Source organism: Notolepis coatsorum (genome assembly GCF_963971535.1).
Source record: "Notolepis coatsorum genome assembly, chromosome: 5".
Classification (NCBI taxonomy): Eukaryota; Metazoa; Chordata; class Actinopteri; order Aulopiformes; family Paralepididae; genus Notolepis; species Notolepis coatsorum.
In genome coordinates, this window is record NC_140169.1 from 77,713,629 (window position 1) to 77,785,717 (window position 72,089).

Consider the following 72,089-nt stretch of genomic DNA (forward strand, 5'->3'; position numbering starts at 1 on the left):
GCTCTGAAAGTGCGCACATCAGCATACAACACCGGGCTGGTGACAGGCAACATGGAAGAACACAAGATGGCAAGATACAACGTCAGGAGAGCAGTAATAGAGGCAAAACGGCGTTACAGGGATAAAGTTGAACTTCAGTTTGAACAGGCTGACTCTAGAGGCATGTGGCAGGGCCTCAGAACAATGACAGACTACAAAGGAACCCCCCTCAAACTGAACAGTGACATCTCCTTAGCAAATGATCTCAACTCCTTCTATGCGAGGTTTGAGGCTGTGAATAACAACACCAGCCTACAAACCACGGCAATGGGGGGGGGGGGTCTGCTGATGGAGACTCAGTGTTCAGGGTAACAGAGCATGAGGTGAGACGGATCTTTAAAAAAGTGGATATCAGGAAGGCAGCAGGACCGGACGGCATCCCCGGCCGCGTCCTAAAAGTCTGTGCCGACCAACTGGCCCCGGTATTCACTGACATCTTCAACCTGTCCTTGGAACAGGCCGTCATCCCCACCTGTCTGAAGAAGTCCACCATCATCCCTGTACCCAAAAAATCTACGCCCGCTTGCCTCAACGACTACCGCCCTGTAGCCCTCACCTCCATAGCCATGAAGTGCTTTGAGAAGCTAGTGAAGGGCTACATCTGTTCCTCCCTCCCCATCAACCTGGACCCTCTGCAATTTGCATATCGCCCCAACAGGTCCACGGAGGACGCCATAGCCCATGTGCTGCACACAGCAGCATCACATCTGGACAAGAGGCAGGGGAACTATGTGAGAATGCTGTTCATCGACTACAGCTCAGCATTCAATACCATAGTCCCCTCCAAACTCATAGCCAAGCTCAGGGACCTGGGCTTGAACTATGACCTGTGCCAGTGGGTCCTGGACTTCCTGACGGGCAGACCCCAGGTGGTAAGAGCCGGCAACTGCACCTCCTCATCCATCACGCTCAACATAGGGGCCCCCCAGGGCTGTGTTCTGAGCCCCCTCCTCTACTCCCTGTACACACATGACTGCGTAGCACAGCGGAACAACAACACCATCATCAAATTTGCTGATGACACAGTAGTGGTGGGCCTGATCTCTGCCAACGACGAAAGGGCCTACCTGGAAGAGGTAGAGAACCTGTCACAGTGGTGCCAGGAGAACTGCCTCTCCCTGAACGTCAGCAAAACAAAAGAGATGATTGTGGACTTCAGGAGGTCGGGGGTCAAGGACTACAGCCCCCTCAGCATCGACGGGGCACCAGTTGAGAGAGTGAACAGTTTCAAGTACCTCGGAGCCCACATATCCGAGGACTTGACATGGACCACACACATTGACAGTGTTGTGAAGAAGGCACGACAACGCCTCTACTTCCTCAGGCGCCTAAGGAAGTTCCAAGTCAGTCAGAAGATCCTTAGGAACTTCTACTCATGTACAATAGAGAGCATCCTGACCGGCAACATCACCTCCTGGTTTGGGAATAGCACTGCACAAGACCGTAGCAGACTACAAAGAGTGACACGTTCAGCCGAACGCACAATTAGAGGGGGGCTTCCCACCCTCCAGAACATTTACAACAAGCGGTGCAAGGGGAAGGCTAAGAGAATTATTAAGGACTCGAGCCACCCGAACAACTGCCTCTTTGAACTGCTGCCGTCAGGCAAGCGATACCGGAGTCTTATGGCGAGCACAGAAAGACTCAGAAGGAGCTTCTATCCCCAGGCCATCAGGCTGCTAAACGAACAATAATCGCTAAACGAACAATAATCACTATGCAACAACCATCAAATGCACACAGCACACACACCCACACGCACACACTCACTCAAACAAACAACACACTGCAGCACCCACTCTCCACACTTTAGATCACACAAACACACTTACACTTTATATTTATTGATAAAGGATTTGCACTACAACTAGTACACCTACTGTGAATTGTACCTAAACTGCACCTCGTCCATTTATGCCTTGCACTATATAGTATTGTATATTAGTACACTGCACAGTATTGTATATTGTATGGTAACTACGTCTACGAACATTGTACATATGTCTAAACTGAACACTGTGACCTCTTTTTTTACTTCTAATTTTTACTATGTTTTTATTTCATACTTATCTTGTCATGCACAGTCTCTGGAGCGCAACAGTAAGAAGCATTTTGTACAAAAGTATTCTGTACTTCTGTATGACAACTATTAAAGAAACTTGAAACCAACTTCGTACAAATTTGGGGCGTATACCGCTACCAACGCTATTTTCCTGTTCTTGTGTGAAATCTTAGCTATAGTTATCCGACCATCTGCATCAGACCATACTCCCTTCAATTCAATATTCAACTTCCGTCTAACGACTATGGTTACTCCCTGAGTTCTCGTTCCAAAGGAAGAGTGACAAATGTTACGATATGTGTTGTCCGCTAACGTATCTATGTCTTTCTCTAAAATGTGCGTTTCGCTTAGCAGAGCCACGTCCACCTGTTCTTTTTTCATCAGTGTGAGCACGCTTTTGCGTTTGTGTTGATTATTTATTCCACCAGTGTTCCAGATCATTATATTCAAACTAGCCATAATCTATACATGTTGTTGTGTAGTTGTTGGTAATGCTTCTGGAGTGCGAAGCAACAATAGATATACATCCAACTATTGAGGTCCCGTTGAGAGCCAAGCTTAAAAACATACATATATACTAGAGCTGGGCCGTTAACGGCGTTAACGTGCTGCGTTAACGCTATACTAGTATTGCGCGATAATATAATTAACGCATTAATCTATTTTTTTTTTTATTTTTTTTTTTTTTTACATTCTTTTTTTTTTACCTTTATTTACCCAGGGTAGGTTCGCTGAGCACAGATGCTCTTTTTCAGGAATTCCCTGCTTCACATTCACACAGTTCCATTCACACCTGGGAGCTGCCCAGTACAACCACAGTTGACACCATTGGCCACTGAGCAACTCCACTGGAGCAGTTGATTCAAGCCATGTCACATAGTTCAAGTTTGAAATGATTCTTTCTGTTTTGCTCCTGAGAGTGCTAGATACTGTACTGTACTGGTAATATTATTTATTTGTGTTAACTTCTGAATAAAACAACTTATTAAACACAAGTACATCTTATTGAACATTATTTTGATATTTCATTACCAATTATCATAGCAAAACAGCTTTTTCAAACAGTCTGTAATGCATTTTGGAAACGGGAGATGGGCTCATGGTGTAATGGGCCACCTGGCCTGAGAAACATAAGGAGGAAAGAAAAAGTAAGGACTTACTTCTGGTCATTATTTGGGTAGAACACACATATTTTGAATGCCTTCGGCAGGTTTTTTTTTATTTATTTTTAGCCATTTTAATCTAGATTAATCTAGATTAAATCCAGGATTGCAGATAGATTAATCTAGATTAAAAAAATTAATCTATGCCCACCTCTAATATATACAAATAAAAATCCCCTAATCCCCCCTCCCACGAGAATCGTACAGGACTGTGTTCCATAAACACAACCTTTGCGTATAACTCCCTCCCTTAAACCACCGGATAGCCCAAAATGAGCCATTTATCCTAACTTTCCTATGTATACCATAGGATCTAACATTCTAAATTCTACCATAAGTAGAATGTCAACTGTGGCTTGGCCACTCTCCCGTTAAATAAAAATAAAAATAAAATAAAAATAAAAATAAAGACCAAAAATAAGCTTCAATTATCATACCATTCAATACACTTACATTTTATAAGAACTTGTGTAATTTATAATAACCCAAGAATAATATAGAGGTTATATAAGAAAGGTTGAGATCCAAGGCAGCTCTACAGTTTTTAAAAAGCCTTTAATAAGTGGCTTACATTATTTAGAAAAGTCTTTTAAAAGTCCAACATGTTTCGGCCTACATGGCCTTCTTCAGGGTGTTGCTGTGACAAAAACAATACTGTGACTAAATAGAGGAAAAAAGGAAAAAACACACAACTCAGGGAGACACTAATTACAATGGGGGACAGCTGGTCCCAATTAAATGAAGGCAAAGCAACATTCTCAACTTGAGTTGAAGTAAATATACAATAATACTAAATAGAAAAACAAATTTGTATATTATATAAGTATATATACACACAAGCTCAAAATATTATAACAACATAAAGAAATGAGTCAAAAATAGAATAGATCAATAATAATATAAACAATTACCAACAATTATCAAAAAACAATTATCAAAAAACAATTATCAAAACAACAACAATGTAAGAGCATTGAGTAATGCTTGACAAAGAATAATAATACTATAATGTAATCTACTTAGCCTATAAAAGTGACAGTATGTCCGTAGAGTCATTTAAACCTGTAAAGAGGTGGCCTGTAGTCTATCAGAATACAATAAATAACAATGTATAAATACAATAAATAAATAAAGTGATCTACTGGCCTATAAAAATTATACCATGTCTATGGAATCATTTAAACCTGGGAGTGAGGTGGCCTGTAGTCTATCGATCCAGCGACTTTCTTTCTGGTTTAGAATTCTGTCAATTTCCTCCTCTAGACGTGAGTGGAACACTGTCAATTCCGATAGCTGTAAATAAAACAGAGGTACTATGGTGAACTTCATGAATATGTTTAGCCATTGCATAATCCATGTTGTTAGTTTTAATAGCATATTTATGATCTGCCAGTCGATCAAGTAGGCGGCGTTTCGTACGACCAACATAAAAAGAGTCACATTTGGAACAAGACAGTATATAAATAACATGTGTCGTTTGACAATTAATAAAGCTGTTAGAAGTATATGTCTGTTTTGTAACTGGGTGGGTAAAAGCTTTTGGTCTTATCACCACATCACATTGTTTGCAGTGACCACATCTATACGTTCCTATAGGAGGCTTTGGTAACCATGTAGATTTGACATCTGCCGGTAGATGGCTTCGTACTAATTTATCTCCGAGATTGGGAGCTCTCCTAAATGTACAGAGGGGCGGGTCAGGGAATATGTTAGACAGGGCCTCATCACATTGGATCAAGCTCCAATTCTTTTTAATTATATTGCGAACAGCAAGGGCTTTAGTGCTATAAGTGGTAGAGAAAAACACCCTATCGGTTCTCTCTTTCTGTGTCTTTCTTTTTAAGAGGGAGTCGCGTTCTACAGTAGCGGCTTCAGATATAGCTATTTTAAGAGTATTATGTGTATAGCCTCGTTCTCTAAAGCGATCATACATTTCTCCGCTCTTTTCTCTAAAATCAGCCTCACTGTCACAAATTCTACGCACTCTTTTAAATTGGCCGTACGGAACATTGTTGATCAAAGTAGAGGGGTGGAAGCTCTCTGCATGTAAAATAGTATTTTTATGCATTAACTTCCTGTACAATGACGTATGTAAGTCACCATTCAAGTCTTTAGTGATTTCTAAGTCCAGAAAATGGATCTTATCAGGACTAAAATCTAGAGACAGTTTTATATTTGGGTTAGTATTGTTCAAATAACTATGAAAAGCTTTCAATTCATCAATAGTGCCTTTCCACCACATAATGATGTCATCTATATATCTGGCCCACCAGATGATCTTATCTTTAAATACGTTTTGAGTGTTGAACACATAGTCCTCCTCCCATTTCCCCATAAACAAGCCTGCATATGAAGGGCTAAAACATGCACCCATAGCACAGCCTTTTACCTGTCGATACATTTTGTCCTGAAATAAAAACACATTATTAAGTAAAGTAAATTTGGTTAGTTCGACAAAAAAATCTGTAGGGGGGTCCTGTGAGTCAGTGCGAGTATCTAAAAAATGTCTCATGGCTGTCATGCCTTGGTCATGGGCAATACTGGTGTAAAGGGCTTCTACATCCATTGTCGCCAAGTAAGTGCCTGGTCCAATATTCCCTTGCTCTTTGATTTTATTGAGAACATCTGTAGTGTCCTGTAAATAAGCTGGAAGCGTTGGAAGTAGTGGTTTAATAAAAAAATCGACGTATTTAGATATAGGCTAGGCTATCGTTCCCTGAAATCACTGGTCTCCCCGGTGGTTCAGCAAGGTTTTTATGTATCTTAGGCAATAAATAGAAGGAGGCCATACGAGGGTTATCATTATATAAGAACTTAAATTCTTGGTCAGAGATAAGGTTATCTTCTTTCGACCTAACTAGCAAGTCTTTAAGTTCTTCTGCTAATATAGTTGACGGGTTAGAAAGAAGTAAGAGGGAGATAAAAAGTAGTGTCCTGAAGTTGTCGGGACGCCTCTTTAACGTATTGTTCTACACCCCAAACTACTATGGCTCCTCCCTTGTCGGCTCTCTTAATGACAATAATTTCTATTATCTGAGAGTTCTTTGAGGGCATCTCGTTCGTTTTTAGTCAAATTATGGTGGACATGTGTCTTGCTATTAGTTAATTTCTTTACTTCATAATTTACTTTTTTCTCGAAAGTGCTCAACGTAGTATTCTGTACTACTGGACAAAAATATGATTTAGGCTTAAAAGGAGTACATGGAGTAATAATATTTTGACTAACTGGGGTAAACACACACTGTGGATTCTGCTTATACCATGCCTTAATGTGTAGATTCCTATAAAAGCGAAACAAGTCTGTTTTTAATTCAAAGTCATTGGGAAGATTGGTCGGGGAGAAAGAGAGACCCTTGGATAATACCTTGTTCTGCGCATCAGTAAGCTGTACGTCTGACAAGTTGATCACTACCTCTGTTGCAGTGGCGGCCGGTGGGTACTTCGCCACTAGGGGCGCTATACCAAACATTTTGCAAAATGCAAACATGTACAGTACAGTACCACGCAACACTCATGGCAAGACGTGAGCGATTCGACTCACGCTCACGGCAATGAATCGGCTCTTATGAACGAGTCGCTCAGCTGTTACTACAACAACACACAACCAGTCAAATAAAGTATAGTCTAGACTCTAATTCACAACTTGAAACACAATATATAAATAGAAAAGTTAGAAACAAAACTCGCCCGTCTACAAACACAGGCAGATCTCTCCCTCTCTCCTTCTCTCTCTCACACACAGCGCGACGTGGAATCGATTCGTTACACAATCAGACCTATTATATACCAAGAATAACTTCAGTATGAGTACAGGGCTGTACACATATTTTGCATATTGTTAAACGAGCCAAGGCTAGCTATTAAACTATCGATATGAATCGAAAATCTGGGACCCTGATGTAAACAAGACAAACGTCTTTCTCTGGTCTGCATCCCCTTAACAATTGTGTGTATTGAGCCGTACTGTATTGTACCCATTCTGCAATCTGTTAATAAAGTTCTCATTCATTCATTCATTCAAACATAGACGATATTGAACAAGCCATAATCCACGTATTTTCAATCCGAGAGAGCTGCAGTAGTTAAATCAATGAGCCATCGATAAATAAACAATCAGCAATGTCTCGCTTCATGAATGGCCAGCAGTAGTACTGCTCCTAAAAAAACTATTTACAAACGTTAACGTTAAGCAGAGAGAGAGAGAGAGAGAGAGAGAGAGAGAGAGAGATTTCTTCAACCTCGAACCTAAATTCCTTAGCAACCCGTGTTACCAAGTAAACAAATCACGGAACGATAGCCTAGTACTACTAACGTTAGCTCCCAGAACGATAGCCAGTTAGCCCGCACCAGTCTAGTACTACTAACGTTAGTTCCCAGAACAATAGCCAGTTAGCCCGCACCAGCCTAGTAGTACTACTAACGTTAGCTCCCAGAACGATAGCCAGTTAGCCTGCACCAGCCTAGTAGTACTACTAACGTTAGCTCCCAGAACGATAGCCAGTTAGCCCGCACCAGCCTAGTAGTACTACTAACGTTAGCTCCCAGAACGATAGCCAGTTAGCCCGCACCAGCCTAGTAGTACTACTAACGTTAGCTCCCAGAACGATAGCCAGTTAGCCCGCACCAGCCTAGTAGTACTACTAACGTTAGCTCCCAGAACGATAGCCAGTTAGCCCGCACCAGCCTAGTAGTACTACTAACGTTAGCTCCCAGAACGATAGCCAGTTAGCCCGCACCAGCCTAGTAGTACTACTAACGTTAGCTCCCAGAACGATAGCCAGTTAGCCCGCACCAGCCTAGTAGTACTACTAACGTTAGCTCCCAGAACGATAGCCAGTTAGCCCGCACCAGCCTAGTAGTACTACTAACGTTAGCTGCCAGAACGATAGCCAGTTAGCCCGCACCAGCCTAGTACTACTAACGTTAGAGAGAGAGAGAGAGAGACTCACTGTTTAGTTGAAACGTCCAGGGCAGGAGAGCTTGAAAAACGTGTATAATCCGCCATATAGCTTGTTAGCCAAGTGTTAGCTCAGCTGAGCTCGTCGACGTTAGCACAACACTCAACAAGTACATTCCTTTGTCCATTTCCGCTCGAACAGACTGCAAACTACCTGGCGTTCTATCGCCATGCTCTAAGATGACAAACTCTAACCTTAACCAACTTTGAAAGAGTGCCTAAGCTTAACAGTCTAAAGAACTTGCAGTCACGGCACGGCACGCTCTAAGACAAACAACAGTCCTAGTACCAGGAACCAAGCTAGAAGCTAGAATTGGAACATTAGAAATTGGATTCGGCCAATCAGAGATCGTCTCTGTGAAATTCTGCCATGTAAAAAAATACTGCCGTCGGCCAATCAGAGAGCGTCTCCGCGAAATGCGGCTATGGAAATTCTCACGGAAGTTCACGCTGCTTTCTAGACCGCTTCAAATCGCGCTCGGATTCCAACATAATAGTCATATTTCAACGCACAACGCTGTATGCACTGATTGGCTGTGACGGAGACAGCGATCAAACTGTGACGCGCACTCAGAGCGCTATCGCGTATAGCCCGGGCCGAGAAATACAAAAAAAAAAGAAAAAAAAAAAAACGTGATGTCACTTCCTGCTCTGGAAACGATGTTTTTTTAATTTAGATAATAACGTTATATTGTGCATTGGAAATACAAACATACTTAAAATGAGTAAATATTATTAATTTTAAACATGTTTATATTATTTATAGGGCTATAAAACACAAAAACGAAAAAGTTTTATTGTCTTCTTCTCTGATTTAACAGCAGCTGGCCAGCAGGTGGGTCGGCGCCCTAGCGCCCCTAGTGGTAGAGCCGCCACTGCTCTGTTGGCTCCGTGTGTGATATTTGCGATGCGGGTTTCTTTCTCCCCCTCCTCGTCCTCTTCCTCTGTTTTCCTTGTGGGGTGTCCGTGTGTCCTTGTCTTGGCTCGTTAGAGATTGGTCTTCTCCTAAAAAATCCACTCCGGGGTTCCTTCGTGGGGCATCAGAGTCTTCTTCTTCACTGGTGAAGTTGAAGGAGACAGTGCGGGGACGTGTGCGCTTGGGTTCATGGAAGTGTTGAGCCTTGCGTCTATGCCATGGGTTGGCAGCCCCAGGGTCTGTGCCATGAGTAAACATTGTTCTCTTTAAAATCTTTTTCATCCCGCTGGAATTTCCGGAGCTTATCTTGTTTGAGTGTCATTGCAAATTTGTTCAAATGTTCTGTTAATTTGATTTCAAGTGGAGCCTTTTCCAGGTCTTTGTTCAGTGTATCCACCTTCTTGTTCATTTCCTAATAATATAGAGGTATTGAACTGAATAGAGAACCTCAAAAAATCAGAGAAAAGAAAAACAAAAAAAAAGAGAACATTAACTTAGATCTTGAAATTGATTGATTGATTGAAAAGTTTATTAACAGATTGCAGAATGGGTACAGTACAGTACATCTCAATACATACAATTGTTAAGGGGATGCAGACCAGAGAAAGACGTTTGTCTTGTTTCCATCAGGGTCCCCCATTTTCAATTCATATAGACATTTATGACATACACAACATACATGACATTTATGGCATAGGGACATATAGGTATTTAGTACTGATACATTTGTGACATAACGGTATTCAAATATACAGTACTGTTACCCCTAGATCCTGACAGAGTATATACATATGATGGGGAGGGGACTGTACATTAGGAGGGGGTGGGTGGGTGGGAGGGAAATATACATACGGCGGGGAGGGAATATATACATGCGGTGGTGAGGAGACTGTCTATTAGGAGGTGGTGGGGGTTTTGGGCATTTACGGTGGCCAGTTTCGAATTGCAGCCTCCCGTAGGTGCTCTTTAAGAGCGGTTTTGAATGTGGGCAGGGATTCACATTCCTTTACAGCTTTGGGTAGGGCGTTGTGGCATAATTGCGAAACGTGTTTAGTCCCTTGTTTGAGCCGAATCTGGGTTTAACATGATTTGTTGAGCTTCCTCTGGTGTAGTGGTTGTGGTATTCACTGACCTTTGGGAAGTATTTTGACATGTACATGGGCACCCCGGTCGTATAGTGTATCTTATAGACCAGGCCCATTGCAAGTTGCTGTACTCTGTCGTCTACTCTAAGCCATCCTAGGTTGGCAAAGTGGGCAGGGGTGAGGTGGGTTCTGGGGTTCAGGTCTGCTGCTGCACACAGCAGCATCACACCTGGACAAGAGGCAGGGGAACTATGTGAGAATGCTATTCATCGACTACAGCTCGGCATTCAATACCATAGTCCCCTCCATACTCATAGCCAAGCTCAGGGACCTGGGCTTGAACTATGACCTCTGCCAGTGGGTCTTGGACTTCCTGACTGGCAGACCCCAGGTGGTGAGAGCAGGCAACTGCACCTCCTCATCCATCACCCTCAACATAGGGGCCCCCCAGGGCTGTGTTCTGAGTCCCCTCCTCTACTCCCTGTACACACACGACTGTGTGGCTCAGCGGAGTAGCAATACAATCATCAAATTTGCTGACGACACAGTGGTGGTGGGCCTGATCTCTGCCAACGACGAGAGGGCCTACCTGGAAGAGGTCAAGGTCCTGGCGGGATGGTGCCAGGAAAACAGCCTCTCCCTGAACGTCAGCAAAACAAAGGAGATGATTGTGGACTTCAGGAGGTCGGGGGTCAAGGACTACAGCCCCCTCAGCATCGACGGGGCACCGGTTGAGAGAGTCAACAGCTTTAAGTACCTCGGAGCCTACATATCCGAGGACTTGACATGGACCACACACATTGACAGTGTTGTGAAGAAGGCACGACAACGCCTCTACTTCCTCAGGCACCTAAGGAAGTTCCAAGTCAGTCAGAAGATCCTTAAGAACTTCTACTCATGTACAATAGAGAGCATCTTGACCGGCAACATCACCTCCTGGTTTGGGAATAGCACTGCACAAGACCGAAGCAGACTACAAAGAGTGACACGTTCAGCCGAACGCACAATTGGAGGGGGGCTCCCCACCCTCCAGAACATTTACAACAAGCGTTGCAAGGGCAAGGCTAAGAGAATCATTAAAGACTCCAGTCACCCGAACAACTGCCTCTTTGAACTGCTGCGGTCAGGCAAGCGATACCGGAGTCTCAAGGCGAGCACAGAAAGACTCAGAAGAAGCTTCTATCCCCAGGCCATCAGGCTGCTAAACGAACAATGAACACTACACGACAACAACCACCAAACGCACATAGCACACACATCCACACGCACACACTCACTTTAAACAAACACACTGTAGCACCCACTCCACACACTTTATAGCACACACCCACTTTAAACAAACACACTGTAGCACCCACTCCCCACACTTTATATTTATTGATGAAGGATTGCACTACAACTCGTACACCTTACTGTAAATTGTACCTAAATTGTACCTCATCCCATTTCTGCTTTGCACTATATAGTACTGTACATTAGTACACTGCATAGTATTGTATATTATATGGTAACTCAGAACATTGTACATATGTCTATACCGAACACTGTGACCTCATTTTCTTCTTCTTCTAAATTACATGCTATACTATGTTATTTGATACTATCTTGTCTAGCACAGTCTCTGGAGCGTAACAGTAAGAAGCATTTTGTATGAAAGTATTCTGTACTTCTGTATGACAACTATTAAAGAAACTTGAAACTTGAAACTTGAGGTCAAGTAGTAGTCTGACCAGTTTGTTTTGTGATGTTTGTAATTTTGTTTTAAGCGCCTTTGAGGTGCTTTGGTACCATGAGGTGCACGCATAGTCATAGTACCCTTGAATGAGTGCTCCTGCCAGAGTCTTCAGGGTATTCTTGTTTACCAGAGAGGAGATCCGGTACAAGAATCTAGTTCGTTGGTTGACTTTTTTTATTACATTGGATGCCATTTTGTCACAGGAAAGATTTGCCTCTAGGATGGAACCCAGGTAGGTAATTTCATCTTTCCTTGTGACAATATTGTCACCCACTGTAACTGAGAATCCGTCGGTCTTGCTGAGTTTGTTATTTGAACCAAAGAGAATGGACTCTGTTTTGCCCATGTGTAGTGATAGTTTGTTATCAGCGAGCCATATGCAGATTTTGCCTAGTTCCGTGCCGAGGGTTTTTTCAACCTGCAATTTGTTCTTGTCAGAGACCAGCAGGGCTGAGTCGTCCGCAAACAGGAACAAGTTGCAGTCACAGGCTGACGACATGTCATTTGCATAAATTAGGAAGAGTAGCGGTCCTAGTATGCTTCCTTGTGGAACACCACAGCTCACTGTGAGGGGGGGGGATAGAGTACCGTTTACCTCTACCATCTGTTCTCTCCCCTCCAGGTAGGATTGCATCCAGCTCACTGATAAGCTATCAAAACCAATTGCTTTTAGCTTGTCCATTAGAATGGAGTGATGCTATTGGTCATTCCCCCGAAGGTCTTCTGGCTGTATGTCTGGTCACATATTGCTGTTATTCCAGAATGTTCTCGCAATTTTGAAGTCTTTGGGGACGTATCCCTGTTTTATGGAGAGGTTTATTATGTGTGTGATGACTGGGGTGATGGCGGCTGCTGAGTCTCTGAGGAATTTGGAGGGGATATTATCCGATATTGTCATGGCCAGTGGCCTTGTTAGGTTGGAGGGTGCTCAGTTCTTTGAGTACCTCATCTGTTCTTACCATTTCAAGTTTGAAGTCGTCTTTGCGGGCCCCTAGGTTTTTGTAGAAGGATATGATGTGTTCTACCCCAAAATGCCCTGAGTGGGAGGGTAGTTTATTGACCAGTGTTGTGGCTATGTTTGTAAAGAAAATGTTTAAGTAATTGGCCACATCCAGTTTGTCTGTGATGAGTGTTTTCTGTCTTTATGTTTATGTTGGTAAATCTTTTTTATTTTTATTTTTTTTTACTGGCTAGTACAAACCCTTACATTTGTGTGTACATGCAGACTTAAGCAAAACGTACAGTGTTAAGCAAAAAAAGGCATATCAAATCACACAGCATATACAATCATAACAATTAGACAAGTTTTGATTGATTGAAAACTTTATTAACAGATTGTAGAATGGGTACAATACAGTACGGCTCAATACAAACAATTGTTAAGAGGATGCAGACTAGAAAAATACTTTTGTCTTGTTTACATCAGGGTCCCCCATTTTCAATTAATCAAGACATTTATGACACATGACATACAGATATACAGTACTGTTTCATCAAGACATTTATGACATACAAGACATATACACAAATTGACATTTTCTAATTGTATTATCATCTAAAGGTAAGTTATAGTGTTTTGTTCATTCATAGTTAAGACAGTATAGGTTGAATACTTTATTATCTAAAGATGGTAAGTTAGTGTGTTGTGTTCACTCATAGTTAAGACAGTAGAGTTTGAGTACTTTATTATCTAAAGATGGTAAGTTAGTGTGTTGTGTTCACTCATAGTTAAGACAGTAGAGTTTGAGTACTTTATTATCTAAAGATGGTGAGCTAGAGTGTTGTGTTCATTCATAGTTAAAGACAGTTAGGTACAGACTACTTTCTTGTAATATATCACATTCATCTGAGGAGATTTGGATTGATTTTACAACTGCAAATACATGGGCTGTCCAAAAAATATGGTTCTTCAGTGTAAGAGCACAAATGTATGGAATCCTTTGGGAAATACACGTCAATAAATGTATGGGATCATTCAACCTATTTCAAAGGTACACAATGTGGTGATGTGACTGAAGAGGGTAGAGTTCCATTTGTGTTAACGCTTCAGGAAAGCATCTACGTCCTCCATTTCAACAGCATTCTCAAACAGGCTAAAGTCCTAGAAAGAGAGAGAGTGAGAGAGAGAAAGAGAGAGAGATAATTGTATTAAATGTGGCCTAGAAATCAAGTCTTCTCTCAATCATATAGTGAAACTAACGACTTTGGAACTTTTGACAGGGGTGTAAAAAGCACCCAGAAATTATACTTAAGTGAAAGTATGGGTACCGTCTCAAAATCGTACTCAAGTAAAAGTCAGAGTATCTGGCTAAAAACACACTTGAGTAAAAGTAAAAAAAGTTTCAATTTTTAAATGTACTTAAGTACTAAAAAGTAAAAGTAAAAACTTTTTTTTCTGACTGTCTATTCTTCTGATAGCAGGTGTTTAATCAAAGATCTTTCGGGCGGCCGGGTATTTGATTTTATTTGATTTTATTAGGGATCCCCATTAGCTGGTGCCATAGCAACCAGCTAGTCTTCCTGGGGTCCACACACAAAAAAACATACAAAAACAATTACTATTGCAAAAACAAAATTACCAAAAGTCAGCACACACAATGCATAATGAAACTACTGTAACAACTAAATAGCTAAAATTACATTACAGTGTAAAACAAAAACAAAAAACTACATTACAGTGTTAAAAACAATTTAAGATTATTTTTATAAGTGAATCTACTGTAAATGCAGCAGAGGTTCCGAGGCAGGCCATTCCAAAGAGTTAATGCTCTAAAAATAAAAGATCTCCTTAAAGCGTTGGTTCTAGGACCTGGCAATTCAAGCTGCCCACCACTGGAACCTCTAGTGTAATGCTCGTATTACTAAAGACAATCTGATTATGTATAAAAACAGGAGTTTTACTGCTCATGACCAACTTGAACAGCACAAGTATATTAAAAGACAATCTATTTTCAACGTTAAGCCAAGAGAGGCGGGCATGCATACGGCTCACATTAGACCTTAGTGAGCAGCCCAGTACCAACCGTGCTGCCCTGTTCTGGACCACCTGGAGCTTCCTGAGGTCACCACTGGCAGCAGATGACCACATCGCAGCGGACTAAGCATCTGTCTACCACCGCATAGACAGTGGGATCGAATCCAGCTGCCGCGGTGCCTCCGGCTTGGTCGGCCGTCCATACCGACACAATTGGCGGTGTCAGCGGGTGGGAAAGCCGGTGGGGTGGGTCCTGGTCGTTGTAAACAGCGACTCCTACAGTTCGGTCGGGGCGCCTGCACAGCGAGGGAAGCATCTGGGAGAGGTAGTGTGATCTTCCACACGTTACACTCTCCCAGTGAGAGTCCGCGCTGCCAGGTGAAAAGAAGCGGTGGGCTGGCTACACATGTGTCGGAGAAAGCATGTGATAGTCTCCGCCCTCCCAGACCGACGGTAGGGGGTAGAGTGCGCAACGACCAGGAAGGGGATTGGGAATTGGCATAACGATTAACATTGGGAGGGGAGAAAAACGGAAAAAGGAGGGGGAAAAAGATAATACAAAAAAATAAAATAAAATGATCCCCGCTTTCTAGTCTTGCACAAGGACCAATCAGCATGGGTATGGGCGGGTTCATTTCCCATTGGTGGGGATTTGATTGGCTGTTTCTAAGTGCGGCCGCAGAATTAATAACGTTAATGTTAGTTCGGCCAGAGAAACAAATATACTAATTAAAATTGTTGTGAGATTTGTAATTTGTACTTTGTAGCAGGTCTGCATTTTAAATGTAAGGAGTAAAAGTGCAAGTATACAAACCTAATAATACTCGAGTAAAGTACAAATCCACAACAACAGTTTACTCAAGTACTTTACTCAAGTACTTTACACCCCTGATTAGGTGGTATGAACTTAACTAACTTTGACCCTGGGACTGTAGGATCCACAGGAGGCCTCACTGACCAGCTGAGGATCACATCCATTAGCAGGTGCTGGTCGACTGCAACAGACTCCTCAGTAGTTTACAGTCATCCTACCCCCCGAGAAGCCCATCCTCGTACGTTATTCTGTCCACGCGCACTTTCCCGGGGCTAAAGATCCCACCCCCCCCCATCGCTACGTAAACCTGGATACCTTCACAGGGCAATGAGATCCCACCACTGCCACCAATGTAACTGAGTGGATTTGAACCTGGGACCATAGGATCCACAGGCGGCTGCACTAACCAGATGAACTAAAGGGTGCGACTCATTGGGAACCAGGTTAATTAGCAGGTGCTGGTTTCTCTACTTCACGTGAAGTTAAATCTACTAAAGTAAAACATAAAAAGCATACACCGGTGGGGATGGTAGGAAAGTAATTTACTCGGTGGATGCCTGAACACTGGTATCACAGACTACCACGGGAAGCCGTACATTTGGGATTTTTGTAGCTTTTTTCTTGTTGTGCTGGAGGTTGTGGCTCTGTGTTTTAACTGAATAACAACGCATTAGTGTCCAACATTAGTGGAGGTGCTCTAGAATTCAGTGGAGGTGCTGCACGGCAAAAAAGCTTGGGAGACGCATGTTCCTCCCGGCAGACTGCACAAAATAAATGAGTTAGACACATTTTACAGTTGCATCCCAGGACGCACCTACTACAGTCTCATTTCGACCGCCTGAAGGGGCTCCGAGTAGATGAGCGAGTAACCCAAATCAAAATCAGCATGGTCCACACAGGATAGTAAATAATGTTGTTCCAAACTACCTCAGAAACCACTTCACCAAGGTCAGTGACGTACAGTACATGGCCACGGCACTAGAGGGAGCCCTACAGATCTGGTCCCAGTCAAATGCAAAAGATGCATTGGGCAGAATTAATTCCTGTACTCGGCGGCGGCAGTAGATTGGAATAGGCTATACCAGCAGACATTAAGTTAATAAGTCTCTTTTAATAAAACTCTTTTAAAGTCAAGAGCTGGATCAGGAGAAGCAGAACCTGGGTTTAATTATATTTTATTTATCTTAGTTGATTTGATTTATTTTGAAGGTATTTTATTCGGTTTTGAGGGGTATATTTTTTAATTGTATTAATTATCTTTTATTTAATTTTTTACTGTATTTTATCTCCCTATGTTTTCCTCCCCCCTGCGTGGTGGGCACACCCTCACTTTACCCACGGGCTCTGACAAGTGCATGTTGTATCATGCACTCATATCTCTCATAGACCTACACACATCCAGGCACACACTCACCTCAAGGCCAGATTAAGACTTCAGAGGCCCCTGGGCAAGATTCTTGTGGAGGCCCCCCACACACACATACACGTGCACGCACGCACAGTGGCGTTTTATGTCACTTTAAAAAATATATAGAATATTTAGAAGTGGTGGGCTCTGAGGGCCAAGCTAAAAGGACTTTGATCACCCCTGCCCACTTTGACAACCTAGGATGGCTTAGAGTAGACGACAGAGTACAGCAACTTGCAATGGGCCTGGTCTACAAGATACACTACGCGACCAAGGTACCCATGTACATGTCAAAATACTTCCCAAAGGTCAGTGAATACCACGATCACAACACCAGAGGGAGCTCCACAAATCATGTTAAAAGTCAGGTCGAAAAGTACCTAGCGGAAAAAAATCTAATCTACGAATTCCAATCTGGCTTCAGAACATCCCACTCCACTGACACATGCCTTCTCTATTTGAATGACCACATCAAACAAGAGGTGGACGCAGGCAAATACTGCGGCATGGTCATGCTGGACCTACAAAAGGCCTTTGACACGGTCAATCACTCCATTCTGATTGACAAGCTAAAAGCAATTGGTTTTGATAGTCTATCAGTGAGCTGGATGCAATCCTACCTTGAGGGGAGGGAACAGATGGTGGAGGTAAACGGTACCCTATCCCCCCCCCTCACAGTGAGCTGTGGTGTTCCACAAGGAAGCATACTAGGACCGCTACTGTTCCTAATTTATGCAAATGACATGTCGTCAGCTTGTGACTGCAACTTGTTCCTGTTTGCGGACGACTCAGCCCTGCTGGTCTCTGACAAGAACAAGTTACAGGTTGAAAAAACCCTCAGCTCGGAACTAGGCAGAATCTGCATATGGCTCGCTGATAACAAACTATCATTACACATGGGCAAAACAGAGTCCATTCTCTTCGGTTCAAATAACAAACTCAGCAAGACCGACGGCTTCTCAGTTACAGTGGGTGACAATATTGTCACAAGGAAAGATGAAATTACCTACCTGGGTTCCATCCTAGAGGCTAATCTCTCCTGTGACAAAATGGCATCCAATGTAATAAAAAAAGTCAACCAACGAACTCGATTCTTGTACCGGATCTCCTCTCTGGTAAACAAGAACACCCTGAAGACTCTGGCAGGAGCACTCATTCAGGGGTACTACGACTATGCTTGCACCTCATAGTACCAAAGCACCTCAAAGGCGCTAAAAACAAAATTACAAACATCTCAAAACAAACTGGTCAGACTACTGCTTGACCTTACTCCTAGAACCCACCTCACCCCTGCCCACTTTGACAACCTAGGATGGCTTAGAGTAGACGACAGAGTACAACAACTTGCAATGGGCCTGGTCTACAAGATACACTACACGACCAAGGTACCCATGTACATGTCAAAATACTTCCCAAAGGTCAGTGAATACCACGATCACAACACCAGAGGGAGCTCCACAAATCATGTTAAACCCAGATTCGGCTCAAATAAGGGACTAAACACGTTTCGCAATTATGCCACATCAATGTGGAACGCCCTACCCAAAGCTGTAAAGGAATGTGGATCACTACCCACTTTCAAAACCTCTCTCAAGGGACACCTACGGGAGACTGCAATTCAACACTGGCCCCTGTAAATATCCTAACCCAACCCCCTCCAATGTACAGTCATTTACCTAGTATGGTTTTGTCAATAGTTCAATGTACAATTTTGTTTGTTTGTACAGTGTCCCCCCCCCCCCCTCAATGTACAGTATTACTTGTTTATACAGTGTGCCCCCCGGCCCCCCCCCCCCCCCAACCACCTCCAATGTAAATTACCCAGTATGGTTGTCAATATCCCAATGTACCCAACCCCCCCCCACACAACCTCCTCCAAATTTACAGTTTCTATGTCAAATGTATATACTCCCTTTTCTTGACTCCTTCTGTATCACAAACAGTACTGTATTTGCAAATCTGGTATGTCATAAATGTATAGATGTAGCAGTACTGACTATCTGTATGTCATGTATGTCATATATGTCCTGATGAATTGAAAATGGGGGACCCTGATGTAAACAAGACGAAAGTCTTTCTCTGGTCTGCATCCCCTTAACAATTGTGTGTATTGAGCTGTACTGTATTGTACCCATTCTACAATCTGTTAATAAAGTTTTCAATCAATCAATCAATAGTCGTGTTATTTCTAAACCTAGCCGCATTTCTGGCAAGACGCTCTCTGATTGGCCGACGCCTGTTTCTACACTGGTTAAGCTTAGGCACTCTTTCGAAGTTGGTTAAGGTTAGAGTTTGTCTTAGAGCATGGCGATAAGACACAGCTCATCACGCGATTGGGCAAACATGTCAGTGGCCAATCAGAGAGCGTCAGTCAGTGCCAATCAGAGAGCGTCTGCCAGAAATGCGGCTAGGTTTAGAAATAACGCCCCCTAGGGCCCTAGTCACTAGGGGGAGCTCGATGATATCCGCTATCAGCACCGGCGGGTCTCTGCTGTCTGTCATGAATAATGATCCCAATCTGCCTTATTCGTGTCGGGCTGTGTCTACTATTTTACCAACGGATTTCCAGTTCCGCGTTCGCGTTCTGCGATCTGATTGGCCACTGACGTTTCTTAGGCGACTCTTTCGAAGTTGGTTAAGGTTAGAGTATGGAATCAGGGCTGGTGTTCTATCGCCCTGCTCTAAGACAAACTCTAACCTTAACCAACTTCGAAAGAGTGCCTAAGCTTAACCGGTGAAAGAAAGAGGCGTCACACGATTGGCGCTACCAGAATTCAGTATTCAGTATTCAGGCGTCGGGGCTGGGATGTGGAGATGCAAGTTTTGACTTTTTATTGCTGTTTTTACCTCAAACGGAAAACCTCAAACTCTTATGAAGAGGAGAAAAAATACTCAAGATTAGCCACTTGCAGACGGCAGGGTGTGACGTACTGTATATTTTAGTTGATGAAATATTTTTGTTGACTAAATATTTTAGTTGATGAAATATGTTTTCATTTCAGTGTCACAGTATGACATCGATCTCCAAAATATATATTTGGGGCCTCTAGTGACGAGGGGCCTCCAAAAGGCCTCTAGTGACGAGGGGCCTGCAAAAGGCCTCGAGTGACGAGGGGCCTCCAAAAAAATAAAAAATAAAAGTTAAAAAAATAATAATAATAATTTGGGGCCTCTTGTGACGAGGGGCCTCCAAAAGGCCTCTAGTGACGAGGGGCCCCCAAATTTTTTTAAAATTAAAGTAAAAAAATAAATAATAATTGGGGCCTCTAGTGACAAGGGGCCCCAAAAAAAAAGAAAAAAAAAGAAAATGTTTTTTTAATTTTTTTTATGCCCCTCGTCACTAGAGGCCCACGGGCCGCGGCCCGGACGGCCCGGTCGTTAATCCGGCCCTGACTCACCTACATATTACTCACAGATATCTGAAGGACCGCAATGTAAATAAGCTGTATAAGGCGCGCGTGCACGTGGCGTGGCGTGTTACCAGTTCCCATATTACGACCAGTGGTGCGTTATTGAAATCATCTGGAGTGACACGCACCACGTGCACGCGCGCTCCCGGCGCGTGCGCGCGCTCCCGCGAATGCGCATTTAATGTCCCCTCGCTTGGGCACAGACTAAAGACAGCACTTATTGCATCTACGAATGGAATGTAACACGTCTTCACAACAAGTTAGGTGTGAATGTGTCTGAGAACGTATTTAACACACCTGACGACCGGCGCTATTGATATGCAAATAGCGAGTGAGCTTGCACACCGTGCTACCCCGTCCCATGAACAACGCATGCCTGATTACGACTGCACCACTGAGCGTCAGGGTTGTTCCAATTTTTTTTAAACATAATTTAATTAGTTTATTACTCCCCCTGGGAAAAGTAGTTACAATCTAAAACGCCTGCGATGAGTTCTCACTAAATGGGCCAGGAGGTCTGTTGCTCTTCAGGTAAGAGAGCGACACCCGGTAGTTAGCAGTGTGTGTACAGCTAGGAAGGAGACTCCCCCTAGTGGCCACGGCCGTCATCAGCTATAGAAAAACATACAGACCTGAGGGCTCAGAAATTACGACTTGAGTGGGAGATGAAAGGAGGAGGCTTATTTCACAGAGCTTTTAGAAAGGTGCGGGAAAGTATTGCTTTTCCCCCAAAACAATTAGTGATGAATTCAGTTAGTGCATTTCTCAAAACAATTAGTACAAACTGCAAAACCTTGTTGATAACCTGCAAAAGCATGTCACTTGCTCAAAATCAGGCATGCGTTGTTCATGGGACGGGGTAGCACGGTGTGCAAGCTCACTGAGTATTAAAGATTTGAGCAGAAGCGCGTGCACGCACATGCATGGTTGTGCGCGCATGCGCGTGCACTCAAGAACGCGCTGCGCTCGACTCGGCTCGTCTGTTTACCTGCCTCCCGGCGCTACCTCGCATTATCATAACAATAGCCGCTAGGCCGGTGTCTTCAACCACGTCTGGACTCTTTGTGATGTAAATATGGAATGTCCCAAGTTGCTGCTGTTTACAGAGTGTATTGTTGTCCAAAGGTGAATGATGTATGAGGACGTGTCTCACCGTTTGGAATTGACAACTGTTTTGATTTAACCCTTCATTCACCATCATTCACCTTTGGACAACAATACACTCTGTAAACAGCAGCAACTTGGGACATTCCATATTTACATCACAAACTTTGGGACTGAGTAGATAATTAATTAATCTTCTCTTTATTTTTATTATTTATATTAAAACTGAATCAAACCATAAACAAGGTTGCCTGTTGGGATGTTAGATCCTAATGTGAAAAACTGATTTTATATGTCTGCACTTTATGTGCTCATTTTATGCCTGTCTTTCTTCTGTTGTGAAGCACTTTGAGCTGCAGTTTCTGTATGAAAGGCTATACAAACAAAGTGTATTATTATTATTATGTGCGCGAGGGAACATATGCGCATGCGCGCGGGGCCGCGCGTGCGCGCGCCCGTGCGCGCGGCGTCATTATCCTGCGTGCCGGCTCAGTCCATATTAACAACGCACCACTGCTCAAAATGGATAGTTCCTTCTTCAAAAGCAAGTATTCATGTCAATGAAAGTGTCAGTGTCATCAAAATGAAAAGTCACCATAATTGTTTATGAACAAGATAGTCAAATGGCTTTGTCATGTTTTCATTATGACAGATCACTCTGTAAGTGTTTTCCAATGCAAAAAAGTCAGATCTTGGTGACACTACCTGAAAATGCTCAAGACAGCACTATACACTATTTGCACAGCCATTTGAAATCTACAGTTACACATTACTGTACACACTGTACACATTGTAATATTCCCTCCTTGTTGGTCTGGGACATCAATGGTTGCTCTCTGTCCAATGTGATTTCTTCCACGCCTCTTTTTTGCCAGATTGAAACCCGCCTCATCAACGTATAATGCGTGCAGCGGTTCCCTGGTACACGCTTTATCCCAAAAGAAAGAGAGAAAAACTATAAACCTTTCCTGTGTAACATGCATTTTGGACAACATTATTGTACAGTATGAACTGTCATGTAAGTGTACTGCATGGCACTACACAGAGTAACCAGTTTACAGCACTGAACATTAGGGTATGCATAGGACACATAAATGTTTTACTTGTACTGGTGCCGGATCTCCTTCACTCTGTCGCTGTTCCGGTCAAATGTCTCATTGTACTACAATTGTTTCATGCACATTTAATTTCCCCTGAGCACTCTGTCAATTGTAGCGATTGAAACGGATTCAATATTCCCAAAGATATTGGCATCCTCTATAACAGCGCTTTGTATCTCTCTCAACCTTATGGCATTTTTGCAATCACCATTGCACAAATGACTTCCTCTTGTTGCGGAGTAAAAAGGGGCCCTCTTCCACCTCTGCAAGGTTGTCTTGCAATCCTATGTGGTGCAGAGTAAAATTACAGTAATGTACAGCAAACATGAGATATACTGCTTTACAGTAACCCATATTATAGTGTACAATAACAGTGCTTCCCACTTGTAAAATGCTGCAGTACAGTACCATACTGTAAATATGGCAAATCTTTACTGTAACACTACTTTACACTACAATACAGTAAATCTGTGCTGCAGTAAAGCTGTAAGTCTAAATGTAAAATGTGACAAGTTCTTGTCCCACTGCAAGCTTCATGTATGACACAATGGCAGTAGTGTAGTGCAGATTGTTTAGTGCTGAATTACTGTCCTGCTCTCCCGAATCTTTTTTTGAATACAGTAATTTAATTTACAGTGTTCTCTCAACATTTGGCTGCACCCTTCGACCAGCCTCAGCCATTGTGAGGCTGTGATTGACAACATGGTCCACAATTGACAGATTTTGACAACTAGTTCAACATTTTTGTAGGTAATGACTCAAGCAATGAAATGAGGACTATTAGTTTAATAGGGAATGACTATTCAGCAGGCATAAGTATAGTTAATTTAGACTGTCATGACATAAGCAAATGATAATGTTATAAAACAGCAGAGAATTGTATGAAAGCAATTGATGCATGTCAAAAAGTAGGGATGCTCGATATTGGCTTTTTTACCGATACCGATATACCGATATTGTCCAACTCTTAATTTCCGATACCGATATCAACCGATATCAACCGATACCGATATATGCAGGGTTCCCCCCCCAAAAAAATGGAATAATTTCAGGTAATTAACATTACATATCTCTTGTTGTGGAATTAACACAACATTATGCATACTTTTGACAATAAATAAAATCTGAATTTGTTCTTACTTGCTTGCCTGGGTAAATAAAGGTTATAGAAATGTAAAAAAGAAAGAAAAAAAAATTTAAACCAATACCGATATTTTCCGATATCACATTTGATTGCCGATATCGGCCGATAATATCGGTAGGCCGATAATATCGGACATCCATATCCAAAAGCATTTGCAATTTGTTCGGAGGAATGAGAAACTGCTACTATGGTGTGCACAAATGACCAAATGTTGTGGAGGTTGAACTAACAGTTATGAGAACTTTAATTCTGATCAGAGAAATGCACCAAAGCAATTGAGAAAAACTGTATAATTTTAAAATGTTTGGTGCGTCCAAAATGAATGTTGTTGTTTACATGTTATGTTATGTGCATGTATCCCCTCTGTTGCGGCAGTAGACTGTCATAGACAGGTAGTGCCGAGGGGCTGAGTGGAGGAGTTCAAACAATTGACGCGCATCGTGAAATAACTCCGTTCCACGTCCAGGAAATACTTTTGAGGCTTTTATTCTTTCGCTTCATGAGACAAACAAAATACTCGTATTTAACATACACTAATATACTGATACTGATGCGTTCTTGCGTGCTTGTGTGCTTTCAATATTGCGTGTGGCACAACCGGTCCCCAATGGACAAGCACGCTCACGTTCTTAGAACTATCTTGCGTGTGGTTGCGTTCTTCAATATTGCGCTCTTGCATGCTTTCAATATTGCGATTTGCGTTATTGCGCTTTGCGATTTGTGCTTTGCGTTATTGCGGTCAAAAGAAAATATGCTCTCCTAACTCTCACCCCCTCTCTCCGTGAACTGTCAACCTCTGTGAACTGTCAACCACGAGAACTGTCAGACGTGAAAAGTGAATGAAATTCCATAAAACACTCCCATTAGCGCCACACCCCCGTGAGCACACCCACCAGCTAAAGTGACAGTACAACTAATAGATTGTAGAAATAGAAATAGAATACTGAATCATAATAAAGAGACCTCCATTACGGCGCCTACACCCTCCCTACTTCCCATTTCTCCAAGTGGAATACACCTGATTGGATAAATGACATGCTGTGGCTCTAGTGCGACATCTAGTCGCAGAATGTTATCTATAGCACCTTTAAGCAGTTGTTGACAATTGTTAGTGCTGCACATGACAGTTTAGTCAGGGGCATGAATGATGTGGTGTTGACCTTTCAGTGAGCACATCACCTCCCATTGCTTAACTGGCCTCGGTTACTTACAATGTGTCTGCTCTCTTCCTCTTTCAGGCATTGCATTGCAAACTCAAGCAAGTGTGACAGACCGCAAACAGGAAGCAGACAAGGGAAGGCAATTTTTCAGATAAAGGTCATATATCAATCACACAGATAAAGAGGAACTAAGCCTATTTGTGTAAATCCCAATTTGCTGACAGTACAGAGGGAACAATAATGTTTCTAACACAACATAAGCAATGGCCTCCTTGAGGGAGCGGATACTGATAGATTCATGTGCTTTTCTGTATGCGTACAGTAGTATAGACAGCTTGAGCCCCAGTGCATTTCAGTCAGCTATGTACTGCTGCAACATGAACTAAACTTCGACCAATTGAGAATGTTTCGTCGTCGCGTTAGAAAAGGTCTATATGTGTATATGTATTTATTTTTTATTTTTTTGCACCAGAACCAAAACAATTGCGTTACACGGCAATGTGATATCTTCGTGGCATCATCTGTTGTGGTATGAGAAAAGTCATACTATACATGACTTGAAAACTGTAATTATTCCCCCCAACACTGTTAGTGATCAATATGATAGGTGCTTCATATTCCTTTTAATATTTTACAATTTCACATTTCATATCTTCATATTATATGTCATACAGAAAGATCAAATGACAGCTTCTGCAAGGCATTACTACAGCGCATTTGACTTTAGAATTAGGGAGGGGGGGGGGTTTGAATGTGCTTAGGAAAAGCATGTTGTCCCCTCTTTGTGACTCCCATGGAAATATATGGAAATGAGAAAGAAAAGAGGAGTTTTGAGTAACTTTTAATGCCGATTGCACCGTTGTGACTGACATCACGGTAACACAGGTCTCACTATATTTTGGAGACTTCTAGAACACATGTGTCTGGTGATACTATGTTATGCATTGCTTTCAAACAAGCCCTCGTTATGACCAAGGTACCCATGTACATATCAAAATACTTCCCAAAGGTCAGTGAATACCACGATCACAACACCAGAGGGAGCTCCACAAATCATGTTAAACCCAGATTCGGCTCAAACAAGGGACTAAACACGTTTATCAATTATGCCACATCAATGTGGAACGCCCTACCCAAAGCTGTAAAGGAATGTGAATCACTACCCACTTTCAAAAACACTCTCAAGGAGCACCTACGGGAGACTGCAATTCGAAACTGGCCCCTGCAAATGTTCTAACCCAACCCCCTCCAATGTACAGTAAATTACCAAGTATGGCTTTGTCAATATTCCAATGTACAGTGTACAGTGTCAACCCCCCCACCCCCTACCCAACCCCCCCCCCCCCCCCCCCCCCACCCAACCTCCTCCAATGTACAGTTTCTACGTCAAATGTATATACTCTCTTTTCTGGACTCTTTTTGTCTCACAAACAATACTGTATTTGCAAATCTGGTATGTCATAAATGTATAGATGTAGCAGTACTGTCTATCTGTATGTCGTGTGTGTCATATATCACTGATTCTTGAGAGTCGGGACAAAACATGTCCTACATAGAAAAGTCTAATTTATATCAAAAATAAATAAATGAATAATGATTGACATACTCACAAAGTTCAATCTAAAGGTATTGTGTATACTGATGTTATGTTTTAGCACATATATTAGTTTTTTGGGGGATATTTGTTTAAATGTATAAGCTGTGGTTAGAAGCTCCCATGTTAATTTTCTTGTCCTCAGCAAGGGTCACATTATTGACCAGCCCAAAAAAGCTTGAAAAACCTCTCCACTTGTGAAAACATACATATCAAATCAAGGATAAGGGTTATACATTTATAAAACAATGCATGCCATGAAACTCAAATAATATTTTCCATAGAAATCTGCCTATCAAAGTTGTGTCCTCAGTTTATGTCAACTCCGTCAGACTTTTTCATAAACCCAATTAAATCAGGCAATAGCATGGCCAGTTCTATCCCTGAGGACCCCTTTTCCTTTCCCTGCCTGTGGTGAATGCAACACATGGTCTGGTACATTTTATACTTTTTGATATTTTAGACAAACAATGTCAATATTCCTATGGTCACAGCTGGAACATGTCAACACCATCTCTCCGTTATTATACTTTTAATAGTGGATTGAATTCAAGTGTTTCAGTGAGATTATTAAGACAGCTAGCAACTGCCAAAAAACTAGCTAGCTGCAGTGCACAATACAGGCTTGGAGGGAAAATGTGTGCCTTTTTGTCAACTCCGTCAGACATCAACTCCATCAGATTTTGTGTCTGACGGAGTTGACGTGTAAGCTGATGGAGTTGACAAATCCATCAATAACCTCATAATATGCTATTATTATACTATTTTTGAACATGGTAAAGGATTTAAATGTTATTTCAGAGTTGTATCTGCACAGAAGTGTGCATATAATAGCATGCATTACAATACACTTCTGACTTTTAGAGCATGGGCAGGCTGTGGTCTGCTTATTGAATAACTGTCTTACTTTCCCAGCACATGTGTTAATACATAAATATAAATATACCACTTGTCTACGTGGTTGATTGATTGATGAAAAATCATAATGGTGCAGTGTGTAGTTTTCACTACCAAACATCTACACTCTTGCCTCTTATAGAGCAGGGAAGGAGTTCCATGTTGCCCTTTCATATCCCAGTAGGGATACAAGACAGAAGAAAACAGTTATTCTTGTTCTTATACTGTTTACTTAGATCATCAGAGCAAAGGTGAACGGTGGTAAACTGTGGATATTTCATCTTAATATCTTTATAATAATTCTTAATATAGGACTGGTCCATGTGTGTCTACTGTAGATTGCTACATCATCCTTTATCTGACTCTTTCCATCCATAGTGTAATACATTATGGTATGGAGTGATCAACAGGATAATATTTTACTAGTCAATCTTATCAGTTGTCACAAGTGTAGAGTTCAAGAAAAATCAGGATCAGATAAAAATCAGATCAGGATATTCTAGATAACAATGCCAGACAGTGCAGGGAGTCTCTCAGACAGGAAAAGCAACGAAGTAAAATGTGAAAAAGGCATTCAAGAGAAATAAAAACTATGAAAGAGAATATTACAAATGTAACAAAGCAACGAAACAACCTGATAAAAACAATAATGCGCAGAAAAAAGGCTACAAATACATCACCACTGGACTCTCCAGGCACGGAAACAAAGAAGATGCTATCAGGAAGCAAAGTAAGGAATCCGAAAATCCAAAAGGCCCTTCTATTCCACAACATCCCCAGAAGAGAGAGATGGCGAGGAGATGGCGCCGCAACGACCGGCTGCCTGTCTGTACGCTCCGTCGAGACTGTGCTTACTTTTGTTAATATTTATAGTTTTTATAGTTTTGTTTGTACCAACTGTTGGTGCATCTAACGTGTATGACCGTCAGTCACTCATAGACATTGGATTACGGGAAACTTACCAACTGGATTACTCACTGGACCAGCTTTCCGAACCGCAACAATGGCCTGAAGAAATTCTCCGGAGAGTAGGACCAGATCCTTTGTTCCTTGATCCCAGGAACAGGGGAACCAGACGGCGTGGGAAGAGGGCTGGGATCCGTAACAGGCTGAGATCCAGACGCCACCGTACACCACTGCCCAGTATATTGCTAGCCAATGTACAATCAATTGACAATAAACTGGATGACATCCGAGCAAGGATTCAATATCAAAGAGACGTTAGGGACTGCAACGTCCTCTGCTTCACCGAAACATGGCTCACACCGGAGGTTCCAGATCACTTCTTTATCCATCGCAAGGATCGGACATCAGCAGAGTCCGGTAAACAACGTGGAGGAGGTATTGCCTTCATGTTTAACAAAAATTGGAGCGATCCAACTAACGTGAAGGAATTATCCAACCACTGCTCCCCAGAACTGGAATATATAACCATCAAGTGTCGTCCTTTCTTCCTCCCGAGGGAGTTAACGGCGATCGTCCTGATCGGAGTGTATATTCCACCGCAAGCCAGCAACAAGGTTGCGCTCTCCAGACTCCACGACGAGGTAAATAGAATACAAGTGGCGAATGTTAATGCCGCCATTTTAGTGCTGGGAGATTTCAATAGCGCCAATCTGAGAAAGGTATTGCCTGACTTCTATCAGCATGTGACTTGCAACACCAGAGGCGGTAACATCCTAGATCACTGTTACACGCAATTTAAAGGTGGCTACAAGGCTCATTCTGATAGTGGCTTTGGTAAATCAGTTCACGCGTCCATCTTTCTTTCACCAAAGTACAAACAGAGAATTAAAAGTACTCCTGTAGTCTCGCGAGAGGTGCAGAAATGGGATTTGACGTCAGAGGAGACGCTCCGGTCCGTGTTTCACTACACAGACTGGAATGTGTTCCGCGACACAGATAACATTAATGTCTACACGGAGACAGTGCTGGACTATGTTTGTACTAGGGTGGAAGAAACAATCCCCACTACCAAAATGAAAGTTTACCCAAATCAAAAACCCTGGGTAGACAAATCCGTCCGTGAAGCTCTGAGAGAGCGCACCAAAGCATACAACGACGGCCTAGTGGCAGGCAACATGAATGACCACAAGGTGGCGCGATACAACGTAAGGAGGACAGTGTCAGAGGCCAAACGGCGCTACAGGGATAAAATTGAACTCCAGTTTGAACAAGCTGACTCTAGAGCTATGTGGCAGGGGCTCAAAACGATGACAGACTACAAAGGCGCCTCCCTCAAACTGAACAGTGACATCTCCTTAGCAAATGACCTCAATACCTTCTATGCGAGGTTTGATGCTGGTAATAACAACACCAGCTCACAAGCCACGGCAATGGGGGGGGGGGGGTCGGCTGCTGATGGAGGCGCAGTGTTCAGGGTAACAGAGCATGAGGTGAGGCGGACCTTTAAAAAAGTGAATATCAGGAAGGCAGCAGGTCCGGACGGCATCCCCGGCCGCGTCCTAAAAGTCTGTGCCGACCAACTGGCCCCAGTATTCACTGACATATTTAACCTGTCCTTAGAACAGGCTGTCATCCCCACCTGCCTGAAGAAGTCCACTATTATCCCTGTACCCAAAAAATTCAAGCCTGCTTGCCTCAACGACTACCGCCCTGTAGCTCTCACCTCCATAGCCATGAAGTGCTTTGAGAAGCTAGTAAAGGGCTACATCTGCTCCTCCCTCCCCATCAACATGGACCCCCTGCAATTTGCATACCGCCCCAACAGGTCCACGGAGGACGCCATAGCCCATGTGCTGCACACAGCAGCATCACACCTGGACAAGAGGCAGGGGAACTATGTGAGAATGCTATTCATCGACTACAGCTCGGCATTCAATACCATAGTCCCCTCCATACTCATAGCCAAGCTCAGGGACCTGGGCTTGGGCTATGACCTCTGCCAGTGGGTCTTGGACTTCCTGACTGGCAGACCCCAGGTGGTGAGAGCAGGCAACTGCACCTCCTCATCCATCACCCTCAACATAGGGGCCCCCCAGGGCTGTGTTCTGAGTTCCCTCCTCTACTCCCTGTACACACACGACTGTGTGGCTCAGCGGAGTAGCAATACAATCATCAAATTTGCTGACGACACAGTGGTGGTGGGCCTGATCTCTGCCAACGACGAGAGGGCCTACCTGGAAGAGGTCAAGGTCCTGGCGGGATGGTGCCAGGAAAACAGCCTCTCCCTGAACGTCAGCAAAACAAAGGAGATGATTGTGGACTTCAGGAGGTCGGGGGTCAAGGACTACAGCCCCCTCAGCATCGACGGGGCACCGGTTGAGAGAGTCAACAGCTTTAAGTACCTCGGAGCCTACATATCCGAGGACTTGACATGGACCACACACATTGACAGTGTTGTGAAGAAGGCACGACAACGCCTCTACTTCCTCAGGCGCCTAAGGAAGTTCCAAGTCAGCCAGAAGATCCTTAAGAACTTCTACTCATGTACAATAGAGAGCATCTTGACCGGCAACATCACCTCCTGGTTTGGGAATAGCACTGCACAAGACCGAAGCAGACTACAAAGAGTGACACGTTCAGCCGAACGCACAATTGGAGGGGGGCTCCCCACCCTCCAGAACATTTACAACAAGCGTTGCAAGGGCAAGGCTAAGAGAATCATTAAAGACTCCAGTCACCCGAACAACTGCCTCTTTGAACTGCTGCGGTCAGGCAAGCGATACCGGAGTCTCAAGGCGAGCACAGAAAGACTAAGAAGAAGCTTCTATCCCCAGGCCATCAGGCTGCTAAACGAACAATGAATGAACACTACACAACAACAACCACCAAACGCACATAGCACACACATCCACACGCACACACTCACTTTAAACAAACACACTGTAGCACCCACTCCACACACTTTATAGCACACACCCACTTTAAACAAACACACTGTAGCACCCACTCCCCACACTTTATATTTATGGATGAAGGATTGCACTACAACTCGTACACCTTACTGTAAATTGTACCTAAAATTGTACCTCATCCCATTTCTGCTTTGCACTAGATAGTACTGTACATTAGTACACTGCATAGTATTGTGTATCGTATATTATATGGTAACTCAGAACATTGTACATATGTCTATACCGAACACTGTGACCTCATTTTTCTTCTTCTAAATTCATGCTATATTATGTTATTATGTTATTTGATACTATCTTGTCTAGCACAGTCTCTGGAGCGTAACAGTAAGAAGCATTTTGTATGAAAGTATTCTGTACTTCTGTATGACAACTATTAAAGAACTTGAACTTGAACTTGAGAGCTGAAGACAAACAAACAAACTCCTGGCCCACGGCGCCAAAAACCAGCACTGAGTGTGTCATCAGCCACGATTCTTAAAAAGTATCGTCTTCTTCAACAAATGCAAGAGTTTGGGTTAACCTACAAGTTAATGAGAGAAAAGGAGCAGCCTCAGAAAAAGCCAACATTAATACAGGGTATAACACAGACTGTTCAGGATTTCTTCCTGAACTCTGCACGTGTGACGACGGATAAGACTGACACAATCACCAGGAACAAGATCAAGCGGCAGATAATGATCCTGCTAGACTCCATGCTCAACCTCCACACTGAATTCCAGATTAAGAACCCCACTGTAAAGCTGAGCTATTCTTCATTCTGTGCTCTGAGGCCCTTCTATGTCACAGCACCAAAAGCATCTGATCGGAAGACATGTCTGTGTCAAATACATGAAAATGCATGCTTAATGCTCGAGGTCCTTAAAATGTCTGGTGTTGTGAAGTCAAACAAACTGGATGACAGTTTTCAATTAGTTTGTTGCTCTCCAGCAAGTGAGGCCTGCCTTCTTTGCGCCTGCTCACGATGTATAAACAAAGGTACAGTTACAACCCAAGAGCAAGACAAAACGATGTTCAATGGAGGCAGTGGGAGAGATTTCAAGAAGACACACACAATGGAATCGACATCAACACTAAGCTCGTCGAACACCGAGGCAGCCTTTCAGAGCTCATCAAACTCTATGAGCAAAAACTCAGAAAGGAAACCACAACACATGTGTGTTCAGTGCGAAACCAGTCAAAAGAATACAGCAACACAATTGAGTCCTGTGATGAAAGTACAGCAATCGTCCATTTTGACTTTTCAGAATCCTGGAAATTCAAATATAAAGCTGAAGTTCAGGCCTGCCATTTCGGACAAAATCTGCCACAGATAACACTCCATACCAGAATGTATTACACTAAGGGTGGAAAGGCAGGGTTTTGCACACTGTCAGAGTCAAAGAGACAGGATGCTGCGGCAATCTGGACACAAATGGATCCAGTCCTAAAAGATATCAAGACAGGTTACCACCGTGCACTTTTGTTCTGATGGTCCAAGCAAACAAGAACAAGAAGAACTTTTTTCTTCTGTCTGGTATCCCACCTAAACTGAGGTTTGAAAGGACAACGTGGAACTTCTTCCCCACTTCTCATGGTAAGGGCGCACCAGACGGCATTGGCGGAACAGTAAAAAGAACAGCTGACAACATCCTGGTCCTGAGAGGAAATTATGTGACGGATGGACACATATTCTTCAAAAAGGTCTCAAACAGTCTGAATGGTGTTCAGCTGTATCACATTGTGGAAGAAGACATGCAAAGATACGACACACTTCTCATGAATCCTCTCAAACCGGTTCCCTCAACAAGACAAATACACCAGATCATCGCACAGGATCCACAACAGACAACTATCCTGATTTTGCAGCGAGATGTTGGATTGCCAGTGCTTCTGCCCAGCTACCTCCTATTACCATGGCAACCCAGGAGAACAGCAGAGTGATACACGGAGGGCAAGGAAGAAGAGACCTCTGGCCATGTTGTGGGAGGAGATGGAAAATGAGATGGAAGAGGGTATGGAGATGGAAGATGTAATGGAGGAGTTGGACGAAGAACCTTTGAAAGGTCCTGAGGGTACGGTGACAGTAACGACTGTTGGCAGCCTTAGTAATGGAGACTGGTTAGCAGTAGTATATGATGACCACTGGTGGTTAGCCAAGACCATCGATGTGGATAATGAGCAACAAGATGTGAAAGTGGAATTTCTGCATCCCCATGGTCCAACAGAAAAGGTTCAGCCCAAATGTGGCAAGAAGGATGTCTGTTTCTGCCCAGTTCAAGACATCATAGTGAAACTAATCAGAAATGCAGAAGGAAAGGAAGAGGAGAAGTAGGTGAGAAAGTGGAGATCAGGAAGTGGTGTAGAGGAGGTAGATGAAAACAGGGACGAGAAGAAGGGGTCCTGTTCTGTATCATAATGGCTCCGCTCGGCATCACTACTGCACTGTACCTCACACGCACTGAATAAAGACCACAATGTACCTTTATATCCCAATATTCGTCTGACCACACCCCTATCAGCTTACCTACATAAGCAGGGGTGGGGCCACATACTCGCCTCCTTCTTCGCTTTCACCACAAGGAAGTGCCTTTGGTAGATCCCCACTTGACGATGTTGTTAGTAGGAGAAAGTTGGAAAACAAGAGATACGTTGACATCATATCTTTATTTTCTCTCTCACTATTTTTCGAGAAAATACGGCGATATTGTCTTCGTACTGGAGTGTCTGGAAGATGATGATCATTCTACACCTCCGCCGGTTTTTTCGTATTGGGAGTTCACGCCGCTACATGCCTCCCAACTGCAGTCCTCCTTGCTGCGGCTGGATGGGGTAAAACCCTCCAGCGACACAGCTGGACTGTAGGACGCACCGCTGTTGTGAGAAGCGGTGGGTTCCAGGTTTGGTGAGTAATGTTTGCTTGCGAGCACCACTTGTCTGTTAGTGCTATGGGGGCTAGCTGACAATGTTTACGAAAACCGGCCCCAGATTAGGGTCCTTTGTTCAGCCTTTTTAGGCGACGGCGGAGGATCTTGGTTTGAAGCCCATTATAGCAACTAGTGGGCCACGACCAGTAGAACTGGTGATCCCAGGATCTCTGGACGCGTGGGTACTTCTCTGTCACCGTATAGGCCCCGTCTTTCATATGCAAATGAGAGTATACCCTAAACGAGGAAATATGGGCATGGATGATCGTTATCGGAAAATCCATGTTCAAGTCGGCTACAGCCCAGATGGGACTTGTGCTGGCTCCGCCGGATGTATGGTAAAATCACCGTTGTAAAACTGTTAACATCTCGTTTCTCTTCTCTCTTAAAAGGTGAGGAGGGTTTCAGAACGGCGGCCTGTCTGAGTGTGGCTTGTTATATCGTTGTGTACAAGTTCAGGTGATAGCTGCTTAGCTTGCGTGCTAGTTGTGGCCTACCTGTTAGCCAGTCAGCTGTTAGCTGAAGGCGCTAGCCTGTTGTGTCACTAGGCTAGGTAACGTTAGCTTGCTGCTATCGGCCGAGAGCGGCCGTTAGCTTAATGCTACACTGTTGAACGTTCTGAGACTATAACATGCTTTAAACACTCTGACTACGACGTCATCTTTGACAGAGGATGTTAGTCAAACCTACCCTGAGGCCGGCCGGCGAGGACTGCGTCAACAAGGGGAACCGTAGCGGCGGGATGGAGCGGCGACGCTGCCCATGTCGACAACACAGGAATGCTGTGTTTACTATCGGTGCCTTGTTAGAGACTGCAGTTTCGCTTGATCTGCGCTCACGGTAGGAAGGGTCTTGACCAGACCTTGAACACTTCTTCTTTCCCTTCTAAATGTTTTGTAAATAACGATGTTTTCCAAAACGTGTGTTGCTGCACTACATTTAGGATACGATGCAAGTTATGTGTGAATTGTCTTGTCACTGGTATTTAGCTTCTCCATGCAAATCGGGTTGTTTGTTACAGATGTGAAAATGATCTGGTTTGTTGTGTTGAGAAACATCATGTGTGTTTATGTACCGTGTACTCACAACTAAGGGGGTTAAACTAACCTATAAAGCTATGCTTAGTGACATATGAGTGAAGAATGAATTATTTTCTCAGTCTGTAATGACAATGAACAGTGTGTTCACATATTAACAGGTTAGCTGTTCGACTGGCCGTATTAAGGGTAAAGTAGGAGGGGTGTTTTCCCCCCGGTTCCCTGGGGACTTCCTCACCCTCCTCTCAGACATGTTGTTACAATATATTGTGTCACTGTGTGGTGGGATACGATGTAACCCTTAGCTTGATTGCTGAGGTTGTGCTAAAACTGCTTGAGGAACTGTATTTTCCTAAAAGAAAAGATTGTTTGGTCACTTTTCGTGTGTGCTTAGCAAGGCCTGTGGCCGATACTAATCGAGAATTATGTATTCTCTCATTATGAAAAACGACGTTCCTCTGTAGAGTGTTTTTGCCATTTTTTGTAGGTGATAATGGGTTGTGTGTGTCGTGTGACCTACAACTGGGTTGGGTTGGCCACAGAAGCACATGTGTAAGTCTGGTACCGGGGCTCTTGAGAGGGCCCTCTCTATTCTGTGTTTTTTCCTTAGTAAAAATCAGATAGCAAGTTAGCACTTGCGCTGTGTGAAGCTGTTAGACGCTTCATGGAGCTGACTATGACTGCGTCATACTCTTTTTTGTCATTACATCGTATCATGGGTGTGGGGTCGTAAAGGGGTGAACTGGTAATCCTTTTCTCCCCTTCTTTGATGGGCAGGGGTTAAAAATTCCTGTCCTTCAAGGTTCCTGTCACGTTGCTGTTCGGCACGTTACAGGGTAAGAGGGGGGGGGGGGGGGGGGGGGGGGGAGGGAGTTTCCTGGTCCCACGCCCTGGAATATTGGACGTGTGCACCGCAGAAATTCCCCCGCCATAGAGTACGTCACTGTGGGCATCTCTGTTGGTAGGACTTCCGTGAGCTGTTCGGGTCCATATGATGGATCTGTTTCGGGGGGTGGTCAGGGCTCCTCCTCACGAAGCTCCTGTTTGGGCCTTCTGTGAGTTAGGACTCTCCTTCCATGTGAGGGAGCCTCCTCAGAGTGCAGAGCCTCCTCCTCCTCAGATTGTCAAGGTGAGTGGAACCTCAAAAAGGAGTCCTACTCTATTGTGTGTGTATTCGATTGAGTGTAAGGGTTCAGTGCCTCCTCCCCGGAGAGCCCTAAAACCAAAATTGTACATGGCTCAAGGTTGCAATATGTTCTTTTCAATCTGTACAGCTCGCGTGGGAAGTCTCTCTAGGGATTTCCGTCTCCTCACTATGGGAGGGTGGTGGGATGTAAAAATGTAAACAATTTTTACCCCCGGCTGTGTAGACTGGGATACATGCTGTTGGTGCTTCCTTCTTTTCTATTAAAAAGAGTTGGAGTTAGGAAGCATCACACCCCTCTTGTCGTTCCCCTGGGCGCCTTGGGGATTCAATGACAAGTCTAAATAGCCTGTTCATTGATGTGGTTGTGTCCCGACGCACGCATAGTGCTAGCTCGGGGTGTTCTGTTGAAGATCAGGCGAATGACTGGCACGCCTTGGTTGCTTGAGGTTAAAACAGCGTTTTTATAAAACAACTGGGATGGAGGTTTTTCCTCTTCAGACGACCTGTTTTGGTTATCGACGGATTCTCGTTCATATCTGGGGGATGATGACGAAATGGATCTGAACATATGTAGAGGGGTCTCACGCCCTGGGGGTGGGCCACCGGGCGCGGTTCGCACCGAACGTCTGGGTGGCGCCTTCTTTTCATGTTTAAGATCAACACGCATATCTGCCCCTTCTCCTGGAGTAGGCATGTCGGCGTGGTTAGGGCACGGGACTGGTTCTGGTCACGCTGGTCCGGATCAGTTAAACCCGTTGTCCGCCGGGGGTGCAGATCTGCTGTTCTGGTACCCTGAGGGACTTGGGCTTTTTTCAGGGGGAAAAATGCCAGGTCGGTCCGGGTGTCACAGGGTTAAGCGCTATGGAGACCCTGGTTGGGTACATTTTGTACTCTGCACTGTCGTAATGGCTTACGGCCATGCCAACCTGTACACGCTCGATCTCGTCAGATCTCGGCCGCTACGCAGGTTGGTCCTGGTTAGTACTTGGTTGGGAGACCGCCTGGGAATACCAAGTACGGTGTGCTTGGGGCTGGTTCTCCATTCTTTTCGCTCCTCTCTCACGCATGGCGAAGAGGGGCCTGTTGGGGTGGTATTTGACCTCCTCTGGTGACCCTGTGCTTCCCGTATCGCCGGGCCCGGTCTGAAGTAATGTTTCGTCGACCCGTAGGCCTGGGATAACCCTTTTTTGAAAACTGAAACACTTGTACAGCGGTATAGCCAGTGTGTACCCGCAGGTGTGTTTTGGAGTTTTTTCTTGAGGGGTTATAGGAACAACCACCGCATTGGGTAACGACAAGGTGGTTGATTCCCTGGTGTGTTAGAGCAGTGTCAACTCCCGGGTTACCCGGTTGAGGGTGCCCCTGCACGTTCATGACGTCTGCCAATCATGTCAGCCTTCTCTGCCTCAACCCCTCTGGGTGTTTTTTTTTTTAAATGGAGGCTTGGTCATGCAACAACGCCAGCATACGCCCCTTCCGCCGGGGGGGCTGTTCTCAGCTAACTCTTTTGGCGCCTGTCTCGTCTGCAGTGCTCCAGGCTCAGGTTACAGCCTGTTGCCTGGTTTTCCCCGGTGCGCTGCCTGCTTCCGTTCGTTAACCTTTTTTGTGTGCTTACGGCCATGCTGACTGCCTGTTCTGCAGGGTCAGTGTGCCAGGCGGTGTGCTATTGGGGGAAAAGGGCCCGCTCTTGGAGGGGCCTTATCCGAATACGCTGGCGATGTGGGGGGCGGTGTCACTAAGTGACCGCCTGGTGGGGTCTTGATGCCTGGCGTCATTGACCTCTCCGGGCCCCCGTTTTCCAGGGGATCCAGTCCCTTCAGTGGGACTGGGTCTTCCTTCGCGCTCCGCTGCTACGGCCTTGGCACGGGGTTGGGTTTGCTCTTGGCCCCGTGATTCTGGGGGCAGTAACGAGGTTGTTCCCTCCGTTCGTTCCCGAGTGGCATGCGGGTTGTGCCTGTGTGTAGTCGTGGGGTCAGGCCACGGTCTGCTCACCCTGTGCGTTGAGTTGCTTGAGTGCCTCTTCGCACGGTCGGGTCCGTCGCCCTCCCGGGAACCTCCAATAGGGGGGGTGCCCTCCATTAGGGGGGGTCGGGGGGGCTCGGACCTCCCTGATCTGATGGTTGTGGGGGGCCTCAGCGGGGTGTATTTGTCGGCCGATGGCTCTCGCTCGGCCTCCCTTGTGCAGTAGTGATGCCGAGCGGAGCCATTATGATACAGAACGATAGGTTATGACTATAACCAAGTTCTGTTAATAATGGTGACGCTCGGCATCAGACGCCGCTGCTGCCCTTGATCTCACCTTGTGGTGAAAGCTTGGGAAGGAGGCGAGTATGTGGCCCCACCCCTGCTTATGTAGGTAAGCTGATAGGGGTGTGGTCAGACGGATATTTGGATATAAAGGTACATTGTGCTCTTTATTCAGTGCGCGTGCACGTGCGAGGTACAGTGCAGTAGTGATGCCGAGCGTCACCATTATTAACAGAACTTGGTTATAGTCATAACCTATCGTTCTCCATTACTGTTTTTGTTGTTGGAAACGGTGCATTTTGTAATAGTTGGAAACAGTGTATGTAAAGTTTGTTGTTTATTGCAATTGAGGTAACAAAATGTTCCATCTGTTTAAAAAATTTAGCAGAGATGCAAATCCAATTGTCAACTCCGTCAGTTTCTCGTCAACACCGTCAGATCATTGTCAACACCGTCAGAGGTTTATTTTTGTTAATCTTGGGGAAAATACAAATTCCTTCTTCAGTTTATGTTGTTTAAGTAATAAAGGAGCATTAGATCTTCATCCTCTTGTGTATTATTTACTTAATGATCTTTTTTTTATCATATCAAAATTAAAAACAAAGTTTGAAAATGCTAATATTTCTAACTCTGGGTTTCAGAATAATGTGAAATTACACCTGAGGTTTATATATTATATTTTATTGCATACCAGAGTAACTAAACACTATTACAACATACGTCAGAACTTTAGATTCTTGTTGGACTGGAATAATTTGAATTATATACTTTTTTGTGTGTCTGACGGAGTTAACACAAATTTTCAAAGTTTCAAAGGGAAACATGTGAATTTGTTGAGAATGTTTTTCTATGTAGAGCCCGCACCTTTACATGGTTAAATAGCTCAGACCTTTCTCTACATGAATATATAACTCTAATCAATATAGTGTGTATTCTCAAAATATAATATTTAAAAAGTGTTTTGTCCCGACTCTCAAGAATCAGTTATATGTTATGATGAATTGAAAATGGGGGACCCTGATGTAAACAAGACGAAAGTCTTTCTCTGGTCTGCATCCCCTTAACAATTGTATGTATTGAGCTGTACTGTACTGTACCCATTCTGCAATCTGTTAATAAAGTTTTCAATCAATCAATCAATCAATCAATGACCCACCAGTTCATGGACTATTCGCCCCCTGCTCTACCTCTCCCCGTCCCTGTATGTTTGTTCCTTGTATTTACAGTGGCGTCGCGTGGGTAAAATAACAGGGGAAGCCAAAAAAAATTATTACATTTTTTTTTTTTTTTTTTAAGTCAAGTAGTCACCAGTATGGCTCGGCGGCCAGTCAAACTTTCTTTTTATTTATTTAACAGATTGCAGAATGGGTACAATACAGTACGGCTCAATACACACAATTGTATAAGGGGATGCAGACCAGAGAAAGACGTTTGTCTTGTTTACATCAGGGTCATTAATACTGCTGGAGCATTGGTTCATTTTTGGTCCGATTTTTCCTTGCACGATTTAGCGCGCCGCGTGGGAGCAAATTCGAGACACATATTCGGTTGCAAAAGGGTGTCCCACGGTCTCCTCTATGGCCGTGAATATCTTCACGTGGATCGGAATCACGGCGCGCCCGTGGGACACTTTTCCTTTTCGGCGAGTTTATTCCACGCTTTCGGTTTTCCTTTTCTAAGCATTTTCGGGGCTACATGTGAATGAGTAAAAGTTGCGGGACGCCCAGATGTTTCCACGATAGAAAGCTCGCGTGGATCCCATAATAGGCTCACTTAATACAGCGTTTTTAAAATCACGCGACATTTTCAGGGTCGCGAGCCGACCTTTTCCCCTCGTTTTCGATGATGGAAGTGATTTAGGAAAAGCTTCGGCACGCGGAGAGGTACCCGTGGATTTAATCTCGCGAGGATCGGGGCAATATTCGGCCCGTGGGAGCAGTCACGGGTTAATACAATGTTCAGAGTGCAGAGGGGAGGTGTGCAGAGGGGAGGCCTGTTACTGTTCCGCAACTATAAGTTACTTCCGGGGTAGGCCTGATTGGCCCCGACAGGCACGTGATGCGCAACTTTCTCTGCCGCGCGGCACGCTCCGCAGAGCGGAGCGGCAGAGCTTGCGGAATTATGTAACCGCCCTAATCCGCCATGATTTTCATTCGGCGCTTCAGCTCACCTGGCAGAGCAGCGGTCCTGCGGTCCTGCGGTCCGTTGTTGACGAGTTCGAATCCCATAAAAAAAAATTTTTTAACGTGATTTTTTTTTTAACGTGTATTCTTTCGCCGGTTAAGGTTAGGCATGGTTAAGGTTAAGGTTAAGGTTAGGTATTGTTTCGGAGTTGGTTAAGGTTAGAACGGTTAAGTTTAGGCGCTGTTAAGGAGCTGGTTAAGGTTAGAGTTTGTCTTAGAGAATGGCAATATTCTTTCTATGGTTAAGGTTAGGCATGGTTAAGGTTAAGGTTAAGGTTAGGCATTGTTTCGGAGTTGGTTAAGGTTAGAACGGTTAAGTTTAGGCGCTGGTAAGGAGCTGGTTAAGGTTAGAGTTCGTCTTAGAGAATGGCAATAGACAGCCTATTTCCGCGCGACAGCTCTCAGCAGCCTCGTTGCGCGTCCTGAGGCTGCCGCGTCACGTGCCTGTCGGGGCCAATCAGGCCTACCCCGGAAGTAACTTATAGTTGCGGAACCGGTACAGGCAGAGGGGAGGCCACACTCAGGATTCTTCTCACAGCCCCGTTTTAAACTTTTAGGGTGTGGCAGTCAGCTCGAATCTGATTGGCTAGGATCGGATTTGGACTCTAGATACATGAATCACATGGTTGAGGCTGGAGAAAGAGACCTACCCCCTGCCTCCTCTCCTCTATAGCTGCAGTGAGCACAGTGAGTCTGACAGTGTGTTAGAGGGAGTGAGAAGGAGAAGAGGGAGACATTAAAAAAAACAAAAAAAATTATAACACAGATGCACAGATGAAAAAGAATGTAAACTATATTAAAAAAAAATTATATATATATATTTTTCTTTTCTTCATATTTGATATTTGATATTAATTCATATTTTAATAGGGAGGCATGGCTTCCGTTGGCTTCCATAAGGATTCGCCACTGTGTATTTATGTCCCTTAGTGTTCTTTCCCTTTTCTCTCTCTTGCTCTCTCTCTCCCCTTCTCTCTCTTGCCCTTCTTAATGTTCCCCTGTTAGTCTAGTGTTTTTCTTGTATTAGGTTTACTGTCTAGTCTTTGTCTTTGTAGTTACTGTCTGTTATTAGCTTGTCTGTAGTCTGCTTGTTCTGTCCCATTGTTGTGTGTCTTGCCATCCGTAGTTGTAGTTCTTTGTTGGTTCCTGTAGTTCTTTGTCAGTCTGTCTCTCCTCCCAGGTGTCTCCAGTTATAATCATCCCAGGTGTTTCTCGTTTGTCGTTTGTTTCTGTATTTGAGTTCCTCATTTCCCAGTCTCTGTGTGGGTCCATTATCGTTGTTACCCTGTCCGTTTTCTAGCAAAGTAAGTGTTTCAACTTTTCGTGTAGTTTTTCCCTTCTTACAGCGTTCGCTGAGAGGTTTTGTTTTTTTGTGTTTTTTCCTATACCCTTGTTTTTGTGTTTGAGTTAATCCTAAATAAAGATCCATTAACTCGCTGCCCGCCTGGTCTTGTCTGCTCCTGGGTCCTATTGCGTCACCGCACCAAATCCTCACAGCCTTGGCTTAAAGTTATTAAGTGTGGGGGATAGTGTTAGGGATAGGGTTAGTTAGTGTTAGGGATAGGGTTGGTGTTATGGGATAGGGTTCTAGTCCACTGAGCACTCTTGCATCCTGGTCGGTACAGTATGAGTCTGTGTGTATTTGCTCAAACCTCTGGGTGTGTTAAGATGAACAATTTGATTCCTGAACCCACGCCCTCACTCCCAGGGTGTTGTCCTCTGTTTGTGTTGGCAAATGGCCACTAAGTATGATGTGAGTCACTTACACTTTGAAGTCCTTCTGAAGCTGGTATTTATTTGTACTGTTGAAAATATATAATAATTGTAATTTTGTCCTGATGATTTCTGGACTCACTTGAACATTTTTAACACTAAACACTTAATAACTTTACACTTTTATTTAAGATGAGTAAGTGCATACAACAAGTCGCACAAAATGTTGAAATGCTTATTTTAAAGGAACGCACAGAGGAAATGGGTATATCTATCTTCTTGACTTGACTCTGGAGAAGACATTTCATGTCCCATCCGCGTCTATACTTTCTGTAGCCGCATTTCTGGCAGACGTTCTCTGATTGGCACTGACTGACGCTCTCTGATTGGCCACTGACATGTTTGCCCAATAGCGTGACGAGCTGTGTCTTTGCCCATTTCCGCGTCAAACAGCCTGCAAACTACCTGGCGTTCTATCGCCCTGCTCTAAGACAAACCCTAACCGTAACCAACTTCGAAGAGTGCCTAAGCCTAACCAGTGTAGAAACTGGTGTCGGCCAATCAGAGAACGTCTGCCAGAAATGCGGCTACGGAAAGTATAGACGCGTCCCATCCACATAGCAGCAGACAAGAAGGCCAGAGGGCTGTACGCACATTTGTTGTCTGCTGCTATGCATTAAAAGAAGCATTGAAACGCATTGAAGATCTGATGTTTCAGAGGTACGACATGATGTTGTACAGTATAGAGAACGCGCTGGACTTAAAAGAACACGCCAACTTTTGGGGAAATTAGCTTATTTGCCATCTACCCTGGCGCTAGGCAAGCAGATATATACCCCTTTTCTTCTCTGTGCATGCATTAGGCTTAGGCAACAGCCACACCATTAGCCTAGCTTAGTGTCATTCACTGGAAGTAGGTGTGCCAGTGTAGCCTACTGTAGTTCCCAACTGTCACAAAATACACTCCAAATACCGTAATACCCGTTTTTACAAAAACAACAGGGCTTTTGAGGTGATTAAATCACTGCGCCCAGGCAGCAGTGGTTCAGCAAAAAAAAAAATTGTACCGTATATATCTGCTTAAAAAATAAATGTCAAAAAAAATTCTCTCTTTCTCCACATGGTAAATACACAGGTCACAACATGTTTACAGGAACTTTTGGAGTTGTATTTGGAGTGACTGTTGGGAACATAGGCTACACTGGCACACCTACTTCCAGTGAATGATGCTAAGCTAGGCTAATGGCGCGGCTGTTCCCCAAGCCTAATGCACGCACAGAGAAGAAAAGGGTATGCTTGTCTAACTCCAGGGTAGATGGCAAATAAGCTTATTTCCCCAAAAGTTGGCGTGTTCTTAAGATAATGGGGATCCATTGCCAAAATGATTTCCCCCCGATCCCCTCATTTTGTAGGGCCACTGTCCTTGAGACTTACCCCACAGTATTTGTCGCCGTTGAAAATCTGAGGAGGCAAAGCTTTGGGATTCCCTGCCTTCCTCCTCATCTCATCCTTGTCGTCTGAGTTCTGAGCAATATCCACCGCTTTGTAGGGAACCTTCTTAGAGTCCAGGTAGGAGAAGATCAGCTGCTGCTGCTTCTTCACCTGCAGAGCAGACGGGTTCAGTATTCAATCGGAATCAAATCAATATTTGTAAGGCCCGACAACACACGTTAATGTCCCCATTTGCCGAATGTCATCCCCCATCTATCCTCCCATACTTACCCTCTCTCTACCGGACTGCCCGGAAAAAAACAATAAAATATCTACCAAAAACATAATAATAAAAAAAAAAAGAAACATCACTAAATCAAGATCAAAACAAAAACACGAATTCCAAAATAAAATGTAAAATAAATAAATTAATGCAACACTCCCAGACATATACCCCACGCGAAGGTAAGGAAAAACTCACAAAAAACCTAGCGATAGGAAAAAATCGCATCCTCCCGGCCATCACCACGGTCAATCAATCAGAGTGCTCAAACTTGTGATGTCATCAGGTATAAAGTGTGGAACTGCTCCATAGACAATTCATTGGGAAATATGACATTGAAAACCAAAAGTTCAGTCTCCCATTCATTGTCTGTGGAGCAGTTTACCAGACTTTATACCTGATGACATCACAAGTTTGAATCTTACCTACACTCTGGTTTTCTAGCTTTGAGAAAGAGAGTTGCTCATGTTCACCAATATTGATTGTTCACAAATATTGAATTTCCTAGACCATGGAAATAACATATTGGTATTGTTCATTTGGGTGGTGTTCCCCTTTAGTAAAGCCAACGAAAAATGTGTGTATATTTCCATACTGAAAATATATTTTTAGTAGGCCTACGTATATATTTTTTGTATATGTGTGTTGAAAGTATATTTTTACTCGTATGTACTTTTCTGAGAGTACAGCAGGGGTGTAAAAAGTACTCAGAAATCATACTTAAGTGAAAGTATGGGTACCGTCTCAAAATCGTACTCGAGTAAAAGAGTATCTGGCTAAAAACACACTTGAGTAAAAGTCAAAATGGTTCTACTTTTAAATGTACTTAAGTACTAAAAAGTAAAAGTAAAAACCTTTTTTTATTCCGGGGCAATGAAATGTTCCATTTCGTCCTCTTCATCACTCGTACTAACGTTTGTGGCCATCTTCTGTAGCTTGTCACTCTGACTGTCTATTCTTATTATGTATTTTTTCTCTGAAATGTAATTGAGTAAAAGTACAAGTATACAAACCTAATAATACTTTAGTAAAGTACAAATCCCCCAAAACAGTACTTAAGTATTGTAACAAAGTACAATTACTCAAGTACTTTACACCCCTAGAGTATAGGCTACTTGTATTTCTGGTACTGCACATTTTACTATGATACTCATTCATTCATGTGCTGTAAGTGTAATCAAAGTACACTGACATGTTTCCCAAACTTAGATTGTACTTTTATGTACTATTTTGGTAAGCAAAAGTAACCAAAAATACATCAAAAGTATAATTTCTATATATTCTGCAATCTGTTAATAAAAATGTCAATCAATCAAGTGAAGAGGAACACATACTGTACCTCCATGGAACCGCTCACACTGGTGTAGTAAACAATTATCGACATGTTTAATTATATTCTTCCAATAAAAACTCTGTTACAGCTTCACTCTGTAGCTCTGCGTTCCTCTGTGTGTGTGCGTGAGTAAGAGAATGTAAACGAACAGGGTGTAGTAGGTTTTGCTGCAGCATCAGACAAGGCGAGCAGGTTTGGACATGGCCTATCTGTTGGCCACACCCCCTTTTGACTCACTGCCACTCCTGTTGCCATAAGCAGCATGCACACAAGCAAGTACAAGGAAACACACACACACACACACACACACACATACATACATACATACATACTGTCACATAGTAATGTCTAATGACAATATAAAATATAAGCTGAAGCGGGCTGTATGTGAAAACCAGCCCCTCCAGTAGTGCTATAAGCACGGTCCCAGGCAGGTAAAGAAAATAAACACAAGGCGTTGTTCCAAATAGTAAATTATATTTATTATAGCGGGGATTTAAACCCACTGTTCCCAAAGGGGAAATAATATTTATTATCGTGGGGATTGAAACCCACAGCACAAACACAAAGGGCAAAAGGGTAGTTGGAGAACAAACAGGCAATATATAAATACAACCAAACAAACACTAAGCAAAATATAAGGTAAACACTGGGAACCACCCAGCCATAGAGCACTACAGTATATATTTAGCACCAGAGCAATACAGATAGATATATATGTAGATACTTACTTCCAAACAGGAAGGCATATGGCTCTAAGGCCCACAACAACAATATATATATATCCTGCTACTGGTAAGTCCACACACAGTGGCAAACAAGGCACAAAGTGTACAGAGACCACACCATATATATATAGAGAGAGATGCAGTACATAGATACATATATAAACAGTGGCTTGGCCACAGAGGCCACAATATATACATATATACAGTATATACTCACCTTGGAAGCTACATCACACAGTCACATTTAACCAGTTCCACACAACAGTGGAAACACAGGGCAGCATAACTACCATTCCACATAACAGTGGCAATTCAAGGGCAACCTCTCAACACGGTGGTCACCCGCAAATGACAGAGAGAGACGCCTCGATGTGTGTCACCTCCCACTCTTTTAACCACCCATCTCCACTGCCTGCTTGAAGATGCACCAATCAGGTGCAACCAATCCAATCAGGGAGATGAGTGGCATCTGTGGAAACAGAAACAGGCGATTAGGAGATGACACAACACCACACATAGAAAACAACACAAATAATATATTACCCTGATGTTACATGGTGTTAAAATATATGGCAATAATGATAATGAACAACCCACGTACGTGACACCTCCCCCCATAGAAGCGAACCTACCGGGTGAGCAAAACATTATTTCCTATACAACCAACATCAGAGCAGTACCCCCAGACCTACCCTCTGGACAAGGCATCGGCCACAACATTGTCCACCCCCTTTTTGTGATGGATGACAATGTTGTAGCCCTGCACCAACAGGGCCCAACGCATCAACCTCTGGTTGTGGTTATACATATGAGCCAAGAACACCAGGGGATTGTGGTCCGTGTGGACCAACACCGGAATAGCGCTGGAACCCACGTACACCTCGAAGTGCTGGAGAGCGAGGAGCATCGCCAGCGTCTCCTTCTCGATGGTCGAGTAGTTCAACTGATGCAGCTTGAACTTCACCGAGAAGTAGCAAACCGGATGATGCACCTCACCCTCTCCCGCCTGCAACAGCACAGCTCCAGCCCCAGCAGCACTCGCGTCGACCTCCAGCTGAAAGGGCAACGCAAAGTCAGGGGCTGCCAGAACAGGAGCACTGCATAGGAGAGACTTAGCAGCCTCGAAGGCGCACTGGCACTCCTCGGACCACACAAAAGGTACAATAGGACTACACAAAGAAGTGAGGGGAGCCACCACCACAGAAAAATTCGTACAAAAACACCGGTAATACCCTGCCATCCCCAGGAAACGCCGTATCTCACGCCTCGTGGAAGGAGCCGGATACGCCAGGATCGCTGTCACCTTAGCGTCCACCGGGCGGACCTGTCCGTGACCCACCTGCTTCCCCAAGTACGTCACTGTGGCTTTCCCAAACTCACACTTGGCGAGGTTCAGAGTCAACGAAGCCTCCGCCAAGCGTGCAAAAACCACCCGTAAATTATCAATGTGCTCCCCCCAAGTGTCCGAGTACACCACCACATCGTCCAAATAGACGTTACACCTAGACACACCCCCCAACACCATGTGCATTAAACGTTGGAACGTGGCCGGTGCGTTCCTCATTCCGAAGGCCATGACGGTGTACTGCAAAAAATGGTCTGGTGTAACGAACGCCGAAATATCAGATGCTCGCTCTGTCAGGGGAACTTGCCAGTACCCCTTCAGGAGATCGAGTTTCGTAATAAATACAGCGGGACCAATACTGTCAATGCAGTCATCCATTCTGGGCAACGGGAACGAGTCAGGCACCGTCACCGCGTTCACCTTCCTGTAATCAGTGCAGAACCGGGGAGACCCATCAGCCTTGGGAGCTAAAAGGCAAGGAGAGCTCCAGGGACTACGGCTATCCTTAGCCATCCCATTATCCATCAGATACTCAGCCTCCTTCCTCATCACCTCCCTCTTCGCCACCGGACACCGATACGCGTGTTGTCTAGCGCCCCCTGCGATTCAGGATGGTACGCGCTAGACACCGTGTGACTGATACCCAAAGCCTGTAATGATTGATTAAAGGTCTTAGACATGAAATTCGAGCCTTGATCACTTTGCACGGTTTTTGGTAAACTGTAAGTTGCAAAAAACTTGTTTAATGCCTTGGTAATTGCTGGGGCAGTAATCTTCCTCAGAGGTATCGCCTCTGGGAAACGGGTGGCAAGACACATAATAGTCAACATGTATTGGTGACCTGCCTTTGTCTTAGGCAGGGGGCCAACACAGTCAATGATCACATGTTCAAAAGGTTCCCCTATCGCTGGAATGGGGTGCAGGGGAGCTAAAGGAACCCCCTGATTTGGTTTTCCCACAATTTGACATGTACTACAAGTACTACAAAATTTTACCACATCAGCCTTCAGACCGGGCCAAAAGAAATTTTGCAGTATTCTGTCATAAGTTTTTGAAATACCCAAATGACCAGCCCAAACATGTTCATGAGCTAACATCAAAACGTGATGTCTACACTCTACTGGTAATACAACCTGGTGCACTACATTCGAGGCATCCCCACACTCTAAGCCTGTCACACCTGGCCTAGCTACCCAAGTTCGCATCAACACCCCTTCCTCTATTAAGAAGGTGTGTTTCCTACTATCAGTAGTGCTGGCTACTGCCGCAAAACAACTTGTTAGGGAGGAATAATTTTTCTGAGCGTCAATCAACGCTTGACGCGTTAGAGGCTACGGCATGTCGGAAAACTGGGGATTTACCAGTTTCCCCTGAACGCTACTCACACCCCTTTTTATCTCGCCACTAGACGGCCACCTGTCCTCAGCGAGAGCCTCACCACACATGGAGTCATGCAGCGTCACCGCCTGCTCTCGTCTCTCCTGAGCCCTAGTCATAGCACAGATAGGAAAAACATTTGGGTGACTTTTAATCAACGCATCGCACAGAAACTCAGACACTGGGGCGTCCACCATCTCTAGAAATGGAATTACCTTCCCCCCAGCTATATCATTCCCCATGATAAAATCAATTCCGGCTACCGGAAAAGATGAACGAACCGCCACGGTAAAACAACCTGTGACTAGGTCTGATCTCACATGTATCATATGTAACGGAGCGGGTGTGAAGCCCATTTCTATCCCGCGCACAATAGCACTTGAGTTACAAGACGACTTCTCATTTAACGGCAATACATCCGCCAGAATAAAGGACTGCGAACCACCTGTATCACGAAGGATCCTCACCTCGCGTTGGTCACAGACTTTACCCAACAGTGACACAAAACCAGAAAATATAAAAGGTTCAAAACAACTGGTTTCTCCTGCTCTGGGCGTGAGACAGTGCTAATCAACCCCACCCCCTTTGGTTTCTGAGCTGGCTTTTTAGTATCCTGCCGATCGCGATCGCGTAATGCATGACAGTCCGCCATCAAATGACCTGGCCTCTTACAATAATGACATTGTCTCCTGTCAGACGGAGGTGAGCGTGGCCGATACGCTCGCTCGCCATTTCCCCGAAATGGTAATTCCCGAGGGGGAAACGCACCGCCTTTAACATAAACAGTATCGTTACGCACAGAAGCATGTTTGTGCGTCAACGCCAATTCATCCGCCAAAACAGCAGCGTCTTGGAGAGTAGACACTTTCTGTTCATTCAGATACACCACGGTTCGTTCGGGCATACAGAGTTTAAATTGTTCCATGAGTACCAACTCGCTCATGGCAGCAAGATCCTGCACCTTACTCGCCGTGCACCATCGTTCAAAAAGATTCCTCTGTTCACGGGAGAAATCTGTATTTGTCTGAGAAGGGGATTTTCTGAGCGAGCGAAAACGCTGTCTATATGCTTCGGGAACCAACTCATACACACGTAAAACAGCATTCTTCACTCGCTCATAATTTTGACTGTCATCCATAGTTAATGACGCAACCGCTGCACTGGCTTTGCCAGTGAGCCTGGTCTGAAGTAAAATCACCCACATATCCTCCGGCCAATGCAGAGCCTGTGCAATCCGCTCAAAAGCAGAAAAATAAGCCTCTACCTCTGACTCTCGGAACATGGGCACCAGAGAAACGTGCTGGCCGATATTAAAGTGAGCCGGGGAAACCCCAGCTGGAGAGGAGGTAGCACTACCACTACCAGCCTCCAACCTCATCCTCTCTATGGTCAGTTGAAGTTCCCTGTCCTTCTCCTCCTTCTCCTGCAGCCTGTCTCTCTCCTCCATCTCCTTTCTCTCCAGCCTGTCCCTCTCCTCCTTTTCTTTTCTCTCCAGCCTGTCTCTCTCCTCCCCTTCTTTTCTCTCCAGCCTGTCTCTCTCCTCCCCTCTCTCCTCTCTATCTCGCACAGCCGCTTTGTCCTCTCTGTCTCGTACAGCTGCTCTCTCTTCCCTGTCTCGCTCCTCCCTGTGCAAAATCGCTCTCTCCTCCATCTGGAGACGGGCAAAACGCAGGCTAGAGCGCTTATGGCCAGAAGACGTCGATTCTATCTGAATCGCCACCCCCCTCACTCTCAACTCTGGGAGTACTACCATTCTTCCTAATAGCACCACCCTCCGGGTTAAGATCACCTAAGGGAGATTTATCGCCAGTGTTTTTAACCTCCTGGTCCACTAACAGTGAGTCACTATGACTTACCACTCCCCGAGCCGTGCTGAACACCTGTTGCTCCACTAACCCCGCTATTACAGCCGCCTTCATATCAGCCTTGGACTGGGAACTTTGCACAGTAATATTATAATGTTTAGCAATAAGGCATAATTCCGCCTTAGTGCAACCGTCCAAATGATCCTCTGACGGATCCACTACAAAGACCTCCAAAACAAACGCCGACGCAGCCATAATATGTCCTTATGCGTGACTATGATACACCAAAAAAAATATATATAACGTCCTCACTTAGCCAACCATGACCATGCGCAATAATAATAGACACATTCTGCTTTTATACCTCTTAACCAAAACAATCCAACTGACCACATCTACCAAATGAAAACAATAACAAATGTTCCTAACCACTCAACTAGGAGTCACCTGTGTCACTCTAGCCTATCCCAGCTAAACTACTCCCCTAACGGGATGAGGGCTACACATATCTTCAGTCGCTTACCGATTTCATTGCGCGCTCCACCGGAATCACGACTCGTGCCCCCCACCCCCTAGCCAAGCAGGTGACCCCCCCTGATCCCGGACGAGCCCCCATGTCACATAGTAATGTCTAATGACAATATAAAATATAAGCTGAAGCGGGCTGTATGTGAAAACCAGCCCCTCCAGTAGTGCTATAAGCACGGTCCCAGGCAGGTAAAGAAAATAAACACAAGGCGTTGTTCCAAATAGTAAATGATATTTATTATAGCGGGGATTTAAACCCACTGTTCCCAAAGGGGAAATAATATTTATTATCGTGGGGATTGAAACCCACAGCACAAACACAAAGGGCAAAAGGGTAGTTGGAGAACAAACAGGCAATATATAAATACGACCAAACAAACACTAAGCAAAATATAAGGTAAACACTGGGAACCACCCAGCCATAGAGCACTAGAGTATATATTTAGCACCAGAGCAATACAGATAGATATATATATATGTAGATACTTACTTCCAAACAGGAAGGCATATGGCTCTAAGGCCCACAACAACAATATATATATCCTGCTACTGGTAAGTCCACACAGTGGCAAACAAGGCACAAAGTGTCTACAGAGGCCACAACATATATATATAGAGAGAGATGCAGTACATAGATACATATATAAACAGTGGCTTGGCCACAGAGGCCACAATATATACATATATATATACTCACCTTGGAAGCTACATCACACAGTCACATTTAACCAGTTCCACACAACAGTGGAAACACAGGGCAGCATAACTACCATTCCACATAACAGTGGCAATTCAAGGGCAACCTCTCAACACGGTGGTCACCCGCAAATGACAGAGAGAGACGCCTCGATGTGTGTCACCTCCCACTCTTTTAACCACCCATCTCCACTGCCTGCTTGAAGATGCACCAATCAGGTGCAACCAATCCAATCAGGGAGATGAGTGGCATCTGTGGAAACAGAAACAGGCGATTAGGAGATGACACAACACCACACATAGAAAACAACACAAATAATATATTACCCTGATGTTACATGGTGTTAAAATATATGGCAATAATGATAATGAACAACCCACCTACGTGACACATACATACATACATACAGTACATACACACACATCTCTAGACACATCTCACACATTACTTGAAACCATCTCTAGGCCTATTGCAGCCCAGGCCCTATACTGGAATGAGACCACAGAACACACCTCGACCTCTTTATGTCAAATTAATGTTGCTAACACATAACAGAATGGATAGAGAGCAGGGCCTTTCCAGGGTTTCCATGGTGACCTCTAGCCGCAACAGTGTCCCAGCTAGCTAGCGCACATTTGGGCCTGCAGAAAATGTTAGGCAATTTCCCTGTATTTATTTCCTCATATATAAACCCTATACAAGGTTTCCTCATATCAACATGCACTGTCTCACACACCAAGCACACCCACTTGGGTGTTCTAATATTATATATAATCTGGTAAGAAACACAAACAAGACAACTCACAACTTTGTAAAAATCCACTTTTATAGCTCCACCTGTTATTAAAATGTTTACTTCCTCTATAATCTTCATGCTTTATGAAATAAAAGTAGAACACTGAAGTAAACATTTTAATGAGAGATGGAGCTATAAAAGTGGATTTTTACAAAGTTGTGAGTTTTCTTGTTTGTCTATGATTCATAAATGTTCAGACAAGGTTGTTTTTTGGTTATTTGTGAAATTCAAAGCTATTGCCACACTTCCTTCCAAGCTGATTGGTTGGCGGAGGTCAGTACAGGGTTGTGATTGGCAGTTGGGGTAGAGCTCTTTCAGGCTGTGTGACGTAGAGCTTTTTTTGTCTAATTTACATTATTAACGACATTATTAAGCATTCTACGGTAGCCATTTTAAAGCCATGGTTCATTTAAATAAACATTTAAAAAAGCCTATCTCCTTTGTCACAAACTGGAAGTCGATTCAATCCATCCAGCACTTGCGCCCAGTATGTTTTTTTAGATGTTGGAAGCAAACATCTAATGCTACATAGTACATACTGCTGTTGTTACTATACATATATATTCATATTTTTTTTACCCTTTCTTTTATATAGCTTCTCTCTATTTGTACAGTGTCCTTTAGTCTGAGAAAGGCGCTTCTCTCTTTAAATCCAATTTATTATTATTATTATACAGGATGAGATACAAGACAATGGCTCAGGGCCATATGCTCCGGGGGGGGCAGGAGAGACCATGCACTCAGAATTGGTCCAATGAAGCTGTTCCATGGGACCGGTTGAGACAGAGACAGAGGTTAAAGAGGTTCTCCCATGTCTGCAGAAAGGCAGACATGGGAGCAAATAGACATCCAACTAAACTAGACAGATTAATCTAAGGTCAGTCCCCGACCAGGTGTCAACTTAAGCGATTGGATCATGTAATCTTGCTAGTTAGCCAAGCCAGTGTTTGTTATTACCATTCAGTCGAAACTGTCATAAGGCTATTTTTAGCAACACATATCGCAAGTTCAGCAATACAGCAATTTGCATAATTTTCCTTGCGTCATGAAATAGACATTTGAGTAATAATAACGTTAGTTTTGGTGTAGCGAGCTAGCCAGTGTGGTGGAATGTTAGAGTTAGTTGGTAACGTTAAGTTAACCTTTTAATATTGAAGTCAACATAATGACTGCATGGAAAGATATACAGGCCACTGAAGGGAGAGGTTTCACGCACATAGGAAGGATTTGGCCTGTCCGGTGCGCGTCTATGCCAAATACAACGCAGTTCGGTTTCCGGGTTCCTCTGATTGGCCACGACGCCCACGTGACCCCGCGCTAGCACGCCCCTTTATCCACGCCTGCCGCTACGCCGCGCCAAGCTCCTCTGTGTGTTGCAGCGCGCGGCAGAGGTCCCTGTGTGTTCTCGCTTCCTCAATTTATACGCATGGAAGTATTGACTACGCCATAACGAATCATTAAAAAAATATACCGTTAACTGAAATATGTTGTTTCTTTACACATATGTTGGATTATGTAATTGGTTTGTCATGACAAACCAATAAAATCGCTACCTTACATCAGGGTGAACGCTGTTAATGTCGGCGGCGGAGTCAATACAATGTCCTGCAGCGGTGGTGGGTTTAGAAGCGAACATCACCGTCAATAATTACAGCTTTAATAGCGGAGAAAGTGGGATAAAAAGGTCTCTGCCAGTTTCGCCCAAAAAGGTTATTATTATGACTCTCAACGAGTCGGAGACAAATGATGACCACAACACAATTGCACATCAAACTACGGACATCGCCTTGACGTTACTAGTGGCACCAGCTGGCACCAGTATCACACTCGCACAGTTTCCACCAGAGTCGGAACCAGAAAATGGATGGATTATACAATGAGAAGACAACGTATTAACACATTCGTGGCCAACCACGTATATATACATGTTTCGGATCCAACGCTTGAGGGCCAGCCACGTTGTTACGGACGGTGTCCTTATGTGTATATATATGGAAGTAATGTATGTTATCTGTTGTGTATATAGGCATGTTTTGTTTGTTGTTGTCTTGTCTCCCTCTTGTGTCTACATATCCCACTCTCAGGTTCCCAGTCCCAGTTGCAGCAGCAGCTGGTCAATCAGCAACTCACCCCGGTGCAGCGGCAGGTGAAACTGATTCTTCAATCAACATCCACTCTCCCTTCATATACCCTTTTTGTTTCAGTGTTAGTTAGCTCCCTGGTTCGTTTGGTCTGTGTTGGTGGTAACTATGTCTCTGTGCTTTTGTAGGTAGAGCTCTCTCCGTTTGTGTGGTAATAGAGCTGGTGAAGGCTCTGGCACTTTGTGCTGTTAGTTAGTTAGGAGACATCTTTTGTGTTCAGCCTTATTGTAGAACTGTGGCTTTTGGAGCATTATTGTATTTGTAGAGCTGTGTGCTTTTGAGTAAGAACTATTTGGTGAATAGTTCTTTATTGGAATCCTTGTGTCTTTTGGTGTTTGTAGTACATTTCTGTTTAACCTTAATCCTTTGTATATTTGTTTGTCACCCAGCCTATGGTGATTGTTTTCTTGTTATTAATCTTTTGTTTCGCACACAGGGACATTGAGGGCAGGAAGATACCCTGGGTCTACATTCTGCATCACGTAGGAGAACTACTGTTAAAGACACCAGCTTTAGAGTGAGCACCACCACCTGTACTTTGGGGCGTCCGCACCTATAAAGGGGGGGGGGGTGGGTTTTTGTTTCCTTTTAACATTTGATTTGGTGCTCACTGGTAGGTCCTCTTTGCTCTCTGTGTTGCTGATCCTTGTGAAATAAATATTATTATTTATTTCAATCTGTCTCTGGCGTTTTGTGTCACTGCACCCTCACCTACCCTGTCTGTGGCCTTGTGTTGCGTCTCCCCACGGGGGTACGTAACATAAATGGGGGCTCGGTAGTGGGCGACGGACAGTAGGTGTTGGTGTTGCGGTGGGCACGTTGGTTGGTTTGGGTTTTGGTGGTAGTTTGGTCAGTGGGTTTTGGTGTGAGTTTGCGCTAGTGTCTGAGTAGGCATGTCGTCTTTTGGGGTGGAGGAGTTTCTGAGTGATCCCTCAGTTGATCGTTTGGATCAATGTAGGAGGGAAGACTTGTTTGCTATCGCCTCGCATTTTCAGGTCGCCCTTGCTAAGAGTTTGGCTAAGGCTGACCTGAGAGAAGAGGTGGTGCGCATATTAGTGTGGAAAAAGGTGCTCGGTGTCGGTGAGGGGGCGTCTTTTGTTTCTTCCCCTCTAGTCTCAGACGAGGAGCGGGAGGGCAAGGTGCCTCAGATGGAAGACCCGGTTAAAGACGGGGTAGAGGATAAGCCTCCCCTTTCGGGTGTCACGTCTCCAGTGCTCAGACATGCTTCACCTATCCCTAGTGGGAGTACTGAGGAGGCCAGTCTTCAGCTAAGTTTGGCACGGTTGCAATTTGAGGCGCAGAGGGAGGCACAGAGGGAGGAGAATAGTCACAGGTTAGCTGTCAGGAAGATGGAGTTGGAGGCTGAGGCTCTAGCCCGCCGGCTGGAGAGTGAGACGGAGAACCACCGGATGGACGCTGAGATTAAAATGAAGCAGCTGGAGCTTGAAGCTGCCCAAATTGGGAGTCCTGCTCAACCCTCTTCCACGGCTGTGGGGGCTTACGATGCGAGTAGACTAATTTCTCTTGTACCTCAATTTCGTGAGGCGGAGGTAGACTCATATTTTAATGCGTTTGAGCGGGTGGCTACATCTTTAAAGTGGCCTAAAGAGGTCTGGTCTCTCTTACTGCAATGTAAGCTAACGGGAAAAGCCCAGGAAATTCTGTCTGCCCTCCCTCTCAGCGACAGTTTGTCTTATGACACAATTAAGACGGCTGTACTTCAAGCATACGAGTTAGTGCCGGAGGCATATAGGCAAAAATTCCGAGCTCACAGAAAGTTACCTGGCAGTACTTTTGTGGAGTTCGCTCGTGAGAAGGAGTCTCTATTTTTTCGGTGGTGTAAGGCGAGTGACGTGTCTGATTTTAATTCACTGTCTGAGTTACTGTTGCTGGAGGAGTTTAAAGGTAGTCTGTCTGACCGTTTGGCTACATATTTGAATGAGCAAAAAGTGGGTACGTTGGCTCAGGCTGCAGTGCTCGCTGACGAGTTTGTGCTGACCCATAGGCAAACTTTTGGTACTCTCCGACATGAGGGTAGGACCTTTTATCCCTCTGCTCACACTCCAGCTAGGTCACATGTTAGTCCGCCGCAGATCCGCCGCAGTGGCTATGTTGGACAGACTAGTCCGCCCCGCTCAGTATCTCCCCGCTACAAGGAGGAGCGGGAGTGTTTTTACTGTCATCAAGTGGGCCACGTAATAAGTGACTGTGTTGTTTTGAGACGCAAGGAGCAGTCTCAGACAGATGGACGACCTAAAGCTGTTGGTTTGGTCCAGACAGTGTGTGACGTCCCAGGTCCCAGTTACGATCCGTTTATGTCGGACGGGTTGGTCTCGCTCAGTGGCAGTGAGTTGGACCAGCGTCCAGTACGCATACTGCGGGATACTGGGGCAGCACAGTCATTCGTCATATCAGACATGTTACCATTTTGTGATGAGTCATCGACTGGCTCTAGTGTGTTGGTGCAGGGGATCGGCATGGGCTTTGTGTCGGTGCCCTTCCATCAGGTACATTTAACCTGCGGGTTGGCAAAGGGGGTGTTCAAGGTGGGCGTGCGCCCATCATTACCAGTGGGTGGCGTCACCTTTTTATTAGGTAATGACATCGCTGGTGGCAGAGTTATGCCATGTGTTGAAGTTTTGGATCACCCTACTGTTTTGTGCCCTGATGTGTTTGCTCCGTTTCTCCCAGATGTGCCAGTGTGTGCGATCACCCGTGCTCCACAACCTGTAGTTGTGACGAGTGACAGGGTGACAATTCGACGGGGAACACTAGCCTCTGAGGCAACACGGTTACCCAGGACTTGTGGTAAGCTGGTGGTTGCCCAGAGTGAAGACGCTGGGTTGGGCACATGTTCATTTACTGCTCCTGCTCCAGGGATAGCTGGAAGCAGAGAGGTGGTCAGTTCGGTTGTGAATAACATTCGGTCAATAGGCGGTCCTTTGAGGCTGTTGAAGCAGCTGATGGGAGAGACTCTTCACAACAGACCTCAGGTGAGGGGTTTGTTGTCTTGTGTGTGCAGGCTTGTAAAGTGGCTGCAGGAGGCTAGTGCTGTCTCTGAGGGGGGTCTCTCTGCTGCTCAGCGTATTGTGACGCTGCATTTTGTGCTGTGCTGTCTTTCTCACATTGTATTATGTGTTTTTCTTTGTGAGGAGGAAGAGGGCAGCAGTCTGCCATTGTGCATTTTAACCGTGGACCATCCCTCTGTTTTTTTTTGTGAGGTGCCTTCTCAGACCACGGTCTTAAACCTTTTGATGTTGGTGTTGGGACTGCTGTACCCCTGGACATTTTGTGTCAACAGCACCCCTGATCATATCAAATGCTACCAAGAGAGGTATGAAGAGGCGGAAGGTGATGGTCTGTTTGGTTGGTGGCAGTGGTGGATGTTTTGTTTTGTGTTATGATGTGTGTTCTTTGGGAAAACTGATGGGGTACTTGGGTGGTATGTTGTGTTGTCGCCAGCCATGGGCTGACTCTTTATGGGGGGGGAGTGTTACGGACGGTGTCCTTATGTGTATATATATGGGAGTAATGTATGTTATCTGTTGTGTATATAGGCATGTTTTGTTTGTTGTTGTCTTGTCTCCCTCTTGTGTCTACATATCCCACTCTCGGTTCCCAGTCCCAGTTGCAGCAGCAGCTGGTCAATCAGCAACTCACCCCGGTGCAGCGGCAGGTGAAACTGATTCTTCAATCAACATCCACTCTCCCTTCATATACCCTTTTTGTTTCAGTGTTAGTTAGCTCCCTGGTTCGTTTGGTCTGTGTTGGTGGAAACTATGTCTCTGTGCTTTTGTAGGTAGAGCTCTCTCCGTTTGTGTGGTAATAGAGCTGGTGAAGGCTGTGGCACTTTGTGCTGTTAGTTAGTTAGGAGACATCTTTTGTGTTCAGCCTTATTGTAGAACTGTGGCTTTTGGAGCATTATTGTATTTGTAGAGCTGTGTGCTTTTGAGTAAGAACTATTTGGTGAATAGTTCTTTATTGGAATCCTTGTGTCTTTTGGTGTTTGTAGTACATTTCTGTTTAACCTTAATCCTTTGTATATTTGTTTGTCACCCAGCCTATGGTGATTGTTTTCTTGTTATTAATCTTTTGTTTCGCACACAGGGACATTGAGGGCAGGAAGATACCCTGGGTCCTACATTCTGCATCACGTAGGAGAACTACTGTTAAAGACACCAGCTTTAGAGTGAGCACCACCACCTGTACTTTGGGGCGTCCGCGCCTGTAAAGGGGGGGGGGGGGTTGTTTCCTTTAACATTTGATTTGGTGCTCACTGGTAGGTCCTCTTTGCTCTCTGTGTTGCTGATCCTTGTGAAATAAATATTATTATTTATTTCAATCTGTCTCTGGCGTTTTGTGTCACTGCACCCTCACCTACCCTGTCTGTGGCCTTGTGTTGCGTCTCCCCACGGGAAACGTATTGATGAATTATTTATTTATTTAAGGCATATTGAAGGGACGGTTTAGTGTCAATAACACGTATATAAGGTTGTTTTGGCTTTTATTCCATTGTAATATCCTACTCAATGTCACAGAGCGGCACTGCAGATTTACCCTACTCTTGGAATTCGAAAAAGTGCATTACTGGCCAGATCCTCGTAGGGGCGCTGTCTCGATAATGCAGTGTTCCCTGTTACAGACCGGTGTTTTTTTTTTTTTTATCATGGTGTACTTTTTTGTTAGCCTGAAGCTATGCCTGTAGCATGTATTACTTTTTGGGACGCTGAATTCAGTATGCAGTAAAGGAATATAGCATCAGCCAATGGACATATCGATCTACCAGATGGCGATCGATAACTGGGAAATCCTTTTTGTGATCCAACCGGCCCACGGTAAGAGCTTTTTCACGTAAATTACAGCCCGATCGGGCCTTGCTTTGATAGCCAACCACCCGGTCAGCATATGAGGCTAATGCCGTTATTGGTAATCAATCATCAGAAACGACGTCCCCCCCCCCCCTTTCATGCATTCATGGTGGACCATGATACAGATAAAATGCATTTAGATTTTTAGCTCTAGCTTGTGTATAGCCGAAACACCATTCGATTTAACGTTATTAGCTTAGCGCCTTGTATCTCGCCTTCCTGGAAATACCCCAGAACATTCCGGTATATAGTTCATTTTCACAACGCTATAAAATGGAAACGTATTGATGAATTATTTATTTATTTAAGGCATATTGAAGGGACGGTTTAGTGTCAATTGACAATGGACAGATAGCAATAATATAAAGTATAGATTTAGCTCTACACACAGCCTCACACAAAATTAATTAACACTTTAATCGCCGAAGACGCTGTAACGTCATTCCCCGCCATGCTTATTCTGCCGAAGACGCTGAGACCCAGCGTCTTTGATATCAATATTTCAAAAATCTGTGATCGAAATCATATTTCTCCCCCGGAGACATTATATGTACTGGTGAGCCCCTGTCAACTCTCCAACGGTTCAAGAGCGCCATCTGGTGGCCGATCGGCGGATCGCCCAGGGCAGAAAAAGGAAGTGGAAGCTGGTGCTCATTTCAATTTGGTCCGATCACTCGCTATAAGTCCCGGGACTCGAGCTCGACACAATGGATAGCGATCCGTTGCCAATAACTCGATAAACATGATTTGGACGTATATACTATTATACAACCTGGAAATGGATCGGGTATTTCTACATCCCATAATGGTAATATTTCAGTTCCACGCTCATCGCCCAACGCTACGAGGAAGATACGGTAAGATCCAGCGTTATTTGTCAACGTGTTCTTTACGAATTGCTCTAATGATCATATCACCCACACTAGATGAATGATATAACGTTGCCCACGGAATTATAAACGACCCCCCGCCCATCCGGTCAACATCAGATCATACGTAGTAACTTCTAGAAGTACGTGCAGTTGACATTTTTTATCTCGCACAGATTCCTACCAAACTATTTGATCAATATAATGCATTTAGGGCTATAAATCAAGTTCTGGAGAAAGCTGCAGAAAACGATAAAAACATACTTATACTTTAGACCGTATTTTAGTATGAATATGTGAATGAAAAAGTATAACGTTGCTACACCCTGAACAATAGATATAGGACGTTGAATGGGCCATGGTAATGTCAATTTAGCAATACAATTAAAAAAGTTATAGCCCTGCAAAGAAGGGGAACTTCTCCATGTTAAATAGGGCTGGCGAGGGATGGTAAATTATGAATTTAACCCCGGCGATCAAAGTGTTAAGAGATGGAGACTAGGGATGTTCGATATTGGCTTTTTTTTTTTTTACCAATATCCGATATACCGATATTGTCCAACTCTTAATTTCCGATACCGATATCAACCGATAACGATATATGTGGAGTTTCCCCCCCCAAAAACGGAATAATTTCAGGTAATTAACATATTATTAATTATTATATATATTATTACTTAACATATCTCTTGTTGTGGAATTAACACAACATTATGCATACTTTTGACAATAAATAAAATAAGAATTTATTCTTACTTGCTTGCCTGGGTAAATAAAGGTTAAATAAATAAATAAATTATATTTAGAAAAAATAATTCATTATTTTTTACCGATACCAATCATTTCCGATATTACATTTTAATGCCAATATCGGTAGGCCAATAATATCGGACATCCCTAATAGAGACGGTCCTCGTCGGTGAATAAATAAGAAATACTGATGCATAATAGGTGTGCAGTGCTGCCCATTTGTTATAGTCACCAGTCACTAGCAAAAGGTCAAAAAAAAAAAAAAAAAAAAAGGTCTCAATCCAAAATGTAAAATGCAAGTCTCATTTGAAACAATCCAGTTGTGGAGTTTGTGCAAAATGATGACCCCCTGATGAAGACCTGTGTGGGCCCCAACGTGGCATTTTAAATACATTTTAATTATGCAAACTTTAATTTAACAAACTCTGCTTTTTTTTTAACATGTTTATTATAATTTTCTTTTTACATTTTGACATGTTCTTTCGCTTTCACATATAGTTTTGGTGGACTCTGTGCGGTTCTGGGGGTGAAGTTGCAACATTGTTGCATTCTTCATTTGGTTCGCCTGCTTTCACACATATCTGTGAGGCGGACCGAGACCTTCTGAACAATGTCACGCGGTCGAAAAGGGCGCTTGTCTATTGGACAGTGGAAATGTGTGTGTGGCTGCGATCCCGTGTGTGCGCGCGCGCGAGCGTGCGCGTGTGTGTGTGTCTGTGTGGACTGCGAGCCCTCCAGATCAGCGGAGCCGAGTTTTGACATGGCATTGATCCATTGTTCTATTGAAGCACATTACCACCATCCTCTCGCTAAACAACTTGTAGACCACTGCGTTTTTATGAGTGCCCACAAGTAGCCGTTTTATTAATAATATAATAAGCCGCGCGCCTCGGTAATAATAATAAGCCGCGTTTTTTCTTCCTTCTTCCCAAGATGCACAGATATATAGATAGATAGATAGAGAGATTAGATGCAGTGTGCTTGTTTTGCAGTGAGTGCTGCGAGCAGTGGTAATAATAATCACTTCCTATATTTGGTTCGATGAAGCCGAACCGAGACCTACGTTTTCAGGCGGACCAGAGTTCGACTGTTTGGTCCGCGAACCGAGTTCGACGCGCATTCACACAGACCCGAAAAACCGGACTATCGAATTCTGGTCCGAAAGTCCGGACCAAACAGCCCCTGTGTGAAAGCGACCTTAGGATTGAGACCAGATTGTACCCCTTGCAACAACCCCTTTGCAAGATGGAATAAGCACAGTACACCTGAAGTATCCAAACAGCACCTATAACCACACATACCCCATCAGCACCGCCATTATCTTCAAAGATTGCAATCCGTCTTTATTGTATAATAATCGCATACCACAGCAAGTAAATGGCATCAATACTGTATGTAAATACAGCTCTTTATCCAAATAAACATAATCAGTTATACATCATATGGTGATTTTGGTATCTTATATATGGATGTATATAAGTAGGAAAATCTCAAATGGCTCCCCTAAAAAAGTTAAAACTCAGATAACATGAAATAAGTTATTACAAACATATATACATTCAGTAAAATATAAAGTCAGAGTTAAACCTAGTCTTACTTTAAAAACACATTATAATGGTCACAATCTTGAGAAAAGTGGTAAAAATTGGGAAATCAGCGTTTGATTTTCTTAAAAGATTATAATATACAATATATCATATATATTAGATATAACATACAACATTTGAAAAATAACATAAAACCTTTTCTCCAGTGATCAACACATAGGCTACACAAGCCTTGCTTGTAAACTTGCTTAAGAAAAGTACTTAGTAAACAGAATACTGCCATATATATGTTTACGGTCTTGAGAAAAAGGTAGGGCTGGGTAATTATTCAATAGTATCCTTTATGGTAATGTACCAGGATATCATATCATGATGACATTATGATATTGTGATATTATTGTGCACAATTTTGTCATCTAAATGAACGATAACAACCACATGTTAATTTCACATCACCCAGCCCTAGTAAAAGGCCATCTTTATGTAATGTTGGAAATGAGGAGTTGAAAGCTCTGCGTCACCACCAGTACCCCCCTGGTTTCAAACCATCCACCAGTGGCCCCTGGTTTGAAACCATCCACCAGCGCCCCCCTGGTTTCAAACCATCCACCAGTGGCCCCTGGTTTGAAACCATCCACCAGTGCCCCCTGGTTTGAAACCAGCCACCAGTGCCCCCTGGTTTGAAACCAGCCACCAGTGCCCCCTGGTTTGAAACCAGCCACCAGTGCCTCCTGGTTTGAAACTGTCCACCAGTGCCCCCTGGTTTGAAACCAGCCACCAGTGCCTCCTGGTTTGAAACTGTCCACCAGTGCCCCCTGGTTTGAAACCATCCACCAGTGCCCCCTGGTTTGAAACCATCCACCAGTGCCCCCTGGTTTGAAACCATCCACCAGTGCCCCCTGGTTTGAAACTGTCCACCAGTGGCCCCTGGTTTGAAACCATCCACCAGTGCCCCCTGGTTTGAAACTGTCCACCAGTGGAAGATATGCCTGACAAGAAACCCAGTAGTACTGTTCCAATATACTGTAGTTGCTTGAAGATCTGTTCAGGAAAAACATTGTTTCCACATTATTGGGGGCTTCGGTCTTCATCAGTGTCCACGACATTGCCATTATGTCCAGCGGGACAGCTAAGTAGGCCATGCTCTTCACTAGGCTGAGTGCGAGGAACCCGTCTTCTTCAACGGGTATGCACGGCTGGGGGAGAGCGAGGAACTCGTCTTCTTCAACGAGTGTGGACGGTTGGCGGAGAGCGAGGAACTCGTCTTCTTCAACGAGCCATGGGCGGTGGGGGGATTGAGATCAGTGTACTGGACCTGGAGTCGGAGACACAGAGACAGATGCAGGTGGTGAGATGCAGGTTAAACCCGGTAGAACCGGCACTGATGTGTCCCAGAGGAGGGTAGAGTGAGGGGACACATCAGTGGACACAGCAGGAGCGCTGGGAGAAATCCCGGGTGGGCCGGTTGAGTAGCCCGTGATACAAAAACAAGAGCGAGAGAGAGTGAGAGTGATGCGTCCCGGAGCTATGCAAAAAGAACGAACAAACTACCGATTGATCTCAGGGTGCACGCTCTGCAACATTGTGTTAGTGGAAAGCTAACGTGAAGCTAAAACGGCAAAAAGGAATTATAAAAACACAAGTAGGAATGAAAGGGCCGTAATTATACAGATGAAGCAAATTATACAGGCAACAGTGAAGAATGCCTGGGAGTTATTTCAGTAAAATGCAAAGTTGAGAGACTCAGGGATTTTGAGCTTCCTGAATTGCTAATCCTGGGGGGCTTACCCTTTGAAGATCTGAAGGCACCCTGGTGAGGAAATCAAGCACCGCATTGTTGTCAATTGCGTATGGGTTCCGAAATTTCTTGGTGAATTTATTGATACCTAAAACAGAAATTTAGAGTACAAAAAAAAAACAGTTCATATAAACATATCATTACCACTAGACTCTTGGTTAGTTGTATATCTATGATTATATAAAAAAGGAAAACCAGAAGCATAAGACCTCTGCTGACAAGGAACTTGAAGCGAGGCAGTAGTAGTAGAGGGTACCCATGTTCTTTTGACTTTCACTCTTTCAGACTTAAATTATTACGAATAGATGTATTTCCACATTCTACATGGCATGATTGGGGAATTTGTTGCAATATTTGATATAATATCCCTTTTAAATGGATGAATCAAACAATCAAATTAATAAGGTGTTTAACTCACCCCATATCAAAATAAGGTAGCGGATCCCGATGAAGTAGATCACGACTGTTGCTATAACAAGCACCAGGAAGGCAAGTTTGGACAGGAACGGGACAGACCAGTTAAAAGTACTGAGAAATAAAGTATGAAGAGCAACAATTAACAATTAGATGAACATTTAAACTCTGAAAGTGCAAATATTTACAGTTTCACATGAAAATAAGTATGCAGACAAAAACATTTTTACAGTAGATTAAATATATTCTATATGAATAGAATAGATATTCAATTTAGGGTAGGGCTTACTTCTTAACTCTCTCCCCGAAGCCTGCAATCTCCTCCAAGATGTGTTGAACAGTGATGACGGTATCTTTCACGAGGTGAAATCTCTCTTTTAAACCTCTCTTCTTCGATTCCTGCAGCATTAAATGACGTGTAAGTTAGGGGTGGGGGAAAAATCTATTCACATTAAAATAGATCTAATCAATTTAATAAATTACCCCAAAACATTTTCTTTGTGTGAGACCTATTAAAACGAACCGTCTAGTGCCGTCAAATTAAATTCTCGAGAATACATCGAGGTCACCCTCATTTGCAATGTTGAGATTACAGGTGTATACAAAATTAATAAATAAAGAAAACTAAATAAAGAAAATAAAAGGAAAAGAAAATCGGTTTAGATAATTAAACATTCATTAGGGAAAATAAATAAATATCAAAATAATCAAGATGCAGTTCCAAACTGAAGCAGGGAGATTCAAAATCATGTTTTCAAATTATTAGTACTGATTTTAGCACGAGTTGAAGATCATTCCACAACGCTGGGGCATTGAAACAAAAGGCTGACTTTGTAAGCTCAGTCTGCACTTTGGGGACCTTAACCCTTTCACTGCCACACGACAGCCGGTTAACCCTTTCACTGCCACACGACAGAAGGTTAACCCTTTACTATCACACAACCGACGGCGATGCTCCATCATTAGCTCCGCATCCGCGGAGCTAATGATGGAGCATCGCTGTTGGTTGTGTGATAGTAAAGGGCTAACCTTCTGTATTGTCACAGTGAAAGGGTTAACCGGCTGTCGTGTGGCAGTGAAAGGGTTAAACATAAGCGTGTGAGCGTGTCAGACAGGGTGCAGTGGTGAGTATCATAATCTATCACCAGCAATAAATGATAGACAGAATGATAAACCATGTCTATAGGTTTCAGAGTGGAAGGAGCAGCATTTATTTCTATAAATCACATCTCCATAATCCATAATAACGCCCTTCCTGCTAATCATTGGAAAGCCAATTATTTGCCACAATTTACAGGCAAGATTGTCCATAATATGGTATTTAAATGTTTAAATGTACATTTTAAAATGGGAAAAGTAACTCAAAACAAGCAATCTAGAATCTATGCATGTATTGAATCGAGAATAGATTTTTTTTATCGAATTGTGACCCCAAGAAACCCAATCTAATTGTGAGATTCTCGAACCGCTGCACCTCAAATGTAAGCTGTTGCAAAATAATTAACAGCAATCAATTAACTAAACAGTCTGTGGCATGAAAGGCTTCCTCAAAATTAAATATTTTTTTTACCAGTAAACAGATTTAGCATCAATTTGGGATCTCTCACAGATCATAAATATGAAATCAAAGTCGGGGCACTCTCAAAATCGTCGTCTTTGGCTGAAAACATCGGCTTCAACCGGAGGAAAGGCTCTTTAAAGTAGGACCTGGACTTTGCATTATCCAAAAAAAGAAGAAAAAGATGAAGTGGTTCATATCTTATCTGTATCTGAGGTTGCATGTTAACAAAGCCTTTTATTCTCTACTAATGATTTTTTTATATCTTTTGACCGCGGCGGCACGTCATTAGTTATGCTGTTCTGTAAACATCTAGTTGCATCAGCCTTGTATCTGTCTGTCTGTCTGGTTATCTGTCTGTCTGTCTGTCTGCAGCTGCTGCCTGGTTATCTGTCTGTCTGTCTGTCTGCAGCTGCTGCCTGGTTATCCGTCTGTCTGTCTGCAGCTGCTGCCTGGTTATCCGTCTGTCTGTCTGCAGCTGCTGCCTGGTTGTCTGTCTGTCTGTCTGCAGGTGCTGCCTGGTTATCTGTCTGTCTGTCTGCAGCTGCTGCCTGGTTATCTGTCTGTCTGTCTGCAGCTGCTGCCTGGTTATCCGTCTGTCTGTCTGCAGCTGCTGCCTGGTTGTCTGTCTGTCTGTCTGCAGGTGCTGCCTGGTTATCTGTCTGTCTGCAGCTGCTGCCTGGTTATCCGTCTGTCTGTCTGCAGCTGCTGCCTGGTTGTCTGTCTGTCTGCAGCTGCTGCCTGGTTGTCTGTCTGTCTGCAGCTGCTGCCTGGTTGTCTGTCTGTCTGCAGCTGCTGCCTGGTTGTCTGTCTGTCTGTCTGCAGCTGCTGCCTGGTTATCTGTCTGTCTGCAGCTGCTGCCTGGTTGTCTGTCTGTCTGTCTGCAGCTGCTGCCTGGTTACCTGTCTGTCTGCAGCTGCTGCCTGGTTATCTGTCTGTCTGCAGCTGCTGCCTGGTTATCTGTCTGTCTGTATGCAGGTGCTGCCTGGTTATCTGTCTGTCTGTCTGCAGCTGCTGCCTGGTTACCTGTCTGTCTGTCTGTCTGCAGCTGCTGCCTGGTTATCCGTCTGTCTGTCTGCAGCTGCTGCCTGGTTATCTGTCTGTCTGTCTGCAGCTGCTGCCTGGTTATCTGTCTGTCTGTCTGCAGCTGCTGCCTGGTTATCTGTCTGTCTGCAGCTGCTGCCTGGTTACCTCTCTGTCTGTCTGTCTGCAGCTGCTGCCTGGTTACCTGTCTGTCTGTCTGTCTGCAGCTGCTGCCTGGTTATCTGTCTGTCTGTCTGCAGCTGCTGCCTGGTTACCTGTCTGTCTGTCTGCAGCTGCTGCCTGGTTGTCTGTCTGTCTGCAGCTGCTGCCTGGTTATCTGTCTGTCTGTCTGCAGCTGCTGCCTGGTTACCTGTCTGTCTGTCTGCAGCTGCTGCCTGGTTACCTGTCTGTCTGCAGCTGCTGCCTGGTTACCTGTCTGTCTGTCTGCAGCTGCTGCCTGGTTATCTGTCTGTCTGTCTGCAGCTGCTGCCTGGTTACCTGTCTGTCTGTCTGCAGCTGCTGCCTGGTTACCTGTCTGTCTGCAGCTGCTGCCTGGTTACCTGTCTGTCTGCAGCTGCTGCCTGGTTACCTGTCTGTCTGTCTGCAGCTGCTGCCTGGTTATCTGTCTGTCTGTCTGCAGCTGCTGCCTGGTTATCTGTCTGTCTGCAGCTGCTGCCTGGTTACCTGTCTGTCTGCAGGTGCTGCCTGGTTATCTGTCTGTCTGTCTGCAGGTGCTGCCTGGTTACCTGTCTGTCTGTCTGCAGCTGCTGCCTGGTTATCTGTCTGTCTGTCTGCAGCTGCTGCCTGGTTATCTGTCTGTCTGTCTGTCTGTCTGTCTGCAGCTGCTGCCTGGTTATCTGTCTGTCTGTCTGCAGCTGCTGCCTGGTTATCTGTCTGTCTGTCTGCAGGTGCTGCCTGCCTGTCTGTCTGCAGCTGCTGCCTGTCTGTCTGCAGGTGCTGCCTGCCTGTCTGTCTGCAGGTGCTGCCTGCCTGTCTGTCTGCAGGTGCTGCCTGCCTGTCTGTCTGCAGGTGCTGCCTGCCTGTCTGTCTGCAGGTGCTGCCTGTCTGTCTGTCTGCAGGTGCTGTCTGTCTGTCTGCATCTGCTGCCTGCCTGCCTGTCTGTCTGTCTGCAGCTGCTGCCTGCCTGTCTGTCTGTCTGCAGGTGCTGCCTGCCTGTCTGTCTGCAGGTGCTGCCTGCCTGTCTGTCTGCAGGTGCTGCCTGCCTGTCTGTCTGCAGCTGCTGCCTGTCTGTCTGTCTGCAGGTGCTGCCTGTCTGTCTGTCTGCAGGTGCTGCCTGCCTGTCTGTCTGCAGCTGCCTGTCTGTCTGCAGCTGCTGCCTGTCTGTCTGCCTGTCTGCAGGTGCTGCCTGCCTGTCTGTCTGCAGGTGCTGCCTGCCTGTCTGTCTGCAGCTGCTGCCTGCCTGTCTGTCTGCAGCTGCTGCCTGTCTGTCTGCAGCTGCTGCCTGTCTGTCTGTCTGTCTGCAGCTGCTGCCTGTCTGTCTGTCTGTCTGCAGCTGCTGCCTGTCTGTCTGTCTGCAGCTGCTGCCTGTCTGTCTGTCTGTCTGCAGGTGCTGTCTGTCTGTCTGCAGGTGCTGTCTGTCTGTCTGTCTGTCTGCAGGTGCTGTCTGTCTGTCTGCAGCTGCTGCCTGTCTGTCTGTCTGTCTGCAGGTGCTGTCTGTCTGTCTGTCTGCAGGTGCTGTCTGTCTGTCTGTCTGCAGGTGCTGTCTGCCTGCCTGTCTGTCTGCAGGTGCTGCCTGTCTGTCTGTCTGCAGGTGCTGCCTGTCTGTCTGTCTGTCTGCAGCTGCTGCCTGTCTGTCTGTCTGTCTGCAGCTGCTGCCTGCCTGTCTGCAGCTGCTGCCTGCCTGTCTGTCTGCAGCTGCTGCCTGCCTGTCTGTCTGCAGGTGCTGCCTGCCTGTCTGTCTGCAGCTGCTGTCTGTCTGTCTGTCTGCAGCTGCTGCCTGTCTGTCTGCAGCTGCTGCCTGCCTGTCTGTCTGCAGGTGCTGCCTGCCTGTCTGTCTGCAGGTGCTGCCTGCCTGCCTGTCTGTCTGCAGCTGCTGCCTGTCTGTCTGCAGCTGCTGCCTGCCTGTCTGTCTGCAGCTGCTGCCTGCCTGCCTGTCTGCAGCTGCTGCCTGCCTGTCTGTCTGCAGGTGCTGCCTGCCTGTCTGTCTGCAGGTGCTGCCTGCCTGTCTGTCTGCAGCTGCTGCCTGCCTGTCTGTCTGCAGCTGCTGCCTGCCTGTCTGTCTGCAGCTGCTGCCTGCCTGCCTGTCTGCAGCTGCCTGCCTGTCTGTCTGCAGCTGCTGCCTGCCTGTCTGTCTGCAGCTGCTGCCTGCCTGTCTGTCTGCAGCTGCTGCCTGCCTGTCTGTCTGCAGGTGCTGCCTGCCTGTCTGTCTGCAGGTGCTGCCTGCCTGCCTGTCTGTCTGCAGCTGCTGCCTGCCTGCCTGTCTGCAGCTGCTGCCTGCCTGTCTGTCTGCAGCTGCTGCCTGCCTGTCTGTCTGCAGCTGCTGCCTGCCTGTCTGCAGCTGCTGCCTGCCTGTCTGTCTGCAGCTGCTGCCTGCCTGTCTGTCTGCAGCTGCTGCCTGCCTGTCTGTCTGCAGCTGCTGCCTGCCTGTCTGTCTGCAGGTGCTGCCTGCCTGTCTGTCTGCAGGTGCTGCCTGCCTGCCTGTCTGTCTGCAGCTGCTGCCTGCCTGTCTGTCTGCAGCTGCTGCCTGCCTGTCTGTCTGCAGCTGCTGCCTGCCTGTCTGTCTGTAGGTGCTGCCTGCCTGTCTGTCTGCAGGTGCTGCCTGCCTGCCTGTCTGTCTGCAGCTGCTGCCTGCCTGCCTGTCTGTCTGCAGCTGCTGCCTGCCTGCCTGTCTGCAGCTGCTGCCTGCCTGTCTGTCTGCAGCTGCTGCCTGTCTGTCTGCAGGGGCCCAGAAGATACCTTCTCGTCATCCTCGTCTTCATCTCCTAAGTCCATCATGTCCTGAAACAACAATGGTAACGTGTGAGTTATAATGTGACACTTTGTATGCAAAAAGAAGAAAAAAGAAAAAACAATTACGCACAGCAGCGGGGGGGGGGGGGGGGGGGAGAGACCCTCCGCTGTATATTCTTGCATGGTTTTATTGACCCGATGACCTCGGAGATATTTTAGGGCTGGGGCGGTGCCCATAGAATGGTACCACCAGAGGCAGGGCAGCGGGACCGTCATTCCCACTGACCTGTGAAGATCTTTTGTTATCTTACTCATATAAACCCCCAATAGGGAGGTGTAGTGGTTACTTCCTGGTCTATAGGGAGGTGTAGTGGTTACTTCCTGGTCTATAGGGAGGTGTAGTGGTTACTTCCTGGTCTATAGGGAGGTGTAGTGGTTACTTCCTGGTCTATAGGGAGGTGTAGTGGTTACTTCCTGGTCTATAGGGAGGTGTAGTGGTTACTTCCTGGTCTATAGGGAGGTGTAGTGGTTACTTCCTGGTCTATAGGGAGGTGTAGTGGTTACGTCATTGCCGTTTTTCCGTGTTCCACCCTCTGTCCAACGCAATGTATTTCCCCATTGCCCATTTCTAAATCGTCTCGTTTAAAACAAATAAAGCATTAACATTTGCACGGTGTACCTTTCTGTGCTTATTCATCCACAATCTATAGAGCAACATGAAAATATTCGCAATTAATCCTAAAAAACAATCGCCAAATTTTATTGCAACCAAAAATGCTTAAACAATAATGTTAGTGATAGAAGCAAACTCATTTTGTGCAAAAATGGAAAGCTTTTCAATTTCCAATGCGGCAGAATTGTTACAATAGCCGATAATCCATTTTCCCAATGATAAATCCCTATAGGGGTGAAACAACCAGTGACGTCAGACTACACCTCCCTATTAGCACAACACTCTGGTGATGCTGGGTGTGGACAGAAACCGTTGCACACAGTGCTGTAGGATATGTGTGTGTGTGCGCGCGCGTGCGTGCGTCTGTCTGACGTGTAGTCTGACGTCACTGGTTGTTCCACCCCTATAGGGATTTATCATTGGGAAAATGGATTATCGGCTATTGTAACAATTCTGCCGCATTGGAAATTGAAAAGCTTTCCATTTTTGCACAAAATGAGTTCCCTTCTATCACTAACATTATTGTTTAAAGGGGAACTCCAACA

At 44.7% G+C, this 72,089-nt stretch overlaps 2 protein-coding genes across 3 annotated transcripts in view; both read right to left on the reverse strand.

Moving 5' to 3' along the window:
- Positions 1 to 13,203: 13,203 nt before the first annotated feature.
- LOC311228759 (SH3 domain-binding glutamic acid-rich-like protein 3) lies at positions 13,204 to 45,880 on the reverse strand. The gene is made up of 3 exons (XM_084314702.1): positions 45,724 to 45,880; positions 44,105 to 44,272; positions 13,204 to 14,058 (listed from the first exon to the last, which is right to left on the reverse strand). Exons 1-3 carry the CDS (start codon positions 45,766 to 45,768, stop codon positions 13,996 to 13,998), a joined length of 276 nt encoding a protein of 91 aa, XP_084170828.1. The 5' UTR covers positions 45,769 to 45,880; the 3' UTR covers positions 13,204 to 13,995.
- Positions 45,881 to 62,983: 17,103 nt separating this feature from the next.
- The window catches only part of mctp2b (multiple C2 domains, transmembrane 2b), a 133,715-nt gene continuing 124,609 nt past the window's right edge, over positions 62,984 to 72,089 (reverse strand). For both annotated transcript variants that reach the window (XM_084314952.1, XM_084314951.1), the window contains 5 exons: positions 70,878 to 70,919; positions 65,670 to 65,779; positions 65,385 to 65,494; positions 64,957 to 65,054; positions 62,984 to 64,483 (listed from right to left, as the gene is read on the reverse strand). In XM_084314952.1, coding sequence (XP_084171078.1) covers positions 64,319 to 64,483; positions 64,957 to 65,054; positions 65,385 to 65,494; positions 65,670 to 65,779; positions 70,878 to 70,919 — 525 coding nt within the window. In that variant the 3' untranslated portion in view covers positions 62,984 to 64,318. The remainder of the gene's footprint in view (positions 64,484 to 64,956; positions 65,055 to 65,384; positions 65,495 to 65,669; positions 65,780 to 70,877; positions 70,920 to 72,089) is intronic.

Coding starts and splice junctions, on each gene's coding strand:
- LOC311228759 (XM_084314702.1), bottom strand. CDS start 45,768: ATGTCGATAATTGTTTACTACACCAGTGTGAGCGGTTCCATGGAG. Junction 44,273..45,723: donor GTGTGAGCGGTTCCATGGAG/GTACAGTATGTG, acceptor TCTGCTCTGCAG/GTGAAGAAGCAGCAGCAGCT. Junction 14,059..44,104: donor ACGGCGACAAATACTGTGGG/GTAAGTCTCAAG, acceptor CTCTCTTTCTAG/GACTTTAGCCTGTTTGAGAA.